The sequence below is a fragment of the Arachis hypogaea genome, chromosome 5, assembly GCF_003086295.3.
Source record: "Arachis hypogaea cultivar Tifrunner chromosome 5, arahy.Tifrunner.gnm2.J5K5, whole genome shotgun sequence".
Classification (NCBI taxonomy): Eukaryota; Viridiplantae; Streptophyta; class Magnoliopsida; order Fabales; family Fabaceae; genus Arachis; species Arachis hypogaea.
In genome coordinates, this window is record NC_092040.1 from 52,780,657 (window position 1) to 52,852,745 (window position 72,089).

General features: G+C 35.3%; 4 protein-coding genes across 6 annotated transcripts; 3 read left to right on the top strand and 1 right to left on the bottom strand.

Annotated features, from left to right (window-relative positions):
* Positions 1-19,523: 19,523 nt before the first annotated feature.
* On the top strand, positions 19,524-22,548 carry LOC112801589 (replication protein A 70 kDa DNA-binding subunit C-like). Of its 3 annotated transcripts, XM_029298372.2 has the most exons (12): positions 19,936-20,021; positions 20,108-20,139; positions 20,207-20,374; positions 20,446-20,545; positions 20,637-20,761; positions 20,859-20,943; positions 21,038-21,173; positions 21,244-21,407; positions 21,486-21,600; positions 21,696-21,881; positions 21,982-22,062; positions 22,147-22,548. In XM_029298372.2, the coding sequence occupies exons 3-12, from the start codon at positions 20,233-20,235 to the stop codon at positions 22,330-22,332; spliced, it is 1,320 nt and encodes a 439-aa protein (XP_029154205.1). In that variant the 5' UTR covers positions 19,936-20,021; positions 20,108-20,139; positions 20,207-20,232; the 3' UTR covers positions 22,333-22,548. The 3 variants fall into 3 exon arrangements, with proteins under 3 accessions (XP_072093365.1, XP_072093364.1, XP_029154205.1); XM_072237264.1 differs by having other exon boundaries at positions 19,524-20,021; positions 20,108-20,374; positions 21,959-22,062; XM_072237263.1 differs by having other exon boundaries at positions 19,524-20,021; positions 20,108-20,374.
* Positions 22,549-27,351: 4,803 nt separating this feature from the next.
* LOC140173204 (uncharacterized) lies at positions 27,352-28,584 on the top strand. Its single transcript, XM_072195963.1, has one exon. The coding sequence runs from the start codon at positions 27,352-27,354 to the stop codon at positions 28,582-28,584; it is 1,233 nt and encodes a 410-aa protein (XP_072052064.1).
* A 5,063-nt stretch (positions 28,585-33,647) lies between these two features.
* Positions 33,648-39,402, top strand: LOC140173205 (uncharacterized). The gene is made up of 7 exons (XM_072195964.1): positions 33,648-33,857; positions 34,073-34,166; positions 34,353-34,412; positions 34,519-34,957; positions 35,076-35,998; positions 36,118-37,197; positions 37,727-39,402. The coding sequence occupies exons 1-7, from the start codon at positions 33,648-33,650 to the stop codon at positions 39,400-39,402; spliced, it is 4,482 nt and encodes a 1,493-aa protein (XP_072052065.1).
* A 25,658-nt stretch (positions 39,403-65,060) lies between these two features.
* Positions 65,061-65,811, bottom strand: LOC140173206 (uncharacterized). Its single transcript, XM_072195965.1, has 2 exons — positions 65,583-65,811; positions 65,061-65,497 (listed from the first exon to the last, which is right to left on the bottom strand). Exons 1-2 carry the CDS (start codon positions 65,809-65,811, stop codon positions 65,061-65,063), a joined length of 666 nt encoding a protein of 221 aa, XP_072052066.1.
* Positions 65,812-72,089: the final 6,278 nt, after the last annotated feature.

Consider the following 72,089-nt stretch of genomic DNA (forward strand, 5'->3'; position numbering starts at 1 on the left):
TGAGTTTGTGTGTTTTTCTGTGATTTCAGGTAAATTCTGGCTGAAATTGAGGGACTTGAGCAAAACTCTGAAAAAGGCTGACAAAAGGACTGCTGATGCTGTTGGAATCTGACCTCCCTGCACTCGAAATGGATTTTCTGGAGCTACAGAACACCAAATGGCGCGCTCTCAACGGCGTTGGAAAGTAGACATCCAGAGCTTTCCAGAAATATATAATAGTCCATACTTTATTCGGAGATTGACGACGTAACTTGGCATTGAACGCCAAGTACAAGCTGCTGTCTGGAGTTAAACGCCAGAAAAACGTCATGATCCGGAGTTGAACGCCCAAAACACGTCATAACTCGGAGTTCAACTCCAAGAGAAGCCTCAGCTCGTGGATTGATCAAGCTCAGCCCAAGCATACACCAAGTGGGCCCCGGAAGTGGATTTATGCATCAATTACTTACTCATGTAAACCCTAGGAGCTAGTTTATTATAAATAGAACATTTATCTATTGTATTAGATATCTTTGATCACTTTAGGTCTTTGATCAGTCGGTCTTGTGACCACATGGGGGCTGGCCATTCGGCCATGCCTGAACCCTTTGCTTGTGTATTTTCAACGGTGGAGTTTCTGCACACCATAGATTAAGGGTGTGGAGCTCTGCTGTACCTCAAGTATTAATGCAATTCTATTCTCTTTTATTCAAATCTCTCTTATTCTTATTCCAAGATATTCATTCGTACCCAAGAACATGATGAATGTGATGATAAGTAACCCTCATTATCATTCTCACTTATGAACGCACGTGATTGACAACCATTTCCGTTCTACCTGCAACAGAGCTTGAATGTGTATCTCTTAGATTCCCCAACCGAATCTTCGTGGTATAAGCTAGATAGATGGCGGCATTTATGAGGATCCGAAAAGTCTCACCTTGTCTGTGGTATTCCGAGTAGGATCCTGGGAATCCGAAAAGTCTAACCTTGTCTGTGGTATTCCGAGTAGGATTCCGGTAATGAATGACTGTGACGTGCTTCAGACTCGCAAGTGCTGGGCGTTAGTGACAGACGCAAAAGTATCAAGGGATTCTATTCCAGTAAGAGCGGGAACTAACCAGTGATTAGCCGTGCTGTGACAGAGCGCGTGAGCGTAGTTTTCACTGCGAGGATGGGATGTAGCCATCAACCATGGGTGATGCCTCTAGACGATTAGCCATGCGAGTGACAGCCGTAGAGGATCATTTTCCCGAAAGGATTGAAAGTAGCCACCGCTGATGGTGAACCCCTATACACAGCTTGCCATGGAAAGGAGTAAGAAGGATTGTGTTGAAGAAGTGGGAAAGCAGGCGTCCTTGAGCCATACAGTATCTCCATTCGCTTATCTGAAATTCCCACCAATGAATCTGCATAAGTATTCTATCCCTTTTATTATTTATTTTCTTATTTCTATTTTCGAAACCATAAATCAATTTAATCTGCCTAACTGAGATTTACAAGGTGACCATAGCTTGCTTCATACCAACAATCTCTGTGGGATCGACCCTTACTCACGTAAGGTTTATTACTTGGACGACCCAGTACACTTGCTGGTTAGTTGAACGGAGTTGTGTCCACTCGTGCCAATTTCAAATTCCATAAAAGTAAAACTTAAAGAATAGTGATCACAATTTCGTCCACCAGGGAGGTCGATACCAATCTCCACGGGTCAGTTAGTCCCTTCTTAACACCAATCTTTGTTTTTTATTGTTGTATTTTCATGTTTGATTGCATGTCTATTTTATTTGTGCATATTTTACCACTTGGTTGAAGTAATATTTTCTTTTTCAAGAGACTTTTTAGAGTATTTCACTAATTTGAATAAAACTTTTTGAATAACTTGTATGAAGAAATTTTATTTTGGAACATGGTTTAAAGCTTGAACACACAAAACCAGTGAGATTTTGAGCCTATTTGATTGGTTGCATTTTATCAACCAATATTTTAATTTTGGTGTGTGTTTTTCTCTCTAAAATTGTGATCTTTGTCTTGCTTGATTTTATATTTCCATTGTTTAATGTATGCATACACTTATATGATTGAGGCCTTGTTTCACTGAGCTTACATACCCATATGGCCTTAACCTTTTCATTATCTATTGCAAACTAATTTTGAGCCTATTTTACCCCTTTGTTCTTTATTTTAACACATCATTAACTCTAAGCAAAAAAATAATAATGTCCTTAATTTGAATCCTTGGATAGCTTAGACTAGTGAGAATGCTTATGAATTAAGTGTGGGGAAGAGTGGGTTTGGAAACATCTGGTTTGAGAATTGAGTATGTTAGAATTTTCTGAAAATGTGAAAGAAATGTTTAGGACATGTTCATGCATTCAATAAATTAATCATATGCATTGAGAAAAACAAAAGAAAAAAAATATAAAAAAAGAGCAAAATAAGTGAAAGGGGACAAAATGCCCCAAAGTAAGTGGTGAAAGCAATGCATATGAGTTGTACTTGAAATTAGAATGCATGAATATGTGGAAAACATAGTTAATGGGAAGTTAGATTTTATATTATGATTACATGGATTGTCCTAAGTTAGGTGGAATAGTTTATGTTAATTAAGGATTCAAATTTTAGTCCACTTGGCCAAATACAATCCTACCTTGACCCTAACCCCATTACAACCCTTAAAAGACCTCTTGATTTGTGTATTGGTGCATTAAATTTTTGTTGATTGTTAGATGAAGAGCAAGTTATAGAAAGCAAGATTAGTAGAGAATTGAGAGAATTGACCCTAGACACTTGAGAGTTCGAATGATATACACTACCAGTAAGGGTTCAGTGCTCAATTCTATGTTCCCTGCTTTCATGAGCTATCTTCCTCTTGCGAGTTATTTGTATTGTATTTTGTGATTTGAATTAGTGAAATCTAGTTCATATATGTTCTTAAAAGAATTGTTTACTTTTAACCAAGTAGGTAGAAGCATGTTGCATTTAGTTGCATTCATAGGTTGCATCTCATACATTCTATCATTCCTCTTCATCTTTATAGCTTCTCTTGAGCTTAGCATGAGGACATGCTAATGTTTAAGTGTGGGGAGGTTGATAAACCCATATTTCATGGTTTATCTTGTGCTCAATTGAGTGGTTTTTATCAACTCTTTACCCACTTATTCATACTATTTGCATGGTTTTACATTTGCCTTCCTAATTATGTTCTTTGATTGAAAACATGCTTCTTTGGCCTTAAGTTCTCTATGTTTAATCCTCTCTTATTACCATTAGATGCCTTGATATGTGTGTTAAGTGATTTCAGAGATTACAAGGAAGGAATGACTCAGAGGATGGAAAGGAAGCATGCAAAAGTGGAAGGAATACAATAAGTTGGAGAAATTGCTAAGCTGTCCAGCCTGACCTCTTCGCACTCAAACGGCTATAACTTTAGCTACAGAGGTCCAAACAATGCGGTTTTAGTTGCGTTGGAAAGCTAACGTCCGGGGCTTCGATTTGATATATAATTTTTCATAGCTGCCCCGACGCCAGGCGACGCGAACGCGTGAGTCACGCGGACGCGTGACCTGGCAGGAACGCAACCCGCTCGGCCGCGTGAGCCATGCGGCCGCGTCACTTTTCTGCGACCTGTACGGACCAGAAAGCGCTGGAAGTGACTTATGGACTATTTCTGACCCAGTTTTCGGCCCAGAAAACACAGATTAGAGACTATAAAGTGGGGGAATGCATCCATTCATAAGGAGGCTCTCATAATTCACTTTTCATGTTTTAGATGTAGTTTTAGAGAGAGAGAGAGAGAGGAGAAGATTTAGGATTTTTCTTAGTTTTAGGAGTGACTCTCAATCCCAGGTTCTTTATTTTTATTTATCCCAATTTAATTTATGAACTCTTCCATGTTACATATTACTCTTTTGAATTAATATTATTTGAGGTATTTCAGTTATTATTGCTTTCTTTTATTTACATGATTATTGCTTCCCATCTGAAGGCATTTTTATTCCAGTAGTTTCAATTTTTTTTCCTTTTGGCTTTGGTTAAATAATTGGTGACTCTAGAGTTATCAAACTCAGTATTGATTGAAAATTGGATTTCTTCATTTCATTAATTCATATTCCAATAACTCTAGTCTTTCCTAAGGAAAGACTAGGATTTGAGGATTCGAATTAATTCATCTACTTAACTTACCTTCATAGTTAGAGGTTAACAAAGTGGGAGAAGAACCCAATTCTCTTCATAATTGATAAGGATAACCAGGATAGGACATCCAGTTCTTGTACCTTGCCAAGGGTTTATTTTATAGTTATTATTATTTTATTTTACTTGTCATATAATATATTCCCACTTTACTTCCATAACCCCAATTTTACCTTTTTCATAACCAATTATAAGAACATACTTCCCTGCAATTCCTTGAAAAGACGACCTGAGGTTTAAATACTTCGGTTATCAATTTAATTAGGGGTTTGGTACTTGTGACAACCAAAACATTTGTATGAAAGGACTTTTGAAGGTTTAGAAACTATACTTGCAACGAGGATTTATCCGCAAATTTCTAGACCACGCAAAAGTTCTCTCATCAGTCTGATATGGCCCCCTATTCTTACCGAGAAAGGAGTCTCTAACTCAATGTAATATTTCTACGAGAAGATGATTTGCATAAGATCAAGAAATTCCTATTCATAAACACATATATAAACTCACTATACCTCATCAAATCAGATGAGAGTGACAAATAATCGAATGTCTGCTTTAGTAACTAAGTTGCCACATATGTAAAGCAGCAGCAACATTAGCACTAAATCAACAATAACACATTGATCAATATAAAAGTTAAAACATAAATAGCAAAAAAATGGCAGAGGCAGAGGCGGAATTGGAAAATGAAAATGAACAATGCTAAGTTGATTATGAATAACAGAATGGATAAGTGCATCATGATAATGATGACAGATTGTATCAAGAATAAATAAATCCCTAATTAAAATTAGTGATATCTGAAAACACTTAACACACATATCAAGGTATCGAATGGTATTAAGAGAGGATTAAAATTAGAAAAATTAAGGCCAAAGAAGCATGTTTCCAATCATAGCACAAAATCAGGAAGAAAAATGTAAAACATGCAATTTCTATGAATAGGTGTGAGATTAGTGGATAAAATCCACTCAATTAAGCACAAGATGTACCACGAAATAGTGGTGCATCAATTAGCTTAAAAATTGAAGAGTTGAGATTAGTCATGTTACGAGAAGGAAGAACTGAGAGTAGATGGAAGAGGCGCCAGAGGGAGCAGATGTGACAAAAGCAGCGGTGGAGGGAGCTTGTGCGACAATACGATAGAGGGAGCAGACGCGACGAGAGCGGCAGCGAGAGAGAGCTCATGTGACGAAGGGAGCAGACGTGACGACAACAGCGGTGGAGAGAGCTCTGCCCTGATGGCGATGAAGGGAGCAGAAGCAACAAGACCGGCGGCGGAAGGAGCTCGTACAATGCAAACAATGATGGAGAGAACTCGGGTGACGCGAGCGGCGGCGAAGGAATCCACGAAGAGACAAGTGGGTTTTATTTGTGTGAATGGAAGCCACGAAACCACGAGAATGGAGGTTGAGATTATATTTAAGTTAGGGTTATTTAAATTTCAGAGACCTGTGCGTGCGCACAGCCTCTTGTGCGTCCGCACAGGAGTCCAAGCAGAGCGCGTGGATCATTTCGAGCACGTTGCGCGTCTCGTCAAGCATCGCCTAGTGTGCATGCACACAGCTACTTGTGCGTACGCACAGGTGTCCGCGCATGACCTTATTAGAAAAGCACATGACTCGCGATTTCAGGGCTTTGCGAGCCCATTTCTAAAGTTTTTTAGCTCATATTGGAAGGGGAATGAAGGACATAACATAGCATAGCATTAGTATAGTTTTAGGAGTAGAATAGAAGGTTTTTAGTTTTTAGTTTTCTCTAAGTTTTCTTATCTTCTCTATTAGGATTTTATTAGGGTTTTACATTCCAAGTGCCATTTTCAGTTTTGATCATTAGATTTTGCTAATCTCTTTGTAAGTATTCTCTTGTTATTACTCTTTATGGATATATTGTCATTACTCTTTCTTCTAATTCAAGTTATAGTTCAATTTTGCTTCTCTCTTGCAATTTCACTTTCTTGTTGATAAATTTGATGTTTGATATTTGTTCTATGCTTTTTTATGCTATTCTTGTTGATTGAGATCAATTGTTGCCTTTGGTTTCAAGTCATTTCTCATTTTCCTCATATTTAAGCTTTTTGCCCACCAAGTGTTTGACAAAATGTCAAACATGGTTTTAGGCTAAATTTTTGTCTCTTGGCTTGGGTAAAGTGAGGAATTAGGTTCCTAGAGTTGGAATGTCCAACATTTAGTGTCAATCCTTGGATTGTTAATTGTTCTTGTTCCCACTAACGCTAAGTTGTTGCTAAGGCAATTAGCAAGCAATTTAAGATTTGTGGGTTAAGAATACTTATGCTCATTTAACTTACCTTCCGATGTGAGGGTTGATCAAGTGAGATTAATCCAACATAATTGGCATAGTTGTGGTTCCAACAAGGAAATGATCTTTAGCTCACTCCAAGCCAAGACCCCTTTTTATGCTTTCAATTTTCCATACATTGCTATGTTAATTTCTTTTATACTTTACTTGTTTATATTACACAGTTGGTTCTTTAATTTCTTCATTAGTTCAATCATTACAATTTTGCATGTTCTTTTACTGCTTTATATGTTCATTTCTTCGTTGACAACTCCTTGATCACTACAACCAAAATTTGCACACTCATTGCCTCTTAAGTGATTCCTTGGGAGACCACCTGGGAGTTTAAATGCTCTTGGTTTATATTTGGTTTGAATTGTGATAATATTTGATTGATGGTCAATTTGTTGGGTTAGGACTATACTTACAATGCCAATTCCATTTTGATAATCAAATTCCTAACCTATGTAATTTGGCCATTGTCATATGACTAGTAGTCTTAGCGGTCCCCTGTATAGGTGATGGGTGTGGTTTAGCACTTGTGACAACGGAATTAACGATTGACGCTTTTGCGGTTTTTAATTATGGTTTTTGATTTCTAACTGGTATGGCATTGAACTATGTTGAAAAAGTTTTATGATTTATAATGATTTTCAAATTTGATTTGAAACTTTTGGTTTAAATGATTTGGTTTTGAAACTACGTCGGAAATTCTTGGTTTGAATTATATTGTTTGAAAAGAAAAGTGAGTTCTATGATTTTATCCATTTGTGAATTTGGTTTCCAAATTATCTTATTGAAAGGCATTCAAATTAAAGAGTTTTTATTTAAGGAGAACCGTGATTTCAAGTAATGGACTTTCGAGTAAAGGAATTTTTGAGCCTTTTGAAAAAGCTTTCACAATGAGCTGGTTTAGAATAAATTTATTTTAAAGGTTTTGAAAAGTATTACAAAAATCGGTATTTGTTTTGAGAAGCACTTCGGGTGCTTAATGATGATACTCAGAGTGACACAGCGGAAGGTGAGAGGGAACATTGACATGGTAGAACATTTTGATGGGGATATATCGTGTAACTCGGATTTTCGAGGGCGAAAATCTTTTTAAGGAGGGGAGGATGTAAGAACGCGCGTTTCACGTAAAACTGTTTTAATAAAATAATTTTAGTGCCCGGAATAGATTCAAAATTTAGAAGTCTTATTTTGAAAATATAAATGTAAAATTTGATTTCAGTGAATTTTTCTGAGATGGAAAATATATCTGTTTCGAAAAGTTTTGTAAAAATGCGTATTGGCGCTTAAGCTGGCAGTACCGGCTTTAGTCTGTCCAGTACTACGTATTTTAGAAAATAATATTTTGAAAATTGATTTAATGTTTTGAGAAGATAAAAATAATTTAGAATCGAAAATCGAACACTAATCTTAAAGGTTTTGGCCCAAAGTGGGCCAAATGGGCTAAAAACGCTAACGGGTTGAACCGGATCCAAACTGGACCCAAGCCCAACATATATAAGCTCACTTAATGAGCTTTTCAGCCCATTTCCTCCCCAATTGAGAGAGAGCACGGATTGAGAGAGAAGAGACGTGAGAGTGGTGTTTTACTATTCACCTCCACCTTCCAGGGGCTATAACTTGAGCTACGGACCTCCGATTGACGAGCCATTTGCGGCCACGCGAAGCTCTCGTCGAGCTCTATGTTTCTATCCAAGCAAACTTGTTAAAAAATCACGTCTCACTTCCCAGTTTTGTGCCCTAGATTTCTGCGCATTTTGGGTTTAAATTTTGAGCAAGTTTTGTGGTTTTGCTTGTTTAGGTGATTTCTAGTAGTGGGTAATTGATGGATTTGACCCCTACTCTTGTTAGATAAGGTAAGGTTCTACTAAATCCTTGTGTTTAGTTATTTTGAGTATCTTAGGTTTTGATTTTGGTGTATGTGTGATGTTAGATTGAGTTTTGGTGTTTGTTGGAGTTGGTTGAGGCTTTGGATCAAGCTTGGTGGTTTTGTTTTGGTGTTTAGTGCATTTAAGAATCGATCAAGGTATGGTTTTGGTTTCCTTTATGTAATATTTAATATTTTTGCACACTTAGACTAGAGACCCATAAGATAGGTTTGAATTAAAATGGATGTGGAGTTATTGAATATTGAGATATGATGATTTATGATGATCTGATGAACTTTGGTTATGTTGATGAAAGTGTTGCACGGAAATTGATGATTTGAAATGATTGATAAATGGTTATATTGAAGTTGGTAGTATGATGTTGGAGGTGGATATTGAATGTGATGATAGATGTTGCATTGGTGTTGTGTGGAAGGAATTGGAATAATAATGGTTATGATTGTATGATTTAATGATGATTGTTGATATTTAGTGATTATGAAGGTTGATAATAAATTTGTGATTTATTGTGTTGGTAAGGGCTTGTTGATATGGTTAGTGATTGATGAAGAATATTGATGTTGTTGGTAATTTGACGGAGTTGATAAATTAGGTATTACATGTGGGATGTGAATGTTATGATTGTTTGTGGTGATTTTTGGTTTGTTGGAGAATAAGGACTTTGATGGTATAGAATAGCTTAAATGGGATATTATTGATGGTTGAGCTTGAGGAGTGAGTGGTAGGGGCTTTTATATTGTTTTAGAATTGTTTGGGATGATTTAGACTAGTTTTGGTTTGAAAGTTAGTTAAATTGAAGTTTTGAGGTTTTTTGGGTAAAAATGGATTTTTGGTGAACTTTGTCTGATCATAACTTCTGCCTCGGTTTTCAAAATTGGTTGAAACTTGTTTAGAATTAAAGATTATTGAAAACCCTTTAAATCAATATAAAGTTTGAAAAATTTGGAATTTGTAGAGGGTGTTATGATCATTCAAAGTTGGTGTTGAAAATCTGAAATTCTGCAAAGTTGCAGAATTTCAGGATTTTCTGATATGTGCACATGCACAGCCTTGTGGGGATGCATAACCCTGAAAAAATCTTATTCTATACGAACGCACAGGCCAGTGCGTACGCACAGGCAGAAAAGGGCTCTCTGCTTGCAGCGTTAGCACAGCTTGTGCGCGTGCACATCAACGAAGAATTACGACCCGTGCGTACGCACAGCCCTGTGCGCATGCACAAGTCGGGAAGGGTCGTCTGTTGGGGCGCTCGCACAGCTTGTGCGAGTGAACAGGCTTGTAAACTTTAGTACCTGTGCGTACGCACACTCCGGTGCGCACGCACACTTTCAAAATCTTCCTGGGCGTGCGCACGTACACCCCTGTGCGGACGCACATGCCCTGTTTCATAATGTTAAACTTTGTTTTTAACTATTTTACCTTCCCAACAAGGTTGTAAGCTTCTAACACACCATTTTAAGGCTTTTGGGCTTAATTTTGAGCATGGGAATATGGGAAATAAGCTAAGAGTTTTAGTTGATGTTATTATGAAAAATTAGAGAATGGAGGCTTAGGTTTCTGGTGTACTAAGGATGGATTTGATAGAGTTTGCATGAAGAAGGATGTAGAACTTGAGAAACTGATGAACAAATGAGCATGGAATGGGAATGATGAATTGATGATGGTTGTGATGAGTTGAAGACTCAAAGAGGAATGATAATCTTCTTGAATAATGAGAGTATGCCAGGCACTATATCCTTGTGTTAAGTATGATAGTGTGCAGGGTATTATGTCCCTGGGATTGACTTATGATTGATAATTTTTTCTGCTGCAAGAGTGTGCCAGGCACTATATCCTTGGGTTATACATGCGAGTGTGCCCGACACTATATCTGTGGGTGAATAGAGTGTGCCCGACACTATATTCGTGGGTGTGGCAGAAAAGTGACATCCGAAAGGATGTGTTGGGTTGGCATTCATAGACCGACAAGTGATATCACGAGCCATTAGGATAGACATTCATCATATGCATTTTCTATATGCTTGCTTGCTTTGATTACTTGAGTTTGTCTAATTGTATAACATGCCTACTTGCTTCTTGAATTACTTGTTGTATATGAAATTTATCTATGTTTTACTTATTTGCATTAATTGTGCTTGTCTAGTGCTGTGGAGGTTAGGTAGGTGGTGGCGAAGGCTGTGGGATACAGTGGTGTGATTAGTATTAATCAGAACCCCCTAAGTTTAGATGACCCAATTTTTTGTTTAAGTTCTTTATTTATTTATTGATGTTAAGCTTGAATATCAGTATGTGATGTGAAGTTCTAGGATTGCCTTCGGCGTCTCGGATCCTTACATCTTACATCATGAGTACTGTTACCATACTGAGAACCTCCGGTTCTAATACCATATTTCTGTTGTGTTTTTCAGATGCAGGTCGCAACCCACCTCGGTGAGTTGCTTGGTTGGTGACAAAGGTAGAGGATCTAGATACCTGTTGGAGTCTTTTTAGTTTGTTGGGTATTTGTCTCTCGCTTTTGTTTTTTTGCTTTGGCCTAGAGGCTTGTATTTGAGAGAGAACAAAACTTGTATAAGCCATTTTAAACTTGAGTTTCCTTTTTTCTGTATACTTGGAAAGCCGGCTTAAACTCCACGAGTCTAGGCTAGTTTCTTATGATATTACCATATTATACTATTATCTTTGTTTATATCATATCTGTTTCTTGTGCTTTAAGTTAGACGCTTCGTTAGTTCGTTTTATGCTTTTAAATCCTGTTTTTGAGCTATATCCTTCATCAGGCTTCTAGATTATATTATCTCTTCTATATATATTATATGTATCAGCCTTAGAACTGTCGTAACCCTTGATTAACCTTTGCTTTACATTGCGAGGTAGAGCTTAGGCTAAGGGTGTTACACTATGAGCTCCCAAAATTAACCTTCTACACAAACAAAACCAGGAAAACAAACAAAAAGTAAGATATTCACATATTAACATATTCACAATAGCCAATAATATAACACTATTGTAACTCCCCGGCAACGGCACCAAAAACTCTATGAGAGAGTTTTATTGCCAGTTTAGAATTAAATCAAAGTAAGAATCACTTTGTTAATAGCATAGTTCAAACCAACAATGAACTCTCACAATCAAAGTTTAAATCAAAAGATGTCACAATTCAAAACAAATATAAACCGGGAGTTTTAAGTCTTGGGTCGTCTTCCCTAGGAGTTGCAAATGAAGTGCTCAATTAGTGACTATGGGGGATTTGGGGGTTTTGATTATAAGAGGAAAGAAATTAAAATGGCAAGCAATTAAATGAAAAGCAAGTAACAGTAATAAAAATAGAAATTAAATGGCAAAAAAGGGCTCTATGCAGGAATTGGAGAATTAAGAATTTCTATCCTAGTTATGGACCACAAACATGGTAATTGTCTAGAATTAATCCCAATTAGTCAATCCTAACATCAAGAACTAGTTAAAAGGGCATAATTGATCTCAATCCACAAGTCCTAGCTAACTCTATTAATGGAAGGCTTAGAGTTAGTGGAAACCAAATTAACTAACAATCCTCACACAATGTAGAATGGACATCCACCACTCAAGTTCACCTAATTACCCAATTTCGCAACCAAGAGTGTGAAAAACTAGGCAAAAATCCAACCAAGCATTTTATCAAACACTTGAAAGGCATAAAAAGAAAGCATGGTAAAATAACAAGAAATAATAAAACCTACAACTACCAACTGCAAGAAAATAATAAAAACAACTAAATTAAACAATAAGAAACATAAAACATGAATTGCATTAATTGGAATTAAAAGTAACAAAGTGTCATAAACATAAAGGAACAAAAGAAAGGAAATAACAAGTAGAAGTAAAGAATAAAGATGCAATAACAATAAATGACAAGGAAAACTAAATGAAAACAAGAATTAAACCTAAATCTAAGAGAGATCTAACCTAATTTACCCATATTCTAGAGTGAAAGGAGAGCTTCTCTCTCTAGAATATGACCTAAAGCATCTTTCTAAGCTAGCCCTAATTACTCTCCCCTTGACATGGAATGATGCCCCTTTGATATAGCATTCAATCAGCTTCAAAAAGTCCAAAACTGCACTCTGGAGGCCTAGAAATCGCCTCCAGTGTTTTTCTTTAAGTGAGTCACGTGTGCTGATTCGTGCGTATGTACAGCATACACACACGTGCTGAATTTTCCTCTTGTGCGCACGCACAGGATATTGTGCGTGCGCACACATGGCTGTGTGCTCCTCCTTTGATTTCTTCATGTTTTCTCCCTATTGCATGATTCTCTTCCACTCTCATCAAGTCATTCCAACCTATTATACCTAAATCACTTATCAAAAATATCAAGGCATCGAATGGAATGAAAGTGGAACAAAGTTGGTTAAATTAAGCACAAAATAGCATGTTTTCACAATTAAGCTCAATTTAGGGAGAGAACATAAAAGTATGCTATTTGGATGAACAAATGTGGGTTTATATGATCAAATCCACTCAAATCAATCCAAAATTTATCGTCAAATGTGGATTCATCACATTACCAGACAAAAACTGGTAGAATGAGGAAAACTACCAAAGCAGGACACAAACAGAACTGTCAAAAGAAAGCATAGACAAAATTGTTGAAAGGAAGTGCAAATAGAAATACTAAAAGAGTGGCGAACTGCTAAAACATTACTGAAAAGGTGGTGTACTCTAAGAGAACTACAAAAAAGGTGGCAAACTATCAGAAAGATGGCAAACTGCTGAAAAACTGTTGAAGATGTGGCAAACTGTCGGAAGTATAAGGAATTATAAATAAGGTGCCGAATTGCCAAAACTCATATTGCAAATGTAATGGTTGAAAAGCAACTAGTTTCTCTATAAAAATTATAATTTACCTAAAAAATGTGAAAATAGCAAGATCAGAACAAAAGTCGTGAGAAAAGAAGGCAAAATCAGAAAGAAGAGACCAAAAAATGTTAAGATGGGTCCACACAAAGATACCACATTAGCTAACACATCATCCGCCATGTCAGTAGGGTTTAAGCCATATGTCATCACATGAGAGGACGCGTGATGCCGAATTCATATTCCACAAACTAATCGGTAAGTGCATCAGATCCTACTAAGTAATATCTCAGGTGAGTGAAGGTTGATCCCACGAGGATTGATGGACTAAGCAACAATAGTTGACTGATTCACTTAGTCAGACAAGTAGAAAATAGTGTTTTGGGGTTCAAAAGCATTAAAAAATAATTTAGAGATTTAGAAAGGAAACAGTAAATGGGTTGTGAGAAATATGTGAGAGAATAGTTAAGGATTCATAGATGTTTATTTTTTCGGATTTATATTTCTTACCAACTATTTTGATCATGAAAGATGCAATTCATGGCAAATTGATATTGACTAAACCCTAATTCCTTAGTGATTTAGTATCCTTTAACCTAATCAACCGCCAATTCCTTGGTCACTTAATATCGATTAGAGGGTTAGGTTCAATTCTAGTTAATTAGCCACAAAATCCTAATTACCCAAATATAAGAGGATTATATGTCACGTATCCCGTTAAGTCCAAAAAATTAGTGGTTTAGGAGGAATTTACTTTCAAGCTAGTATTCAAGTGAGATAACTTTTCCAAGAATCAACAAGAATTCGTGTAAAACAAGAGTTATTTTCCAATACACTCAAATTCATTAGACAAAGAATGAAAGTAATCCTTGAATTTCAACCAATACATTAATTAAAATAGAATGGTAGTAGTATCAATCCATAAAATAAACAGATCTCCTAACCTTAACAAGGAGGTTTAGTTGTTCATGACTTAGAGAAAAAACTAAGGTTCAAAAGTGTGTGAAAACTAGAATGAGGTCCCGGAGAAGAGAGCCCGAAAATAGAGTAATAACTAATTTGATTTGAAAATCTTTTCCCTTTTATATCTAACCTAATTTGATTGGAAAATAAAATAGTGTAATAACTACTAAAACCCAAAAGATTGTTTTTTGACATAATAATAACTAAAAGAAAATAAAATAAAACTAATTATGGAGAAAGATCTAAGCTATCGAAGCCTTCTTTGAAAGCTGGATTCGCGTTGCTGGCACTAAATGCCAGGATCGGCATTTAGCGCCCCTCGAGGCAGTAAGCCTTTAATTGTTGTTGTCTTTCTGGCGCTAAATAGTAGGTTAGGCATTTAGCACCCCACAAGAAAGTGAGCTTGGTACAAATTACGAAGCACCTAGCGCTAAATGCACAGGTCTCGTTTAGTGCCAGCTTGACAGAATGGCTGCACGTATTCCAAAGTACTTGGGCACTAAATACCAGATGCAACGTTTAGCGCCAGCCTAATAGAATCAAAATTCTTCTCTTTTCTTCTGTACAAACTCTGTCAAACTGATCCAAACTTCACGTGAAATAATCACAGCAATAGAACGACTCAAAGTAGCATCCAAATAGGCTTTAAACAGTAAAATCTTAATAAATGCCATAAATTCATATCTAAAATAACAAGAAAATAAAGAAAAGATACTTACGCATCAACGCGTGATGCACGTCAATAGTTGATTTAACCCTAGTTAATACGTGATCAACATAGAAGTGGGTCGGGTATAGGAGTGAGTTGTGTATCAGGTTGGGCATAGGCACGGGTCACAATAACGGGAGCACGATCATGATTGTTGAGATGAAAATAAATCTGATGGTAGAGATTGAATCTGGATATTTGAGTTTGAGTGATGGTGATAGCGGCTTAAGAAATCACATGAAAGCTCGTACAACACTAGGGTTTGGTCTGTTGGACTCCCAATAGGGAGACGAACATCATCGTGTGGTCAATGGTGGAAGAAGACGCTATTGACCAAAAAGGCTAAAAACATGTGGGAGGAGATGATGGTGGTTGTGAACAACAGCAGCACCTTTAACGGCACATGCTGGCGTGTCTGGTGGCAGTAGAAGATGGAGTTTTGCTTGTTTAACTTTGAACAATACAACAAAAGGTGGTATGGGTTGTGATGGATAAAATGTCAGAACAGGCTCAAATGTGGCTAGAAAAAGCACGGCTATTGGAGATGTATAGGGAGTTCCTTATAGCACGTGGAGGTGCGTTCGGTGGTGGATGATGGTGGTGTTTAGCCCATTAGACTCGAAAATAAAAGACAGTGAAGATGGACTAATCAATGAGATGAAAAAGCATCAAAACAATGGCTACAACAAAGAAAAAGGCACGGAGAATAAGTATTTATGTCGAAAAGAAACATGGTGGCTTCTCACTAGAAAAATAACCTATATCCTTTTTAAGGACGAAACTATGACTCTAATACCATCTAAGAAAGGTAAGCGAGAATAGTAGAGAAACGATTTGTATATATTCAAGCTTTGTGATATGATACAATATACAAGGGTATTTATAGGTGCTAAGAGAATTGAAATAAGAAAAACATAATATCCTATAATAAATAACAAATATGTTAAATAATAATAACTAATCCTAATATATTATATAACAATTTAAACATGCTAAAGTGAGCACCAACAAATAACATTAGTTATGGGGAATGGATATGTGAATGAATACCCAAATATTACAAAAAAATGTTGGGACGACTATTTTGTCAAATCATTGTTTAATACTCAAATAGGTTATTTATTTATTTTTTTAATAATAAATCACAGTAATATGTTTGGTACAATAAGAACCTGTGAACCTATCAATGAGTTTGGTGTTCAATTAAATGTTTGTTAAATATTCAAATCTATTATTTTATTGTTCTATTTTAAGTAAATCAAAGTAATTTTTTGAAGCTAAAGAACCTTATTAGTATGAAAAAATAGTCATGCCCAATGATGGACTAAAAATAATAATAATAATAGTGGTTCATCCCAAACTGCCAAGAAGAGCAAGAAATTAAAAAGAAAAGCATGTTATGGACTTATGTGTTGTGAGAGAAAATACTACAAAAAAATATTTTTTAAATTATATTACATTACAAAAAATATGTTTAAAACTGTCGGATTTATTAACAGAATTTTTTAACAAATCCGACGGTCGAATTTACCTTCAGAAGGAATTTGCTGATATGAATGTCTTCAGTAAATGTATACTAGCTAATTTCAGTAATTCAATACAAATTATTGTAAAAGCTTTCCATCAGTAATTTCTTTCAGAATGACTCATGTGGAGTTTTGAATGACACAAACTAACTAACAAGTACACCGGGTGGTATCAAGTAATAACTCAGGTGAGTGAGTATTGATCCCATAAGAACTAATGGACTATGCAACAATGATTGAGGGATTTGGCTAGTTAGACAAGCTAAATTGAGTGGTCTTGAGTTCAAATAACATAAAACAATAATTCAAGAAGTGCAAGAAAGCAAACAGATAAATACCGATTAGTGGCGTTTAGCGACACCAAACAAAATGGATCTTTAAGCTTTCTGGATGCTTGGTGCTAAAAACCAGCTAGTGGTGTTTAACACCACTTTCACAGAACCTTAGCACACTTTACCAAGGACCTAGTGCTAAACGACAGGTCGTGGCATTTAGCGCTAGCTTCACATAATCTTCACATAATCAGAGGCTTGTGGCGCTACATGCAGGGTAGTGACGTTTAGCGTCAGCTGGACAGCATCAAATTTCTCCCTTTTCTTTTGCATGAACTATGTCAAACTCGCTCGAATTTTACCTGAAATTAATAGAACAACCATTCAACTTAAAGTAGTATCCATAATGGCTTAAAACACCAAAATCTAAAATAAAAACTCAATAAAACCACATTTAAATTATTAAGAAAAAAATAGGAAAGATGCTCACGCATCACAATACCAAACTTAAATTGTTGCTTGTTCTCAAGCAACTGAAAACAATATGAACTTGAGATGTGGGTTTGCCTAAGGGTTGAGTTTTCAATTAAACTCCTATCTATCTTCTGAGTGGGGTTGATAACACTATGATAATGAATAGTTTTGGCATCTTACTATCTTTGAAGGTTCAGGAATGCCAATATCGTTTAGAACAAAAATCTGGATAATATTATGAATTCTCTTTTTTAACTTCTAATTAATCCTTGAACACAACAATTTCTTTTCTTTTCTTGGATTCTTTACACCTTGAGCCTAGTTGTGACTCTAAATGTTTTCTCTTAAGATTTTCTTAACACATAAACACCACAAGCACTTAACTGGGGAACCTTTTAAGCACTGATTTTTCTATTGATTCTTCCTAGTCAGTGGTACTCAAAGTCTTTATCTTCTCTTTATTTGCACTTGGCTTTGACTCTAGGTGCTCTGTCTCAAGAATTCGTGGTTTTCCTTTAGTAAGGTTTTAATGAGGCAATAATCCTAAATGGGCATCCAAGGGGAGTGTTGTGATAAGAACGAACAATGTGGATGCCCATTCCCATGCAAAACTCATTTTTTCAAAGAAAGAATGACATTAAATGCATGTTGAAATTAAGCTCCCAATATGTGTATAAATAGAGGCCTTTGCCTCCGAGAGAAATACAAGCAAGTGATAATAAAATCAATTTCCTCTTTATGTTGCAATCAAATACTCTTCCCTTTATATTTCTACTACAATTCTTTCTCTTCTTTTATTTTCTTAGTATTCTAAATTCTCTTTTCTATTACTCTTTACATATAATATTAATAGCAATATTAATCATCTTTATTATATTGAGATAGTAACAATAAACATATGTGATTCTCTCTCTCTTTATTTTTAATACTTCTTTCTATCTTTGTATATATATACACATTACAACATATAATATTATTATATATATATAAATTATTATTTAGCTAATTATTTTAATACTAGAGTCTTCTATTTATACATCTTTATTATATATATCTTTTATTTCACAACAGATTAATCAATTTTTTCTCAATTGATTTTGAAAAATGTGATTTTTATACAATAAAATTTTTCTAACATTTTTATCTTAATCGATCTCATTTAAGTCTTGTATGGTATAAAATCATATTTATGTGATCAATTTATTAAAAAATTTTGAGAAATTCTGACACATTTTCAAACTTCTATTTTCCCAAAAACAAGTAGTAAAAGGATAGATATTTGCTGCTTAATTATTTAATTAATTTAATATTTAATTCGGGTAAAACTCTTTGAATTTTGAAAATCACACTAACTGTTGGATATATAGTTGTTTGGCTTTTACATGTATGAAGTATATATCTTATTGCTTTCCTTCTAAGATTTGGCATTTTATATTAGTTAGTCAGTTTTTTTTAAATAAATAAAAAACCAACCAAAACTAAATGGGTTCTATATCATATTGGCATATATATAGAATGGAGTGAGAGAGAGAGAGAGAAAAAAGTGGTATCTAGTGATGAGAAAAAATGTTGTTATATAAAAAATGAGAGTTTTTAATTATAGCCGTTAAGTCTAAATAAATTACTAAGATTAGACTTTAAAGATTAGAGAAAAAATATGCATAATTAATATGTTTGAAATAAAAAATAAAAAATAATTAATATCCTTGAAATTAGGGAACGAGAGAATAATTATTTTTGAAGTATATTTATAATTTTAAATATTTTTAATTATATTATTTAAATATTTTAATTATATTATTTAAAATATAATTTTGTCTTTTGATTTTCACCTCCTTTGAGGACTATCTCAATTTCACCGTTAATCTCAATTCTAATTCTTCTATAATTTTTTGTCATTTTCTCTTTCAGTTTGCTTATAATTTAATCACAATAAAATCACATAAATAACCAATTATTTTATATTTTTTATTAAGATCATATATTTTTTTTAATACGCAAACAAAGCATAAACAAAGTATAATCATTTGATAATTCATTTATTTAGGGTTATTATTATTCTAATAAGTGACTCATCAATTTATTTCTTTTAGGCATATTTTCAATTGACAGACAAGAGACAATAGAATTGATATGACAACAACAGTACCAAATAAGTTACATGATCCAGTAAATATAGTACAAGAATGAATTCTAGCTTGTGAGGATGAATTGAAGCCTGTGATTGACATGGTATTTGATACCTAGAAGAAGAAAAAATTTTCTATACAAGGTATACTCATCTTGCTGGATTTAGTGTATGCAAGTCATCTGTTACAAAAGATAAGGAAGGCATTGTTAGTTGAAGAAAAAACTTGCCAAATACTAGAAATCTATCTATATATTATAGGAGAGTAGTGGCTGATTGTTCAATCGACAAGTGGTGCGCTGAGTGATTGACACGTGGACAACACCCAAAATTGTAATGTCATATCTATTGAACCTGAAATGAAGAATAAAAAATAATAGTTATTAAATTATCGAATCTCGAAATGAATAAAAAATAATTGTTATTACGATGACAGAAACAGACATTTTATGTCTTTGAGATACAGACTTCACTATAAAAAGGAGCATGCATCTAATGTTCATACCTCTATCTTTCTACACATCACTTCTTCCAGTTTGAAAAAAGTGTCAAAGGCTAGCTGATTGTAGTGTTTCTCCTTTATCAAGCTAACCATGGCTGAATCGTTTGATTTGTTGATGGATGTCAGTCCGAAAAAGCTTGCATGGAACTTTTTGGTCCATGTTGTTCGTTTATGGAAAGCTCCTTGCCGGTACAATCCTAAGGAGATCAATAGTATTGAAATGGTTCTTCAAGATAGTCAGGCAAGTAATATTAATTGAATATAAACTACATGATCTTATACATTCACACATGCATTCCAAACTGAGCTGTATTTACTATCTTACAGGGAGGGAGGATCCAAGCTTCGGTCCCTAAGGCGTTGGTACGTAGATGGAATGATAACATTGATGAGTTCAAGATGTATAAAATGTCAAATTTCATTGTTGTAGACAAGAGAGAAAAAACCAAGACATCTATGAATCGGTGGACCTTAAATTTCTCTCACCGAACTGTGGTGCTCTTGGTGGAGAATCCAACTTTCCCACTTCAAGCGTTTCGATTAACGCAAATTTCAGAGTTGTTGAATGCTGACAGGATCAATGACTCTCAATTAATAGGTGAGGCGAATACATTTACACTTCCTTAGTGTATAACTCATAACTACCTAACAATAAGATGGAAATCGCAGATATTATGGGTGAAGTGGTTGGAAAGGAAGATCCAAAGGAACTCATCACAAGCAAAGGGAAGGAAACGAAGCGTCTAGCTATTTTGGTTGAAGATCTTGAGTAAGTTGTGTTCGTGAATTATAGTGACATAATATAGGTTGTGTTATAATGATAATAAGGGTTAAACCTGTTTAATCACACTGATTTGCAGTAATTATCGTATTGGGTGTGTGTTGTTTGGGGACATGGTTGATCAAATACTACCATACCTAGATGATGGAAGAGTTGAACCATTGATAGTGGTCTTGCAGTTCTTCCGACCGAGTAGATGGAATGGTATGAATCTAAACCCTTTATCCTATACTATATAAATACAATGTACACATTAAGTGATGTCAGAAGTTTTCTCACTATCAGCTTTATAAATAAACAGAGAAAACCTCAGTACAGAGTCATTTCGACATTTCTAAGCTACGCATCAATCCCGATCTCGAGGAGGTTCGCGACTTTCGTGACAGGTTTGATCCACATTTCAATTTCTATAGATTCAAATTTTTTTTAACGGTCAGATGTAGCCAAGCATTAAAAAAATACTTTCGTTGTACCGCGTAGGAGGCTTGCCGCTATACCCTCAAATTTGGTCAGAATTAGTCAAGTCAACACAAACAACTCACATTCTGGGGCAGATGAACTTAAGCGGGGTGATGTGACGGTGAACACAATAGAGGAAGCACTAAACTCAACACAGGTCATACCATCACCTATTTAAATCCACGTTACATGATATGGCATTTACATAAACCCTCATGTATTTGCAGGAAGGCCCTTTGTGGATTGCTGGAACAATTGTGGCAATCAATTCTGGCAAGGATGATTGGTTTTACAAATCATGTAGAAAGTGTCCGAAGAAGGTTGAAACACCAATTGGAAATAGATACGAGTGTGGAAAGTGTGGCCACACTCACGGAAGTGCATCGTTAAGGTTTGTGTTCAGATTTACAATATGTTTTGGATGGACTATGTTATTGCAATTTACTAAGTTGTGCAATTTATATAATAGGTTTAAGGTTGAGGTGATGGCCTATGATGGCACTGGTAGCATAACACTGCTTCTATGGGATCGAGAAACGGTTCAACTATGTGGTAGACAAGCAGAACAGATCAAGGATGAGGAGGTTCATAGTAAATTATAACAAGTATTATGTCATGTACTTTATATAAATGTCAATGAAATAAACTATAACTTTAGACTTTTGTGATTTAATTTCAGGAACTTTATGCTGAAGGATACCCTGCAGCTCTTGAGAGCCTGTTAGAAAGAAAACTTCTTTTTAAGGTGAATGTCAAATCCTCCAACATCAAGCTCTATGACCAGGTGTATACAGTGATGAAGGTCTGCGAGGATGATACAATTTTTGAAATGCATCTCCCAAATAAAACGTTCTCCACTGTAACTGTATGTGCTAAAAGTTTGTAGGTTCCTTGATTATATTGAGACTTTGAGCAGTTTATTTGGCTATAATATCTAAGTAGGAATATCTCCAATATGGTTGTAGGATACCGGGTGCAGTAACTCGGTGGATTTGTCAGCAGCTATGGTTGATATCAACAATCTTAGTGATTCTCAATATTCTGTGGTAACTCTTGTGCTATATACTTTATAGAACTGGTTATTTTGTGTTAAATCTGCAGGAAATTGACAGTTTTTTTTCATGGGACAGGATGTTGTGGAGGATAGTGTTACAAGCCTCAAGTGCAAAACTCCAGCCAAAACAGCTACCATGGTTTTAAAGCAACAAATTCCTATCAACATTGAGAATGAAGAAGAACTGGGGTTTTCAACCAACAAACTTACCCGCAATCGTCGAAAAAGACAGAAGATGCAACTTCATGATAGCAATGAATGAGCTTTATGAAATACTTATTTCAGAGATATCTATAAACTGTTTTTTGCTTAGCTATTATTGTCTTCATGTTTTGATAATGTTCTTATTAGGGTTATTTATATGTAACTAAAATTAGTAATGAGGATTTAGAGTCTTAACAATAGAGATATTGATTAAGATGGATTCTATATGTTTTAATAGTATTGAATGACAACTCAGGCACTGGATTTTTCTTCACGTGGCTGTAATAGTGATTTCATATATTTGTTTTGTGTTAAGTTACATAATAAAATGACTAGCTAAGTAATAGAAAAAAAAGTCTTATTATATGAATAATAATGGATACTTTATACAATAGCAATGGCTATCGCTAAGTCATGCTAGAATCAGACACTATTTTCCATAGGGAAAGGGTCAATACTTGATTAAAGCTAAAGTTTTAATTGAATCATAAACCTCTTTAAGTACATTATCAAACAAGTTTCATTAATAGTCAATGCCAATCATTCTAAATTTGACAAACCAACAAGCTAGATAACAATAACTATCCACATATGAGTATTAAACATTACACATAATTGATGTGATCATAGTTTTGTAGTTGCCAAAAAACCATTAAGCAAAGAATTAGGGAGAATTTGATAGGTATCTAATTATAAGAGAGTGTGTACATATATGCAGAGGTATTAGTGCTAAACTAATCAATTTAGCATTAGCCTATCTTGCAAATTTTGTAAAATATAACCATGATATATGTAACTAATAAAGTGGCATTACAAACACTGTTGCATTTTTTATAAGTGTATACTTATAAGAGAGTGTGACACTTTTATGCAAGGGTGAGAATTTGAGAATCAACTTATCATTTTAATATCTTATGATTGATGTCATTAGTGAAAATATATGACAAAAAGAATTAGTCCATGTTATTGAAGTATTGTAATCAAATAGACGCGAGACATTTTTATATTCACATGAATGCAAAATCAGCAAGTATGCTGGATTTAAACAGATGTAGTGCTAACAATTTTAGCTAAGTTTACAAACCAGAATCTCGATCCTTAATGTAGTGCCAGTTCTAGGTTCAGACTACTAATGCCCACAAAGACCAAAGGAAAAATGTGTCATATACGTCATTTACACATCTAACTATATTAAATTATGTGGAAAGGTCAACTTACATAGGGAGTGAGAAATTATAATTGATGAGATGGATAAAAAAGAAACTTTTTCCATAAAAGTGTTCTATACCAAGCTGTTAAAACCTTATCAGAACTATATAAAGCAGATAAATTGCATCACAAGATCTTTAACATATCTACATTGAGTTGTGTGGCACAAGTTTCCAAGAGGTTTTTAAATGTGACTTTATTTTGGAAACGATGAAGAAATATGTGAACTATTCGGTGAAGTTTATTCATAGTGAAGGAAGAAACAAAATCTTTATCCACACCATAAAATTAAAACAAGTAAACCTTTATTGTCTTTCTTGAGGAAGGGGATAATGTAAGCCAAATTCATGCAAAGTCATAGTGTGAAACACGATGTACAATTTGATCAAAGAAAAACATAACATGGTGTGAAATACGATGTGTATTACGATGTGCAACTGTAAAGGACTTCATTAGGGTTACAATGTGCAACCTTTGTTCTACATATTTTGGAAAAGCGAAAAATTTTAGATTTAGGGTTAACCAGCAAAAACGCTATCAAATTCTTCAAAGGTTGAAAAAATTGTACCCAAATTTTATTATGGACAAAAATGTCTTTTAATAATTTAAAAATACAAAAACAATACCAACAGTAAATATATATTTTCAAAATATGTCTTTGAGATTGAATTTTGATGTAGATTTTCACCAGCATAATTAAAAAAATGAGATATTAGTATTCTTAAGATTTGATAATTTCTTTCTAATTATATAATTTTATGTGATTTATTAAAAGAATTATTAGTTGTTAACCAAAAAATTACAAAAAAATATATACTCAACGAAAAATCACCAATTTTTATGTATAATAATATCTTATTTTTATAATTACGCTTAAAAAAAATTATATCAAATTCAATCTCCAAGGTATTTTTTTAAAATATACATTTACTGTTGGGTATTGTTATTGTGTTTTTAAATTATTTGAACGCATTTTTATTAATAGTATAATTTGAGTATATTTTTGTCAACATTTAATAATAATAATAAATATAATATTAATCAAGACCACCAATATGTTAACTTTTAACGAGAAAATTTTTAGACGAGTCTTCCGAATGGTATTTACTATTTATACGCTTTTTATGAATTTTATATGATGAAAACTGCAATGTAATTATTTAAAATAAGACCATCAACCCCTTCATAAGGTATTATATATTTTATAGTCTATCTAATCATTATTCAACTATTTAAATAAAAAAATAAGCTTGATATTTAATAACATTGTTACTGGCAACAACCACTATCAAATTTGTTAGTTAAACAGATACATATGTACATGGATAGAAATACACAATTCTTTGTATTTTTAAAGAGTGTTAACTAAATTAAAAACGTTATATATTATGAGCCCAAAGAGTTTTTTTTTTTACAAGTTAATATTATAGTTTAGTAGAAAAAATAATCACCAATATAATCTTAAACCGAAAAAATTTTCTAACTGAATGGTATCCTAATATTATATAATTTTTGGCAGAACTTATTTATTTATCTATATATATATATATATATATATATCTAAAATTTTGTTATTTGGTGATACTAAATTTTATAATTTTCTTTCACACATGAGTTAATTAAATCGTTTCATTATTTTAACTTGGGGTCAAATCTAATTTTTTTATGGGGGTATATATATGCACACATTTACTGTCTAACATTTTTTAAGAATGATAGTATGGGCACTTGATCCCACAAAAATTCACATAGATGCATAATTAATTTTAATATATCTTTAAATTGTATCCCAAGTAAAGGTTGTTTCTTAAAAAAAGTGATAATACCATGAATGGTTAACCGATTTAGACCACTTATCTGTAAATTCGAAAGTGGACAACAGTTGGATTCAATTAGATTTATATGTGGTAGCAGGTAAAGCAAAATCTCTATCACACATATAGGAGAAAATATGCATACAATGATAAAAATGTCACCCGTCTACAACTATCAAAGGACGTGATTAAAGCTGCCTTAATGTTTTAGTGAAATGCAGGACTTTGTTCAAAGTCGGTTTCTTTGGGAAACGATTAAAGAAAGCCTGGACTATCCTGAGAGTTTAAATGATGGTTAAGGTAATAGTAGATAGGGTGGCTCATTTTGACACACATCAAGAGCCTCACCATTTTAAATCAACGCTGATCAGATACGCTGCACTTAAATCTGAGGTATCAACTTGACACATCATAAGATATTTCAAAGTGACTAAAGCTCAAAATGGTGAAGTAGGATTGAAATGAAGCATTTTTTTTCTGAAAGATTTCAATTAAATAAACGAGTTGAATGCAGTGAGTTGGCATAGTCTGAATTGGACAAAATGGCACACATTCTTATAATATAACATGATAAATAAAGATGAATACTTCATCGTAAATCTGTCAAATTTAAGCAATTATCTGTATATTTATCCCCATCTTTGTTTACATGGGGTTCTGTTCAAACAAGACTGCTATTACCTTTTTTGAAAAGAGACTTTGTCCAAGCCAAAATTATGCAAACTAATGATGTGAAACACAATTAGTGCATTGACCCAGTAAAACCATAAGGACCATCGAAAAAAATGCAATGTTGATATGTTCCCAGGATTTGCATTAATTCACTAACAAGGAGAAGGCAAAAATGCATTTTATCGGGAATATAGCAGCAGGCAATATTTAAATAAATATAAAAAAAACTCAACATAAAGTAGGACATTGCAACATAAGATAATGTAGCACCTTATGAATCATACCTGTTGAGGTATGTAGTCAAATAAGTTATCATTTCTATTTGTGCAACTGTAAAAGAATAAAGAGGTGTGTGATCTCTATTTTTGTATTTAGATACTTTTAAGAGATAAATATAAATTGTGGATCATGATTAACAAGGCATACAATACAGTCGGGCTTTCAGTTACATGAGAAGACTTAACATTATAAAACATATTCCACTAAAAAATTATTTCTCATACCAAGTTATAAAACCAGTAATGGTGAACCTTATCTAGCAAATGCCAATAATATCCAATGGTCATTCAATTATGATGCAATAACATATAATACACAATGGGTATGACACATACATAGGCTAATGACACATAGAATGAAAAACAGGTCACCAATCTATTGAAAGAACTTGATTAAAGATTTCGTGATTGATTAACCAAATATAAGACTCATTGGAGAACTTATTCACAATCATAGGTTCTAAGGTGCTGCTTCCAATACACTCTTAGCAGTTTCTAATAGAAGGAGTTTAGGTGCCGAAAGAGTGCCCAAGAGAGAAGACTTATAGTTAAATACTTTAATTAGCTAATGTCCCTAATATCCAATGGTCATTAAATTATGATGCAGTAACATGTAATGCAAAATGATTATCACACATGCATAGGGTAACGACACATATAGAGAATGATAAAAATCTCATCAATATAAAGAACTTTTTTAAAGTTTTCTTGATGGATTAATTAAATGCAAGACTCATGGCACAAGTCATACACAAAATTAGGTACTACTCTGTTGCTTCCAATACATCCTTAGCAGTTTCTAAAAGAAGTATATGAGGTGCCCCAAATAGTGCACAAATGACAAAAAGTGTAGATAAATACTTTTACCCATTAATGTTACTAATATCCAATGGTCATTAGATTTGCATGGATGATAAAGCAATTGGCCTGTGTTTATTAAGGTAATCACAAAGCAATGTCTATTCATGCATAGAGTCAATATAATCTTATTTAAATATTTAATATAAATATCTTATTTTGCAGTTTGTTGTCTTACCCATTGCATGACACCTTCTAGATGTCAATATAAGCTATTGATATTCTCATTCAAAACATATATATGTCATGAGTTGTGAGAAAGGTTACAAGAACCATAATTTCTACTCAAAAACACTAAGAGCCATTAGCGGCTCCGTAATAAACTGTATATCTAGAATGAGTGACACTCCACCCAATATGAAAAAACTTCCACACCTTAGTGAGGATCTTATCTGGAAGATCATGGTGAAGGCAGATCCTAAGACAGTTGGACAGTGCAGAACGCTAAGCAAGGGTTGGAATTTCAGGCTGTGTACTAATTTGTTCGTGAAGGCAAACTATAAGGAAAACAAAGATCGAAGCAAGAGTGTGATCGTAGGCATTGGCTATCCCCCAGGTGATTACAACTCGATTTGGTTCGTTCGAGCGTATCTTCATTCGGGTCGCCAGGTTCAGTTCAATGTCCCAATGGATGCTAACCAATATGGCTTATATTCAGTCATTGGGTCTGAGAACGGAATCATATGCATAAAGATCTCATTGGGTGGCCTTAATTCTCGGCTTCTTGTATGGAATCCAGTATCGGATAAGAGGCGGTACGTAACCGATGAAGCAAGCAAGCATTCCGCTCATGCCGTTTCTCTATATGCGTTTGGTTTTTTGGAGGACGAAATCGAGTACCGTATTGTGCATGTCTACAAGCGTGCATTTAGACAAAGAAATATGTCATGGTCTCTTTACACTTCATTTGAACGAGAATGGACTCATTCCGGTATGTTTAAGAGTGATGTCCAGAAACTTGGGCCCAAATATATAGTGCACAATGGGATAGTCTATTGGATTGGGTGGCAGGGAGCTAATTTCTTTGAGCCAGCATCCATAGTCACGTTCAACCTCCGCATCCAGATGTTCCATGAGGCAAAGATCCCCCCAGACGTGCCATCTGATTACAACTCACTAACTTACTTCAACGATGGTGTCGGGTATATTTCATACCGTAATCTTGCATTCAGCAGGCAAGTCCTGGTCTGGCAAATGAAAAGAAATGGTGATCACAGCATCCATTGGGAGAGGATGATTAGAGTTTCTGGTCTTGGAATCCCATACACTCCTTCATTGTTCTTAGGCAATGACATAATAACAGTCATGGAGTGCAGAGACGGGTCAGGAAGTGCAAATGATGCCGTGCGAACAGACTTCCTGATTTCGAGGCTAAAATATATGGAATCAAGAAGGGAGCATTTGGTTCAACGCACATGGCAGGAACATGTTAACGTGAAGACAATTACAATGCATTCAGATGGGCTATACATGGTTTAGAGTTCTATGATCAATTTAGATGATCTTCCTGAGTTTTAAATGCAATTTATTTTGTTTAGTTTGCTTATTTAGACAATAGGGTAGAATATATGTAGTTAGATCCCTTGTGTTTCAATATAACCATCTATTGGGTTCGTTTTGATTTTGAAAGAGTTATCAATGTTAGTTTGTTAATCAATGTTATGCACTCTTCTAAATTTTGTAACAACTTAAAGGTTTAGGGTTTACAGGTTTCTTTATCATTTTATTTTTGATATTAAAGTAGTAGTATTAGTTGTAGCAGGTAATATATATGGTTAACTTCCTATATATACCCATTTGTATATACTTAATTTTTACATATTTATCTGTAAATTTATTAAGACATGCCACCTTAATTTAATATCCCTAATACTAAGTTGATAATGGTTATCTATTATCAATAATAAATACATTACCTAGATCTAACTAAACAGAATTGATTGATTACACTAATATCATTTTAACATAAAAAGTATATTCGGCTCATAAACAAGTTATCATATACTGGACTTTATAAATTTTGTATATGACATATTCACACCCAAGGCTAAGAACGACTTTAAACTACGGTTTGTAGACATGTACAATAACTAGGCCTTATAAGTACGATACTTGGGTTTTATAGAAAGAAATCATTGGCTGTGGATGATTTGAAAAACAGATAATATATTATGGATCATCTTTAAAAAGAAAGTTAGGATGCCTTGTGGAGGTGTGTTTAGTAATAGGTTGCTAAAATTAGTCTGACTTAATGACTATAAAAAAGATACTACATAATTCATAATATATACCAATGATAGCTATTACTAGGGTAGTAAAAAAATGATTTATAATTATATATCATATGAATTTAGTCTTACAGCATGGTATTTAACCGGTTTATATCAATAAAGGTTTAATATCATGATAGATGTGGAATAAAGTAGTAACAATGAGGCCAATCAATGAACAATATAGTATTTTAAATTTTCACATAGGTTTGTAAGACCAACTTAACCGTATTAAAATTACCTGGCACACCCACACAACCATTATTACCAGTTAATTGTTACAGATACCAAAGCATAGCATGTGAAGAGAAAGAGAGATAAAAAAAAACTAGACACAAGTGGAGCCTTCCACGGCAAAAGTCCTCAACAGTTAAAGCTGGGGAAGAAAACCTAACGCAATACAATCATCACAAGGACTAAATGCAGATATAGTTATGAGCGGAAGGCTACTAAAAGATATCCCACTGAACTCAAGGTCAAAAGGTATAAGTAAATGTAGATTTATTTTTCATAATGAGTTTTAGAATAGAAAGTCAAAATATCTTGGTTCCATTTAGGTTAGTACGAATGGAACAAAGTTTAGTGTATACAGATCGAAGTATAATGATTTCTAACATAAATAAGACATGGTTTCTAGCATACATGTTTCTTTTGCTTATATTCTCTATGTTTGGAATATTAACAATCCTGTTTAATCTGAAATGTGCAGAGATGGAGGAAAGAAACACGCTTAAAAATAAGAGAAAGGTTGATCAATTTTGTATGAATGAATGGTCAAGCAACAGTGAAATTCAAGGTACGAAATATGGATAACATGCTTTCATTTAACATAATATAAACGAACTTATTTTCATCACAGTTGGAAAATAGCTTATCCACAATAAGGTAAATTTCAGTTATAGTGTGTATACCACTACAAGAGTACCTTGAATATCTCTAAATAGTTGTATAAAATGGTGTTATAAGTGAGAAAGGTAACAAAGGTATCATGGCAGGGACTTTGTCATCAACATTATTATCGGTTGACTGGAGTCAGCCAGTTGATGATATGCAATGCAACAAAGGGGTTCAGATTAGCTCTAGCAGTACCATTGGCAACTTTAGGTATTTTACCGAGAATAACAATCTACAAAACGATGAGATCCGGGAAAGCTTGGCAACAAAACCATATGTTCTAGCAGATATAACTAACACAGGTAATCTTATATTTTAGCAAAATAGAAATCAAAATCTTACTTAGATTATGGATAGGTAAACTAGAAAAGATCTTTATATGACAGATACTGCAAGACATGCTAGGATGGAACGAGCTAACAAGCTAGCCAAGAAAAAACAACGTGCAATAGAACATATACCTCAAGGTAAAGCCTGAATAAATAATGCTTTATTTCAGCTCTTGCTGCTATCCAATTATTAATGTGCAAATTGTGATCTAATTGTAAATCTGTGTGAATGGTGTGGGAAGGGATCTAACTGAAAACAGTTTCTGAAAAAATTATATGTATAGACCCAACTTGAGTTACATAACTATATACAAAGTGCAATAATAATTAATTTAATTTGTTCTTAAATCACTATAAGGTAATTATTGTTCACTTATGCCAAGTGTATTTTACTATTGCTTAGCGGCAAATTCAGCTATAGATTGTGTCATCACAGGGAATGTAACAGCTACTCTAGCAGATTGCACACTCTATCCAAGTATTGTTATGCAAACCATGAAGAGGGATGAATACAGTAACTTACAAAACAACCAAAAATGGATATTGTTGCCATCAAATCTAACAACACAAGACAATTTAAGAAGTATAGGTAATGGACTAATAGTAACAAACTACACATCCGACTAATTTATGCATTCTAAATATAGTAATTTAGCAAACATCTTTCATTGACAGACAATGCTAGGCATGCTAGGATGGAACGAGCGAACAAGCTAGCAAAGAAAAGACAATATATGGGAACGTCTTCCCCACAAGGTAGGAATTATAGAAAGTATGTTGTAGAATAACTTGCTTATTCCACTTGAGTTATAATAGGTACAGTTCAGAGTTACTATATATGAATCTGTGTCGCAACTTAGTCTGAGTTATCTTTTTTGTATTAATTTATATGTTTTCTAACATGATAAAATTTGTAGTTGAGTTGGTTAACATTCAGAAGCAAAGGTTGATTGTGAATAAGGAAAACAACATATGTTCAAATGAAAATCAAGTGAATTGTGCTCCCAGAAATGGCCCATTTAAAGGTCAGTTTTATTTAATTATGGTCTATATATATAGGCTTGATACACAAATGGTAATCGAATTAGCTAATGAATCATACCAACTAACAAGTACTGTAAGATAAATGCAAATCAAAGTTATATAACTTATCAAATTTGTATGTAAACGAAGGTAGTAACCTTGGTCTCCATCCTTGGCCGATCATTCTTTCTCTCAATTTCCCCTTTCACCTATGCCTCCCACAGAGACACTGACTTTGTGCCTTCCAACTCTTCCCAATTTGCCATTTTTTACCACTCTGCTCAATCTTACCGCATTAGCATATGTCTATATGTTAGAAAATAATTAGACTTGATGTCCAAATACATACCACGGAAATCCTTGAATATTTAGGAAATAGCTTCCAATTAAATAGCTTGATCCACCTTCTCATAGTTATCATTTGTAGTGTATTATAAGATTTGTGGCAGTGTACCCAACTGGATCAAAATATCATAATTAGGGAGCACCCAAAATACATGTTATATTCAGTAAAATAGAAGACATGATTATTCAACAAATACTAAGCTAAAGTTATAAATCAGTCGTGCTTAAATTAAAAAAAAAAAACTTATGGAACCCACACAAACATTCAATTCAAATGCCAACATAGTTGAAAGATTTTGTTCAAAGTGATAGTTTTCATACTAGATAATATCAAATAAGACTAGATAAGATCAAAATATTATTCTACTACATTAATCAGCAGCCATGGGTTGCAACACTACTAAACGCAAAGAAATTCCACAATAGATAAGCTGCACATACTGTGAAAATTCATGAACAATTAGGAAATAGCTTCCAACCAAGCACAGAATCCATGCTAATGCTAAAATATACAAATCATACAAAGAGTATATGAATCTGTATAACAGTAAAAACTTACAGTAACCTATTTTACTTCATCAACCGAAAAAATTGTTCTATAGCACAAGTTTTCTGTCATAAAAGTAGGTGGGATCTGTGAATGGGTGAGTATCTTGAATAAAATTAGTACCCACTTTTATGTACTCATTTAAGAATCCGTCTATCATCTACTCTAGAGAGGTCAATCCCTTCAATTCATGAATCAATATATGATTCAGATTCACAGAGTCAGTGAGTGTTATCCTGTATTCATTTTGTACCAACTTTAAAGATGATATTTATTGAAGTCAAACATTTATACTAAGATGATATATATAAGTCAAACATTTATACTAAGGTTCACAACAACCCAAGATTAGATAATTGTAAGAAATATTTTAAATATAACAGTGTAGCAAATAAGTTATTTTTTTAAGTGTTTTTACTCCTCCCTTATATAAATTAATTCTATCCTCCCTTAACAGAAACCCGGGAATATTTAACCGACACCTTCGAAAAAGAGAAAAAAAATTGGCAGGACTGAAGTAATTAATCTCCAACACTTTGAAGCATCCATTGAAAGTTGAAACTTTTACTAAGTTTTCTAGATTCATAAAGTCATAGCATTAACCTGAAGGATGGTATCAGTTCCATATTCTTTTCTCCACCTTAACATGTCTTCCCACATTTGAATAGTCTTCTCAATGTCAAAGTCCTTTGCTTTCAGAAACCTACCACAGCCATAGTTAGCAATTTTTACATTCAGCTTGATCCACTGTTCCATAGTTAGCAGTTGTAGTTTATTACAAGATTTGATTGAGTATACCCAATTGGATCAAAACATGATAATCAAGGAGCACCTAAATACATGTGAATATATGTATAATAATAAATAAATGATGAACTAAGTTAAAGTTATAAACCAATTAAGCTTAAATTCAAGTATATATATTCTTATGGAACCCGCAGAAACAACCAATTCAAATGCCATCATGGTTGGGAGATTGTATTCGAAGTTATAGTTATCATACTAGCTAATATCAAAGAAGACTAGATAAGAAAAAAATGTAATCCTTAACACAGACATAGTTACTGTCGATGTGTTTGTATGCTTAAATGGTCTTATTCATTAATTAGGAATTATATCTAATAGCAAACTACCATGAAGTTTCCAGCTAGAAATATATGCTTAAATGGTCAATCTTACCGCATTAGCATATGTCTATATGTAAATCTCGAAGCCCTTGGAGATATTAACTCTGTGCCCTTTAACTCTACCCAAGTTGCCAGCTTCAACGACTCCGCTCAATATGTCCGATCTGCATTTGCCTACATTAATATGCGAAACTATAAGGCCTACGCCTTAATCTTTGTTTGTGGAATAAAACTTCAAAATCATGAAAACTACTAAATTCATATATGAGGTTTAAAAGTTACAACCAGAGAATTTAAACCCCCTAAATACTAAATAGATATAGAATATATGACACTTAAGCATTGATGTATGGTCCTAAACTCAATATCAACCAAGATTAGTTTATTATATGTGTTAGATATTTTTGTCATATCCGTTTATAAATAATGAAGAACCGCTTTTTGCCCCATTGTAAAATGGATGCAGAGCAGTCAAGGACTCGCAAAATAGGAATCACTGTCATACATCGACAAGAAAATAACAAAGGTACGATATTAAATGGCTATGAATTTCACTATCCAAAAACTGAATAGTTTACAAGTTCACTTAACTACAAAATTTAAGCCATTCTTAGCAATATACATCAGAATTAGGGAAAGATATTTAATAATATATATTAAATTTTGTCAAAGCCGTTCTAATAATGAAATGATCTTCCAATGCATGACATAGGTGGAAGGGCTTCAACAAGGGATGCTAGAGTTGCCAGTTGTAAGGAGCAGGCAAGCAAGGGTATGTTGAGAGATATTCAAAGGATCAATTTATTATTAAAACTGCAAATTATATTTATGCATGTAATTAATGGATTTTTCCGTTCATGTTAATATTGAAATTTTAGAGTATTTGCACATGGGAGATGCAATGTATATATGCGAACACTGCTTTGCCCTTTTTTGGTACGATGAAAGGATAAACAAAAGTTATAACACAGACCAACCAAAATTTACGATGTGTTGTAAAGGAGGTCAAGTCCAACTGCCACACCTACCAGAAGCACCAAAAGTTTTGTATGAGTTGTTGTTCAATAATAACCCCAAGAGCAAGCATTTTCGTGATAACATCAGGTCATATAATAGCATGTTTCAATTCACTTCAATGGGTGCCAAAATAGACCGCGGTATAAATACTTCTAGAGGTCCACCTACATTCATTCTTTGTGGCGAAAACTACCATCTAATAGGTAGCCTAATTCCACCAGAAGGGAATAATGCGAAATTTGCCCAATTATACATAGTTGATTCACAAAATGAGGTGCACAACCGGATGTCAGCTATCAGGCAAGTATCTATAACCTTTTTATTTTACTTAAAATATTTTCAAGGGTTTAGATCAAACTAATTAACCTTATATAATTGAGCGTTGTTTAAAAAACTTGACATTATTTAAAACATGCAGGGGTGAAGATAACAAAAACATAGATGAAGACATTGTAAGAGATCTTAAGAAGATGCTGGATGAAAAGAATGTGTTGGTGAAGGCATTCCGCATGGTTAGGGATTCAATGGGCAAAGAATCAAATTCAACAATTAAACTTAGACTATTGGGAAAAAGGGGAAAGGATGGTAGAAGATATAACTTACCATCAACAGATGAGGTTGCTGCATTGATTGTCGGTGATTTTGACATTGACAAGACAGACAGAGACATTGTTGTGGAGACACAGAGCGGAAGATTACAAAGGATTAATCAACTCAATCCAGCATATCTGGGATTACAATATCCCCTGCTATTTCCTTATGGCGAGGATGGATACAAGGAAGATATACCGCTAAACAAAAGACACCATAACCGTGGTAAAGGACGACAGGAGGTGTCGATGAGAGAATTTTTTGCTTTTCGTATACAAGAAAGACTAGCCGACGGATCTCCACTGTTATACTCAAGAAGACTCTTTCAACAGTTTTTGGTTGATGGGTACTCCATGATTGAGTCATCAAGGCTAAACTACATACGCAGTGACCAAGAGAAATTAAGGTGTGAGATGTACAAGGGAGTAAAGGAAGCAGTACTGAATGGAGAAACAACGCCGTCATCATGTGGCAAGCGTATAATATTGCCTTCGTCATTCACAGGTGGACCAAGATACATGATACAAAACTATCAGGATGCAATGGCAATATGTAAGGTTGTTGGTTATCCAGACCTCTTCATAACCTTCACGTGCAATCCGAAGTGGCCTGAGGTTGAAGACTTTTTGAACAATAGAGAGCTGAATCCACAAGATCGACCCGACATTATTTGTAGGGTTTTCAAGGCAAAATTAGATACACTAATTAAAGATGTACGAGCAAACAAAGTTTTTGGTAGAGTTGCTGCAGGTATGTCCAATCAAAACCAATTATGTCATGGTTCAAGTTTCCAATAGCAATAGCTGTAATGTTTTATGTATGATAGTCTATTTGTCATGGATTTGAATTTTTCATTATGAATCTTGCAGTGGTATACACAATCGAATTCCAGAAACGTGGGTTACCACATGCACACATTCTACTATTCTTACACAAGGATGACAAATTTCCCACTGCCGAAGATATTGATAAGATTATATCAGCTGAGATACCCGATAAAAAGATAGACCCGGAATACTTTGATGCAGTCGAAAAGCACATGATGCACGGTCCATGTGGAGTGGCAAGGAAAGATTCACCATGTATGGAAAATTCTAAATGCATTCGACACTTCCCTAAGAAGTTTGTTGAGAATACTACTATCGACGATGATGGGTACCCGGTATACCGACGAAGAGAAGATGGAAAGACTATCAACAAATCAGGAGTCGATCTTGACAATCGTTATGTTGTACCACACAATAGGTTTCTACTCATGAGATATGGTGCCCATATTAATGTTGAGTGGTGTAACCAGTCAAGATCTATTAAGTATTTGTTCAAATATGTGAACAAAGGTCATGACCGTGTAACGGCTTCATTTTATAAAAGTGCTGCAGACAAAGAGAACATGGATGACTATGATGAAGTCAGTATGTACTATGATTGCAGGTATATTTCTCCGTGTGAAGCTGCTTGGAGGATCTTTGGTTACAACATACACTACAGGGATCCCTCGGTTGTTCGTCTAGGATTTCACTTACCCGATGAACAAAACTTGATCTTTAAAGATAATGAAAAGCTCGATGATGTGATCCGAGAAGCATCTGTTAAGGAGTCTATGTTTCTCGGTTGGTTTCAAGCCAACAAGATCTACTCAGAAGCAAGGTCGCTCACTTTTGCAGAATTTCCTACACATTTTGTGTGGAAGGCAAAGGAAAGGGTGTGGTTGCCTCGGAAGAGCCATGCTGTAATTGGAAGAATCTTCTTTGTGCCTCCTGGATCTGGTGAGAGATATTACCTAAGGCTACTACTCAATTGCGTTAGGGGACCAACTTGCTATGAAGACATTCGAACTATAGACGGTGTTGTATACTCATCATTCAAAGATGCATGTTATGCACGTGGTCTTTTAGATGATGATAAGGAATATGTTGAAGCAATAGTGGAAGCAAGTTATTGGGGCTCAGGTACATACTTGAGGAATCTTTTTGCTACATTGTTATTTTCCAATTCAATGGACAGACCCGAACATGTATGGGAAGAAACATGGACTTTATTATGTGATGACATACTTCATAGACAGAGGAGACTACTCGATAATCAAGGTATATATAAACTTTGTGGCATTATAAGAATAGTGTGATTAATTATGACATAAGAATTAACAGCTACATATTTATTGGTAGAAATTTTAAAATACAAGTGTATATCAATTTATGTACAACTAGCTATGGCTTGCTTAAACATATAACTTCATAATTAATAATAAATAGTATGAATAAAGAGGATATGAAAATAAGATTTAATAGACATGGTATTAGATTTATTAGTGATTTGGACTCATTTTATTAGATTCACTTTATTAAAGAAAATAAAATTTCAAAAAATTTGACCAATTGTTTGAAGCAAGGTTTTGCAAGTGTTTACGATTTGAGTTAACAATTTTTTCTTAATCATATACATGATTTGACATATATGTTGCTATTATGTACACAGAGTTAATCCTCACAGAGGCCGAGATCAAAGATTTGACCCTAATGGAGATTGAGAATATACTTAACAAATACAACAAAAGTCTGAAAGATTTTCCACCAATGCCAATGCCAGATACAAACCAATGTAACAATTTATTGTATCCCAATGGCATGAATAGGTTAATTTGCGATGAACTCAGATATGATCGGCAAAAACTAGCTGCAGAGCATGTAACCTACTTAGGACTATTAACTGATGAACAAAAAGAAGTATATAACAAAGTCATCACTGCAGTTCAAACCGGCAAAGGTGGAGTATTTTTCCTTTATGGGTACGGTGGGACAGGAAAAACATTTGTTTGGAAGACACTAGCTTCTGCATTGAGGTCTAGATCACATATTGTTCTAACAGTTGCATCTAGCGGGATAGCATCACTTTTGTTGCCTGGAGGCAGGACAGCTCACTCACGTTTCGCAATACCGCTTAACATAGATGAATTCTCAACATGCAATATTAAGCAAGGGAGTGCACTAGCTGAGCTTTTGATTAAGACAAAGTTGATAATTTGGGATGAGGCACCTATGGTAAATAGATTCTGTATTGAAGCTCTTGATAGGACCATGCGTGACATATTAAGGTTCAATAACAAAGATAGCTTGGAGCAGCCATTTGGAGGCAAGACAATTGTTTTTGGGGGAGATTTTCGCCAAATACTTCCAGTCATCCCGAAAGGGTCTAGGCAAGAAATAGTCAATGCCACTATCAACTCATCATACTTGTGGGATGACTGCAAGCTTTTGACACTTTCAAAGAACATGCGCTTAAAATCAAGTGATTTAAATTCAAGGTCATCTGAGTTGAAAGAATTTGCTGATTGGATACTCAGTATTGGTGATGGCAGCCAAGGGTCACGATCGAATACAGGTGAAAAGGTTGTCATTCCCGATGACATATTGGTTTCCGATTGGGTAGACCCAATTGAAGCAATATGTAGAGTAACTTATCCTGAAAGCTTTTCAGGAAGAAATATTGACCAACAGATTGAAGATCGAGCTATCCTTGCACCAACACTACAGTTAGTTGATGAGATCAACAACTACATGATGAGTTTAAATCCGGCTGAAGCGCAAACATATTTGAGCTCTGATAAGGCATGTCCCACAGAGCCTAATAACGATTTATTGGCTTCAATACACACTCCTGAACTCCTAAACACAATCAAGTGCTCAGGTGTCCCTAACCATGAGTTAACACTAAAAGTTGGAACACCAATTATGCTGTTAAGAAACATTGACCACTCCGCAGGATTGTGCAATGGAACACGATTGGTTGTTACTAAACTTGGAAAACACATAATTGAAGCACGAACGTGTGCGGGCAAGAATAAGGGGCAGAAAGTGTTTATACCAAGGATGACACTAAGTCCTTCTGACCATCGAATACCATTCAAATTCCAACGGAGACAATTTCCTATTATGGTTTCATACGCGATGACTATAAACAAGAGCCAAGGTCAGTCATTATCAAAGGTTGGGTTAATATTGAAGAAACCCGTATTCACACATGGCCAGCTCTATGTTGCTATCTCCAGGGTGACAAATAAGGAAGGACTCAAGATTTTGTTGTGTCATGATGATGATCAAAAGAAAGAAACAGAGAATGTCGTTTTCAAAGAAGTATTCAGAAACATATGTTGAACATTACAAGTATTCCAGGAAAAGATCCAGCAGTCATTGGTTACACAAACGAGGTACTTGCTCCTACCAACTAAGTTGTTGTTTCATGTTACAATTTTCTTAAAAAGCCATTTTAGGTGTAGAGAACTAAACCAGTATACAATCAGTGCCTTTGGCAGGATTTAACCAAAGTAAAACTATTCTGAAAAATATGTTTTGCATTATAGGAACTATATTACCTTTATTGTCCAGCTAGAAGGTTTATTGGGGTGATATGCAATCTGATGTCCTCATTATAGCCCCACCCTAAAGTCAAACAAATGAGTAGTGTTACAAATAATGCCCATCGAGACCCTGTATAACTCTCAGTTAGCTACCGACACAATTTCAGTATAACAAACTAATGACAGTTGGATCTGTGCAATCTAATTTATATACCTCTATAGAACAAATTTAATTTCATTGTACCATCCCTTTGATTAGGAAAATAATTAGACTTGATGTCCAAATACATACCACGGAAATCCTTGAATATTTAGGAAATAGCTTCCAATTAAATAGCTTGATCCACCTTCCCATAGTTATCATTTGTAGTGTATTATAAGATTTGTGGCAGTGTACCCAATTGGATCAAAATATCATAATTAGGGAGCACCCAAAATACATGTTATATTCAGTAAAATAGAAGACATGATTATTCAACAAATACTAAGCTAAAGTTATAAATCAGTCGTGCTTAAATTTAAAAAAAAAAACTTATGGAACCCACACAAACATTCAATTCAAATGCCAACATAGTTGAAAGATTTTGTTCAAAGTGATAGTTTTCATACTAGATAATATCAAATAAGACTAGATAAGAGCAAAATATTATTCTACTACATTAATCAGCAGCCATGGGTTGCAACACTACTAAATGCAAAGGAATTCCATAATAGATAAGCTGCACATACTGTGAAAATTCATGAACAATTAGGAAATAGCTTCCAACCAAGCAAAGAATCCATGCTAATGCTAAAATATACAAATCATACAAAGAGTATATGAATCTGTATAACAGTAAAAACTTACAGTAACCTATTTTACTTCATCAACCGAAAAAATTGTTCTATAGCACAAGTTTTCTGTCATAAAAGTAGGTGGGATCTGTGAATGGGTGAGTATCTTGAATAAAATTAGTACCCACTTTTATGTACTCATTTAAGAATCCGTCTATCATCTACTCTAGAGAGGTCAATCCCTTCAATTCATGAATCAATATATGATTCAGATTCACAGATTCAGTGAGTGTTATCCTGTATTCATTTTGTACCAACTATAAAGATGATATTTATTGAAGTCAAACATTTATACTAAGATGATATATATAAGTCAAACATTTATACTAAGGTTCACAACAACCCAAGATTAGATAATTGTAAGAAATATTTTAAATATAACAGTGTAGCAAATAAGTTATTTTTTTAAGTGTTTTTACTCTTCCCTTATATAAATTAATTCTATCCTCCCTTAACAGAAACCCGGGAATATTTAACCGACACCTTCGAAAAAGAGAAAAAAAATTGGCAGGACTGAAGTAATTAATCTCCAACACTTTGAAGCATCCATTGAAAGTTGAAACTTTTACTAAGTTTTTTAGATTCATAAAGTCATAGCATTAACCTGAAGGATGGTATCAGTTCCATATTCTTTTCTCCACCTTAACATGTCTTCCCACATTTGAATAGTCTTCTCAATGTCAAAGTCCTTTGCTTTCAGAAACCTACCACAGCCATAGTTAGCAATTTTTACATTCAGCTTGATCCACTGTTCCATAGTTAGCAGTTGTAGTTTATTACAAGATTTGATTGAGTATACCCAATTGGATAAAAACATGATAATCAAGGAGCACCTAAATACATGTCAATATATGAATAATAACAGACAAATGATGAACTAAGTTAAAGTTATAAACCAATTAAGCTTGAATTCAAGTATATATATTCTTATGGAACCCGCAGAAACAACCAATTCAAATGCCATCATGGTTGGGAGATTGTATTCGAAGTTATAGTTATCATACTAGCTAATATCAAAGAAGACTAGATAAGAAAAAAATGTAATCCTTAACACAGACATAGTTACTTTCGATGTGTCTGTATGCTTAAATGGTCTTATTCATTAATTAGGAATTATATCTAATAGCAAACTACCATGAAGTTTCCAGCTAGAAATATATGATTTAACTACTAGCAAAATTACATGTACTATATGTATCAGATGGCCGTGGTATACTTACATACATCTCGAACCAAATCTTTTTGAATCGGATTCTACCCATTTCGGCGACCTTTGCCCCAAAGAGCGGATGGAGCGAGCTTCTCTTGGAAATTAAAGTCCCTACCCATTCGGCTACCTTCCACCAACCTTCTCAAAGCGCGGTCATCCCACATGGAAACGCTAACGCAGGAGATTGCAATTCTTGATGCATAAAAAAGTAACAAAGCTTCTGATTTTCTTAAACACTGTCACCGCACCAAGAAATGTCAGCTATCAACGCCAAATACAATCCCATTATGTATTTCATATAAGAAATTATTTAAATGTATTCAGTTGTAGTAGATTTAAAATCAGCAGTTAAACAATCGAAAATTATATTTCTAATATTTAATATGTTTATACTTGAAGACATAGTACCTGATCCCGATCTAGACGTTTCACGAAGACTGGAGCAGTAATGGATTCGACGGAAGGATTCAATCATATTCCAACAGCCATAGAAATCGTCATCTATAGATTAACTAGATCCTAAAAAATTTGTGCCCCCAATATTAACTGTGTGAAGCAACAGTGAGTTAAGCTACAACACCAGACAAATTGAACCTGGCAGCCAGAAGCAAGTGGTGCCAGTACCCTTTTTCCCTTGCTTTTGGTTTTCTGATGCCCATGGTTTTTTTTTTTTTAAGATTATTAGATTGATATGTTTTGTGAAATATTTGGAGAAGAAGACTGTTGTAGTTGGTGGGGGCGGGCGGGTTGCAATAAATTCAAATTTAATGAATAGATAAGAATTCAAATGTCTCACTCTATGTGAAGTGGGCAACTATTTAATGAGATCACATAATTATAATTATAGGATAGATAACGGGTATATTATTTTTAATATAAATCATCTTTAACGCCTTTCCATTTCTTTCTAAATGGTAATGTAATATATAATACTTATATTATATAAATCCACCGAGCATAATCAAGTTTAAAAAATTTTTACATTTTAGTCATACAGATCAAAATTAATGTAGTGGAACTTTTTTATATAAATAGACACTATTGTATATATACTTTTTTATGTAGACATTTGTTTTAACAAGGTACAAATTGTAAAAGTATTTCTAATGCGCTTATTAAATAGTACAAATTTAACCTGTTTTAAAATAAAACACAATCTGTTAAAGTACATGATAGTATCAATTTTTTGAAAAATAAATATATGCTTAAAAATATTTATTTATGACTCAAAATGATAACATCTGTTATTCAAATTATACTTAAAAATTATAAAACATTATTCGTATACGCGTTTAGTTAATTATTAATTTAATTTGTTAAAGTATACTCTAAAAATTACCATTTAAGAAAATTTATCATTCAAACATATAAGTTGCATTTTTTATTTTTTCTATTGTTTATTTATCCATAACTATTTGTAATTGAACCTAATATATTTTTTAAGATTAATATAACATATTCATGTTTACACAATGAAAAAACCCTATATATCTAACAATAATTTTATTTATAAAACATAAATTTATATTCTATAAATGAGATGCGACATAGAGAATTATAAATAATTATTTCACGTTATAATTACAATTTTTTAATTGAATATTGCTAAATATTTGATAAGTATTTAGATAACTACGTTTCATAAAAATCTGTCTCACAATTTAATTTAACATAAAAAATATATATAATTTTGGGAATATATTTTACTCATGTACGATTATACTTTATTTATTTTACATATTTAACTAGACATGATAACCTTTATTCTTTTATATATATCTCATTAAAATTATTATGGTGTCTAATTCTCTTCAAAAATTAAAAAAACGTTAATGAAAACATTAGACAGCAGGAACATATTATTGTGAATGGTTTTTTAATCTAAGCAATTTTTAATAAAATGCCTTTTATGTATATATTTTTTTTTAAACAAGGCACGAATCGTAAAAGTGATTCTAACGTCGTATTAAAGAATGCTAATAAAAATTGTTTTAAAGGTTACCTTTTAAATATTTTTATTAACCGAATTATATATCAATATATCAAAAAAGTTTAATCACTTAATTTTTTTTTGATATTATGATCGTGCAATTTGTTTCCATTAAAATATATGAATCTCTTTTTTAGATAAACTTTAGATAAATACCATTAAAAGTATTAAACACACCAACCGCGAGTAATTTAGACTATACAATAGGATCTATTAATATAAAAAAAAGTTTCACTACATTAATTTTGTCTGTTTGACTAAAATGTAAAAAAAAAATTCAGTTTTTAATTATTTACTCTGTACAAACAAAAATAAAACAATCTTATATATTGTATAAATAATTCTGATATACTATAAATAAATACCTTTTAATTTCAGTTTTTACATAAACTTTAGATAAATACCTATAAAGCTATTTATTATAGTCTATATAAGCGATAATAAAACAGTCTTATAAATTGTACAAATAATTATTATATTAAAAACTTTAAATCTTACGAAAGTATAATTCTTAGTATCAACATATAAGTAAAACTAAATTTTTATAATAGATTAATATTTAGTCCGGGCGTAGCCCGGGTATTCCACTAGTAGAAAATTAATAAGAGAAGGGTGCAATGGTTTAATAGCTTTTAAAAGAACTGAAGGAAAATTTATAGTTAACAGATTTCATGAAAGTCATACATATGCATTAATTACACATAAGAAAAGACCATTCTTACTATCAGCAAGGAGTATAAATACTATTCATAAAAACTTGTTGGTTTTATATTGCAAAGCAGATTTAGAGCTTGGTAAGTTCTATCAAGTGTATAAAGAGTAAGTTGGATAGTTAAACCCTAAAATAGTCCTTGAGATTGACATCTTGCACTAAAATCGTCTCTGAAATTTTAATTGCACTAATTACGTCTTCGAGATTGACAAAAATGCACCAGGTTAGTCCTTGACTAATTTTCTATTAACGGCGTGATGACATGGCATGATGGCATAGGCTGTTAGTGACACGTGTTACTCCATTATTTGGCCACATGTAATAGTATGATGATGTATTGACCAATGACACATGACATGCTGACGTGGATGGTTGTGCCACGTGTCACAGTACTATTTGGCCACGTGTTTATTTGTGCCACATGTCGTAACAGTATTCGTTCACATGTCATCCATTATGTCATCATTGTAGATGTACCAAATTAGTCCCTCACTTTGTGTTAAATGACTCATTTCGGTCCCTGAAATTGAATGTCGTGTATCAAACTAGTCCCTTCACCAATTTTTTTCACATGTTATTTAAATACAAATTCAAAATTCTCAATATCTTTGAATCCATTAATTTCAATTCTATTTTTTCACATGTTATTTAAATACAAATGCTTTTATATAATATTTATTTTCTAGCAGGTACCCCTAACCACCATCTTGGAATTGACATGAAGATATTTCAAGCATCCCCACTACCATCTCCGACCTCTTTCGTCTAGACTGAAAAGGTCGGAGATGGTAGTTAGGATGCTTGAAGTGCTTTCAATCTAAGCCCATTTACACACAACGAAAACGTGTGTTTCATAAGAACCGAAAAAATGTGTATTTTAATTCTTGATTTCTTGTTAAAAATATTTTTTTAATGAAAAAATATGTCGAATCAATCATATAATTCTTTTTTTATAATAACATATTTATGTATTATAAAATTACTAATATTAAATTATTATAAAAAATTATATAATTAAAACTAAAATTTTAAAAATTTTGATAAAAGTACTTGTAGTTAAATGATATGTAAAAAAATAAAATTAAAATTAGTACATTTAAAATATTAAAAATTTTAAATTAAAAAAAATGAGAAAAAACTGGTGAATGGACTTGTGGATAACAGAATACCACTAATTCACCAAATAGATTTGACTCAAAGTACAAGATACATGATGTGACAAAGTCAAACCTGAAGAGTGCTCTCTAGCTATTGCAATATTTTCTATGGACTAAGATAACATTCTTCCAAGTTCTATGATGTAATTGTAGAATCAAATAGCAAAGCTCCCTTAGCAACTGGTTTTATCATTTCAAGGCTCTCAAGTTCCCTAAGATCCTCTGAGAAATTAACTATTACATTGTACTTTTTATGGAAGAGCTGAGAATATAAATGGTGCGCTTCCTTTGCTTCCAGCAAGTCAGTAGTTGTTCAAAGTGTGGATGAAGTTTTATTTCCAATCCATCTGGTATACTGAACAGGAAGGAGTCAGATTTGAACAATATTGATGCCACATGCATTTTCTCAAAAATGAGGTGTCGGCACTGTCTTCCTTCTGAAGTCTTGGAATCTGGTTTACTCACTGATTTTATTAATCTTAAATGGGAGTTTGTCCGGAGAAAAATGTCAATGAAGTTGCTTACTCGATTAGGTATCGGTGCTGTTTTATATCTTCTATTTTTGCTCTGCTCTTGTGTTAATTTGTGCATTTTCAATCTATTGATGGTAGTTATCAATCCTTTGAAGATATTTTGCCTCATATACTGGCAGTGGTTATCAATCCTTTAAAGATATTTGCGTTTCATAAATGATAATGTGCTTTTGCTTACTTTGGTAGCTGCCCAGTCAACAGCTATAGTTGCATCCCTTTTACTTGTAGTTATTATTTTTTTGGACTTCTTTCATCATAGTTGATGGGCTAGGATGCTTCAGTTGAGAACACTTCTGCTATTCTGTATGCAAGATCTTAATTTTCCAGGAATGTGAAATTGCAGACTAGTTGACTTGAAATTTGATTTGCTTTTTATACTTGAGAAATTTCTCTTCTTTGACGTCTTAAGTCATGTAGTACTTATTTGTGGCATACAGTTGTTTAGTTCTTCCTTCTAATGTGATTGTTGAACTTCAACCACAGCAGCGAAATGCTTTGCATATCCCAATGAAATTTGAGGTTCTTCTAAGAAGTGTATCAGTTCTAGCCAGCAGAAATCCATTCGACCAAGCATTCTCCTCTATTGATTTAGATCATTTTGTGTTCATGGTCCCAAAGGAGATCCCAGGAGATGTTTTTACAATTGAACGTGCAGACAAACAATTTATGAAATATGTTGGTATTATTTGAAGTGCTATCACTCCAAGGCTGTAAGGTATTTGTACTGAATGTTATTGTTCAGCTTTTGAGGTCTGAATATATTTAAATTTTTTGGGGAGCTCCAACTTAGTTATGGTTGCTGCTCCAGGAACATATTTATGAATAACTAACTGTAGAAGTTTTACATTTTACTTTTACGTTACAGGAACATTTTCTGTAATGTAACTTCCATCAGGCTTGAAGACCTGGCTTCTTGGCTGATGTTAGCCTTCATACTCTCGTGAGGTTTCTGTTTTTTTTTTTTCAGAAGGTCATACTTCTCCATTTTCATGTTATTATTACTCGTTACAATCTTTCCCTTAATTACTTTAATATTTATATTGGGTGTTATAAACTGGATACTTTTTCCTTGATAGTAATTAGTAAATTTGTGGCAGTGCTGATTGCTTTCGGAGGATTCAAGGCATCAAACAAAATTTGAATATGATTATATGAAGAATATATATTTTAAAGAATAGATATGGGATGAAAAGCCAGTCTAAATATGAAGCTTGTGAAAATACCGAAGTATCCTTATTGTTAGTTAATAGAGTCCCTACACTTGGACTTTGTTCTGTGTACTTTTCTTTTAGCTCTTCCTGGTGAATTTAAGCTACAGTTTCATCTATGGTATCACACTGGAAGATAGAATGATCTTCTGGAGGGTTGTTTGTGACTCCATTCAAATTGAAGATTACTATTCGGCCATCTATTTCAAAAGAATATGTTCCTGAAAAAGCATCTAATTTGAATCTTGATGTCTTCAGGAATGGTCTGCCAAGTAGGATTGATGATGACTTATCTGAGTCATTATTGGGCATCTCCAAGATATAGAAATCAGTGGGAAATGTGAGCCCTTTAATGTTCACCAAAACATCTTCAGCAACTCCAGCTACTGTAATAATGCTTTTATCTGCCAACACAAAATGAGCTGCCGACCTTTTTAAGGGAGGGAGCCTTAAAACATCATATACAAATAAAGGCATTATACTAACACATGCTCCCAAATCACACATGCAATCATAAATTACTACACCTCCAATTGTACAACTAACTATACAAGGACCTGGGTCACTACATTTTTCAGGTAAATTTCCCATTAAAGCAGATATAGAGCTTCCTAAAGGAATAGTTTCTAATTCATTAATTTTGTCTTTATGTATGCACAAATCTTTTAGAAACTTTGCATATTTAGGTACCTGTTGAATGACATCAAAAAGGGGAACAGTTACCTCAACCTTTTTGAAGATTTCTACCATTTTGTGGTCAGGTTCCAACTACTTCTTGGGCTTCCTTGCAAGTTGTGGAAATGGAATGGGAGTGGTGTTTTCTGCAGTGTCTGCGTCTTTTGGTGCTTCCTCCTGTGGTTGAGCTTCTTCTTTCTCAGCTATGTCCTGTATATCCTCTTCCTCTTCAACATCTTCTAATTCTACTACCCCTTCAGCTGAGGCGTGTTTTGGTGGGCTTGGCTCCTCCTGATTTCTCTCCTGCAGTGTGGTTTAAGACCTTAGGGTGATGGCATTAATACCACCCTTTGGGTTGGGTAATGGTTGAGAGGGGAGTCCACTAGAGCTTGAGGACTGGTTGTTGGAGTTGTTCATTGATCCAATCTCTGAGACAAGAGTTTGTAAAGTAGAAGTCAAAACATTCATATTATTCTCCATAGCCTGTTGTCTCCGATCAATGGCTTGTAGTAATTCATCATTAGGAGATGAAGAGAGGCAAGTTGTCTGAGAAGTTTGCTGAGAGGCTTGAGGTTGTCTTAAATGAGGTGCTCTGTAGGATTGAGTCTGATTCTGCTGCCTGAAATTGTTATTGTTATTCCACCTCTGATTTCCATTGTTATCTCTGCCTCCTCTGTTAGAATTGTCCTCCAACCCTGGTTAGAATTGTCTCTCCAGCCTTGGTTAAAGTTATCCTGCCATCCTTGGTTATAGTTGCCACCTTGATTGTACCCTTGATTGGGGCAGTCATGAAAGTTGTGAGTGGCTGCTACAGTGTTGTCTTCTGGTTGGAGCTGCAGACACTCATCGATATAGTAACTGTAATCTGCACAGATTCCGCACACTCTTTGTGAAACTAACTGCTGGCTGTGCTGTTGTGGGGAAGGCTGAACTTGCTGAGGTTATTGTTGATTCAGTTGCATCTGCTTCAGCAAGTTAGTCATTTCACATAGACTCTGGGCTATAGCATTAGTCTCTGTATTAGTGGATACCTCCGCAATAGCTCTTGACCGACTTTGTCTCTGCCTATGATTCCTAGTAGAGTCAGCTAAGTCTCTGATCAATTGCCATGCTTCGTCCGTAGTCTTGTACTTTTTTATAGAACCATTGCAAGCACCTTCCAGTGTGGTCCTATATTGAGATCTCAAACCCTGTGTAAAGTAACCGAGCAAAACTATCTTGTCAATCATATGATGGGGACATGCATCTCGAAGTGTATTGAAGCGTTCCAAGTATTCATAGAGAGTCTCAGATTCATCCTGAACGATCATAGACATGTCCTTCCTCAGCTTATCGGCAACTTCAGCTGGAAAGAATTTATCCAGAAATTCTCTCCTAAGTGTATCCCAGTTGGAAACAGTTTCTCTGGGTTGAGTGTAGTACCACTCTCTTGCCTTTTCCTCCAGAGAAAATGGGAAGGCTTTTAATAGAATAGAGATTTCATCAGCGCCATCACGCTTAACAGTAGAACAAGCGGTTTGGAAATCCCTAAGATGCTTGATAGGCTCTTGAGCAGGTAAGCCATGAAATTTGGGCATCAAGTTGAGTAGCGAAGACTTTATTTCAAAATCTATAGCTATTGCTGGGTGGTGTGCCTGGAATGGTTGGAGCGTAAAATCAGGAGCTCCTTCCTCCTGGATAGTGACTCTTCTGGGCGCTGCCATGTCACCTGCACGTAAATGAACTGGATCAGTAGAAAGGGGGTTTGTTTCTTCCTTAGATGACGGTTCAGGTTCGTCCTCAAAGAGGAGTCGCCTACGCCTAGCTCGCCTTATATGTGAAAGAGTTCTTTCAATTTCAGGGTCAAATGCTGGCAAGCTTGGATCAGGAAGCGAACGCGTCATTTAACGAAAAAAACGTACAGTTCATAGTGATAGAATGAAAAGAAAAAATTGCAATAAAAATAAATACCAATCAATAAATCAACACACTGTTGCAACTCCCCAGCAACGGCGCCAAAAATTTATGCGGTGGAAATTGGTGAATTAAAAATTATTAAAATATATACGTTGCAAGTATAGTTCTTAACTCACCAGAAATCCACTTGTCAATTTAGAAAGGTGTCACAGAAATTTAAATTTTAAATACTGGGAGTATGAATCCCGGGTCGTCTCCCAACGAGTTGCAGAAAAGTGTGCTATTTTATTAATCAGATGTTTTCAAAAAGGTTTGAGTTGAGTAAACAGGAAATAAAATTGGAGAATTTGAATAATGTAAATAAAAGCCTTGACTGGGAGTTGATTAGTTGGAAGTCCCGTTATAGTTGGATTACTCTCTAGATTAATTGATAATTAAAGGTTATCCTGTTTAGTTATCTCTTACTAGGTAAGGGAAAGTCAAACAAATTAGAATGTTATGTCCGTTCACAAGTTGCAATCCACTTAATAAAAAGGGATTGGTATTAGTGAATAGAGGACAAGCCAATAATAAACCCAATTATAATCTTTCCTTTAAGCTTTCCAACTCAAGGGTTCCTTTCAATCAACTCCCCATCAAGTTAGGGAACTACTCGCTCATTGTGAATGTAAAATTCATAACATATGAAAAGGAATTAAAGAAAGATATTGTAAATAAAAATCAAAATAATCAAATAAAAATAAAAGTAATCCTTGTATTAAATAAATCCTAATAATATTCCAATGGTAAAATTAATAAAGCAAAGGACATGGAAGAGCAAAGCCAAGTAAAGAAAACGAACTAGAATGACGAAGTCTTGATGAGGTAATAACTCTTCTCAGTATCCCAATGCAAAAAGTGGTAGAAAAATCAAATCCTAAAAACTATCAATGTGTAGAGAGAAAAACCTAAAAGAGGAGTAAAAACTAGATCTAAAACTAAAACTGTATAGAATGAATGTTGTCTCTGGTTTCTGCATGTTCTCTGCCTCTAGTCTGCTGTTCTGGGCCGAGAACTGGGTTAAAACAGGGCCCAAAATCGCCCCCAACGGAATCTGCAGATTATGCAGATCGCACACATCACGCGATCGCGTCATCCATGCGGACGCGTCATTCGCGTTTTTCCCTGCCACGCGTTCGCGTCGTCTACGCCTCTGCATCACTTGTGCTTTTCCATTCCGCGCGGTCGCGTGAGCCATGCGGCCGCGTCACTGCGATTTCTCCTCTTTCGCGCGAATGCGTGAGCCATGCGGCCGCGTCACTTCTCGCTGATTATCTCCTCAATTTCTTGTGTTCCTTCCATTTTTGCTAGCTTCCTTTCCAATCTCCAACTCATCCATGCCCTATAATGCTTGAAACACTTAACACATAGATCACGGCATCGAATGGGATAAAGGAGAACTAAAATGCATAATTAAAAAGTCTCTAGGAAGCAGTTTCCAACCATGTAATAATTTCCGGAAGGAAATATAAATGCATGCTAAATTAATGAATAAGTGGGTAATGATCATGATAAAACCACACAATTAAACACAATATAAACCATAAAATAGTGATTTATCATTCACCCATAGAAAATTTTATGTTGCTTTATCAAGAGTTAAGAGTTGCATAGGTTTCAAGGTTTTAATTCTTGACGAAAACGGCAATTCAAAGTTATCAACAACAAATGTCATGTTCAAAGAAGTTTTTAATAATATTCAGGTAAGGATAATATTATTTTCATTTTAATAGCATGTTATGATTTACACTTTTGTCCAAATATTTATTGTAGATATAATGAATTTATCTATAACTTTGCTTTCAGATTTGAGATGAAATGTATAACATGGAGCACAACATTATATATGCCAATTGCTTTTCTAATAAAGTTAGTAAGATACTAGGTTGTCGATAAATTTTTATTAGCATTTTGATATAAAGTTTAGTGTAAAATTGACATGCTATTATTACAGTTATATATGTTCTTATTTTTTCATGACTCAACCCTTATGGTTCAAGAATATTATAGACTTCAAACTTATCCATTTGTATTTTATTTTGAATAAAGATAAAAACAACATATTCACTACATTTATTATATAATGAAGATGATAATGTTATACTAAACTCGAAAAATTTATTATTATAAAATATTATTTTCGATTTAACATGTCAAATTTAAATATAAGCATGTGCATCGTATAGGTTTAACACTAGTTTTAAAACATTAAGGACTTAAATAGAATGATTGAAATGTTAGAGACAACTTTAAAACTTATTCCAAACGTTAGGGACAAAAATGATATTTAGTCATTTTAAATTCCTATGTTACTCTATTTTTATTAGAAATTATAAAACCATTCTTGTACCTTTCAAAAACCCTAACCTTAACACTCCACCATAACCCTAGCGACCACCCCTTTCACCCTAACACACCCACACGACAGAAAGGGAAGGAAAGAGAGAACGCAGGAGTTGGAAAGAAGAAGGAAAGAGAGGAAGAGAGGAGCGGGGAAGACGACGCCGGTAAAGAGGCCTGTCGTGGAGAAGAGAGAGGGATTGCGAGAGGGAGCAAGGCCGAGAGGGAGATGACGCGATCGCGAAGCTCGTCTCTGCCATTGCCTGCATTGCCATCTATGGAGCTGTAGGGTGTTCGCTGTCGTGGTTGCTGGGCCATCGCCGAACTGCATGCGCCGTCATCAGGGTCTTCATTGTTGCCGTCGATGAAGGGCTGTCACCGAGGAGCAGAACGCGACAGAGAAGGGAGCAGGAGCCGTCGCCGGAGCTTCCGTGTGCCGCCGTCAGACCTGTTCTGTGCTGGCGTTGTTGGTGGTGGTTTCCTTCGCCGCTGATGACGTCGCCGGAAGTCGCTACGGGAGCCGTTGTTACTCCATTCTTGGGTTCTGCTCTAAGTATGGTGATTTTTCTTGTCCAGAAACCCTTACCGTTGTTATTTCTGTTATGAGTTATTGAGGATTTCGCAACGTTGATGTCTTAGGGTTGAGCTATAGTACTTGCATGCTGTGTTCAATGGTTGTTGCTGCTGCAGGAGCGATCGGAATTTTTTCCGCCGCTATGAACTGAAAGTAAAAGGGGTTTTGACACATTTGGTTTTGAGGGTTTCGACGAGTTGAGGTAGGGGCTTTCCTTAAATTTATTTTATTCTCAAGAATGGTTATAAATCAATATTAATGCAAATAATATATTTTGGATGATTATATGAGTCTTATGGATTGAACTGATTTGTTTTGAATAAATAATTGATTTATTGATTGATTAAATTGGTTTCTAAATTGTGGTATAATGATTATTGAGCGTTTGATTGTGTATTGATAATTGAGGTTGAATTATTGTGATTTATTGGATTGGTTGTTCGAATTTTGGGTTATTGTTGATTTCATTGAGTTGAGTTGGAGTTGTTGAGATAATGATTTATTGGAAATGATTTGAATGACCAAGAAGTGTTTGGTTTAATTGTTGGGACTCTTGAAGGGTGACAAAGTTCAAATTTTAGAGATGTTGCTGAAATTTTTATAAAACTGAGATTTTATTCGAAGTGTTATCTAGAAGAAAATTTGCTTTAAGAATCATTATTTGATTTCGATTTATACGGAAAGTAGTTGTATTTTCAGTTTGATTTATTAAGTAAAGTATTATGTTTTGAGTTAATTTATTGAGAAGGAATTATGATTTGAGTTCGATTTATTAAGAAAAGAATTTTGTTTTGAGTTTGATTCATTAAGAAAAGGAGTTTTATGAAAGAGAAATGGATTTGAATTGTTTTTAAAGAAAGATTTTGATATTTGAAAGACCTGGGCAGTACGTAAGGATTGTAGTTCGTCCCACTTGCTCCGGATTAATGATTCAAACACCTGGGCAGTACGCAAGGGTTGTGGTTTGTCTCACTTGCTCCGGATTAGTATTTGAGACGCTTGGGTAATACACAAGAGTTGTGGGTTAGTCGCACTTGCTCCGTGTCAAGATTTTAAAAGATTGTGGTTTTGAATGTGAGCTTTGACCTAGCATGAATCGTGGTGGTTTACTGCTTGTCCAATGTCGCGATGGACACAGGGATCATGGTTGTTTACCACCCACGGGTTGTGAAAGTGTTTGCGGGGATCGTGGTTATTTACAGCCCACGGGTTTTTCCAATTGAAAATCTTACGAGGATCGTGGTAGTGTACTTCTTGCAATAGTGAGTATTGTGGTGGTGTACCACTCACCAGGTGGGGATAATGGTGGTGTATTGCCCATCGGTTTTCAAGAGGACGATATTTGGGTTAGCTACCGGATGTGTCAGGTTCTGGCAAAGTAACCGACACATGAGTTCATGGCCAGTAGGACAGGCATGCATCATACGCAACTATCTGACATTGTTTGGGTGTATATATTGTATTTGGTATGCCTATGAATATTTCTGTTTAACTGTTAATTGCCATACTTGCTGGAATTGCTCTTGATTGTGTTTGAACTTTATTACTTGTGTTTGTGACTGATTGAGTGGATTGTGGTGAATTGGGTGTTGATTGAATTGTTTGGGCTGGAGGCCGTGATTGATTATGTGATAGGCCTAAGCTTGTGATTAGTTTCTAATTGGTTTCTGATTGAGGTTTAGTAAATTATGAAAAATCAAGCTGGTTCAGCATAGACTTAATGAATCTATGCTTGGAACAAGTTGGTCATTCTTACAGTCTAGGAAATTTTTAAGATTTTTTTATAAGAAAAATGAATTTTGGATTTCTGGATAATTAACTATTCGTTTTCGAAATAGTTTGGATTTTGGATGCTTAGCCGTTGGTTTTTAAAAGATTCATAGGACGAATAAGGTTCTAAACCTGTGTTGCAAAGAATCCTGGACCTGTATTAAAGGTTATTGTGCTTCTTTGACGGAACGAGATCTGAGAGTTTGCAATATTGACTTATGAAACAAGTGCTGATCTCTTAAATCATCTTTATAAAGTCAACAGTCTTAAGTTCCGAAAGAAAGTGATTAAGATCCTTACAAACTGGTCCACTGTCAAGAATCTGTTTCAGGCTCTGCCAACTCCTATTCCTGTATTGGAGCTTTGGTTGCTGGTGTTGTTTCAAAGCATTTAGTTTCAAGTATTTATCAGTTTTCTGTTTATGTTTACTTCTTTTGACTCAGAGTTTTAATATGGTCATGCAGATAGAATGTAAACAAGCTAAGCAGGTAGATGAGGGAGTTGATTCTCTTACCTTGTAATCTCTGCTGTCATCTTCCACTGAGTTTTCCAAGAGGAACATCATCATCATCCTGGAGCAGGTTCAGTATCATAGCAGATATTTCCTTTGCATAGAATTTCATCATTTTTTGCTGCTATGTATGTAATGCTTTTGCACCTTTTGTGATTGTTTGCTTTAGGAACTTCAAGCATATGCGTTATTTTATCATAAATATCCAGAATTCTGTCAGAAAATGCAAAGGAAAATTATACATATCCTCCTGAATGATAAATACATCACACCAGATACTTGTTTTCAAAAGGCACAAACTCTGGTTAGAAAGGGAAAGACACTAATGATGTGTGGAACTGGCGATCTTAGGGACTGCATTCAATGTTTGTCAGAAGCAATAACTATCATGGTAACCTTTATTATTTGCAAACTGTTGTTTACTATTGATGTATAAATTACTTATTCGAGGCAATTCCTCTTAAATAGGAGATATTTGTTGAGACGGTGCCAATAAAAATGCCATTGAGCATCAGTTGTCGGTGGCCTATTTCATGCGTGCACTTTGTACCCAAGTAGCTGAACCAAGTTCAAAGGTATTTGCTAGGCTCTTTCATTTGCAAAGGAAGCCCACCATTTACATTCTCAGATCTTCCATAAAAAGTACAATGTAATAGTTAATTTCTCAGAGGATCTTAGGGAACTTGAGAGACTTGAAATGATAAAATCAGTTGCTAAGGGAGCAATGCTATTTGATTCTACAATTACATCATGGAACTTGGAAGAATGTTATCTTAGTCCATAGAAAATATTGCAGTATCTACAGAGCACTCTTCAGGTTTGACTTTGTCACATCATCTATCTTGTATTTGAGTCAAATCTATTTGGTGAATTGGTGGTATCCTGTTATGCACTACAATTCAATTTCTGACAATGTTTAAACTTGGCATCTCCTATATTCGTGTTGCCTGTACACATGTGCACACATTCACACGAGAAAAATTCCTTCAAAAAGTCGATGTAATATTTAGGTTTTTGGTTAAGTTTTGGGGAAATATTTTGTAGCCAAATATTTAGTTGCTTAATCCTCTATTTGAGCTTTATAGTTTCTAACTATGCTTCCTTTTGTCATTTGGATTGGTCATGACCTTATGATGATAATGATACTGCAACAGGTGTCTAAATTAGTTGCTGTAATACATGTTTCCATCTTGAGGGAGAAATTTTCTGTGTCATCTCTTAGCCAAACTTCGAATGAAAATGATTGGCTTCATATTTCCACCAAGCTTCGAGTGAAACTAGTTGTACTCACATTTTTTTCACTTTTCTAAGCATCAAAGAGACAAGTTGAAAAGCCAGTCTAAATATTATATATGGGATGACCCATATTTGTGGAGATGTGGCGCTGATCAGATAATTAGATGTTGTGTGCCTCAATCAGAATTCCAGTCCATTTTAGAGGCATGTCACTCGTCTGAGAGTGGAGGACATTTTGGCCCTCAAAGAACAGCTAGAAAGATCTTAGACTGTGGATTCTGGTGGCCTACTCTTTTTAGAGACGCTGCTGAGTTTTGTAAATCTTGTCTTTCATGCCAAAATTTGGTAATATATCCAGGAGGGATGAGATGCCTCAACAAATTATGCTTTTCTGTGAAATTTTTGATGTTTGGGGCATTAACTTCATGGGTCCGTTTCCAAATTCTAATGGTCATTTTTATATATTGTTAGCTGTGGATTACTTTTCCAAATGGGTGGAAGCAATTCCTACCCGCACTGATGATGCTAACACTATTGTTTCCTTTGTGAGAAACCATATTATTTGCCGCTTTGGATCACCACGAGCAATCGTGAGCGATCAAGGCACCCATTTCTGTAACAGGAGACTAACAGGATTAATGAAGAAGCATGGGATAATTCATAAGGTTGCAACAACATACCATCCTCAGACCAATGGGCAAGTCGAGGTGTCAAACAGAGAGATAAAGCATATCTTGCAGAAGATAGTCAAACCTCATAGAAAAGACTGGAGCACCAGGCTACAAGATGCACTATGGGCATACAAGACAGCATATAAAACACCCATTGGGATGAGCCCTTTCCGCTTAGTTTTTGGAAAAGCTTTTCATCTCCCAGTTGAAGTAGAGCACAGAGCCTTTTGGGCAGTCAAGGAGTGCAACATGGGAATTGAGCAAGCTGGAGCTGAAAGGAAGTTGCAACTGCAAGAACTGGAGAGCCTTCGCCTAGAAGCTTATGAGAACTCAAGAATATACAAGGAGAAGATGAAGGCTGTACATGATCAGCACATCAAGAAAAAGGAGTTCCAGCCTGGGGATTTAGTCCTCCTTTACAAATCTTGACTGAGGCTCATGCCAGGCAAGTTGAGATCAAGATGGGAAGGTCCATACAGAGTAGAGAAGGCCGAACCATACGGAGTTTATCACCTCAGCCATCCTTCACACTCTGAACTTATCAAAGTTAATGGACAACGTCTGAAGCTGTACCATGGCGAGAAGATGCAGAAAACTAAAGAGCTTGAGATCTTCCTCTTGGAAGATCCCCACATGCCAGAAGATTGAGCTAGTGGAGCGTCCAACTTACGGACGTTAAAGCAAAGTGCTAGGTGGGAGACAACCCACCATGGTATGATCGTTCTTTTCTTCTTAGTTTTTCATCTAATAACTCTTCTCTTTCTCAGTAATTTCATGCATCTGCATCTGCATACAAAAAAATAAAGGGGGCCGCGCGACGCGTCCGCATCAGCGACACGTCCGCATCAGCGACGCATCCGCGTCGCAAGGAGAGGTGAGAAAATTAAAAACGAACAGAGAGTTTCGCTGGAGCATGGCTGGAGGCATGCCAATGGCACAAATTGTCCCACGCAGCTGCGTCACTGACGCGTCCGTGTCACATGGGATTCCTGGCCTCCCACGCGACCGCGTGCCCCACGCAGCCGCGTGCCCTGATTTCCGACGTAAAAGGGGTGCACAACGAAATATTGCGCGAGAGTGGTGCTGGATTAGTGCTGGACGCACCATCCCTATCACGCGACCGCGTCACTGACGCGTCTGCGTCATCCCTTTTGAAGCCCACTCACGCAATCGCATGCCCCACACGATCGCGTTACCCCAAATTTGGCAAATATATCAATTTGAACAGAGAGTTGTGCGGGCGCGAGGCTATACTCGCGCTAGAAGCATAATATGGGTCACGCGATCGCGTGACCGACGCGACCGCATCAACTGAATTAGAACGCAATCACGTGAACGCATGCCCCACGCGGCCGCATTGCTTGCGCCGCACAGCTCAACCGAAACTGCCCCAATATCTTATTTTTCTCTCCTCCAAATCCTAGTTTTTCTTTTCCCTCCTTATTTCTTCCTTCTCCCTTCTTCATTCTCTCTCACCTTTTACTCTCTCTCTCTCACCTCCATTAACAAGGTTTTATTTTCTTCTTCCCTCCTTCCTTTTCTATCATTCTTCTTATTTTATATGTTATTTTCTTTTCTTTTCTTTTTCTATTCTTTATCCATATTTTCCTTCTTCTTCTTTCCTTTTTACATGGTGCTAGAAATTTATTTGAGTCATTATTCCTCATTATATGCTTGTGGATTATTGCAAATTATTTGGCAATTATATATTATTTTCTTTAAAGGGTTGCTTGCATGTTTACTTTAATACTTTCTATACCTTATTTACCATGCATGCTATGTGTTTGTGAAAAAGCCCATATGGCATTATGCACTTCTCTTTTATACTTCCTACTATTCAAATCATGTTTTTCACCAATTTCCTTTACTATTTTATTAATTAAATTTAATTGCCAATACAAACATGTTAGTTTGTTACGAAGTGATGCTTGATTTATGCTACTCATGCCCTTGCCGGCATGCCAATAATCATCTTGCATCTACTTACCCTTTTATGCACCTATCCTATTTCCTTTAATGATCTTTTCACATGTTGTCATGACCATGTGTTTATTTCATTCATCTTTACCGTGCACTGTTTATTACTCACTCCATCTCCTTCCTTGTTTTAATTCTTTGGATTTAATTTACTTTCTCTTCCCTTTTTTCAGAATGGCCACCAAGAAAGGCAAAGAGAAAGCTACCCCTAAACCCACAGCAAGGAAAGGTACGAAGAGAGCATTAGTGGCAGAGCCTTCTTCAACTACAATTAAGCCCTCAACAAAAAGAATTAAAAGGATTATTGACAAATGAATTTTTGTCGGTATAGAATTTATCAAGTGATCAATCATAGTATAGTCTAAACCAACACAAAATCCATCATCAAACAAATCTACAATCTATAACCGAGAGTATTAATCTCCCGAGTCGTTCTCTCTTGGAATTGCCAAAGTATGCATCTTATTGCTTTAGTAAGCTTTGTTGAGTTCTTGAAGGTCTTAGCAAGTAATGAGAAACAAACAATCAATTATTAAAAGGACTTGACTTAGGGTTGGCATTAGAAATCTTTATCATTATAGTTCACTCAAGGTTGACAACAATTAGGACTTACTTCATTTAGTCATCCCCTAAGTATAGAAGAAAGTCAAATGAAAACAATTAACTTGAGTCACAAGTTCTAGCTTCACCTCATGGGAATCTAGTTTTAGTGTACTCCAAGGCAATTGACAAGCTCTAACTCCAAATCAACCCTTGATATAACTATTCAATTCATTCCAATGACCAAACCCTATGCCAAGTATAAAAGTTCTACTCCATGGCTAGCATTGACATTTTATCAAACATGTGATGAGCAAAAAGGAAAGTCATAGTGAAATGAAGAGAAAAGTAAAATTAGAAATATTGCAACATTAGAAATTAACAACAAGTATCAAGGAACAACAATGAGAATCAAAATCTCAAAATATCAATGGAATCCAAAAATCATAGAATTGAATCCTAGATCCAAGGAATGTCAACAATTACAACTACAACTTGGAATTGAGAGAGAAAATCTATTACATGAACAAAGTGAAATGAAAGTTGCAATGGATCTCACCAAAGAATGGATGAAAATCCAAAATTGTGATGAGGAAGAACCCTAGTGAAAGCTTGAGAGAGGTGGATGAATCTAGAGAGAAGTTGGAGTTTCTCTCTCTAACAATGTAACTAACTCCCCAAAATATCTCAAAAACTAGAAAATGAACTAAGTGTCCTCAACCTTTGCCCCCTTGGTCCTCTTAAGTCTTTTCCCGCCAAAGCACTCCTCAAAAGTTGGGATCTCTAACCAACTCCACGCCTAAGTCACGTGACTTTTAAAAAAATCATTTTTGAACATCGGTGCGTACGCGCAAGGTACGCGTGCGCGCCCTGGATGCGGCTCTGGAGTATGCGCGGAGGCGGAGTGTACGCGTACGCGTCCATGAAGATCCTGACTTATCCGCTACTCAAGCCGGCTCGTGGCTTGGCTCTTAGTCTCGGCTTCACATTGCTCTCATCCGCGCGGGCGCGTCAAGTGCGCGCACGCGCCCATGCGGAAATCGCCTCTCATGCTTCCTTACCTTGCACCCTTCTTCCTTATCTTTTCCTGTCCATTCCTAGTCTATGTCCTGAAACCACTTAGCACACGAGTCACGGCATCGAATGGCATCAAGGAGAGATTAGAAATGTGTCTATTTTAGTGCAAAATAAGCATGTTTTCCTTTATGAGGCAAAACTAGGAAAAGAATGCAAATCCTTATATTTTCGTGCAGAAAATATGTGAAATCATTGATAACCCTTTTGAAATTAGCACAAGATAAACCCTCAAAATAGGGTTTGTCAATTATCAAGGTTGATAAAAAAGAGAGAGCCTTCCCAGCCAAGGACACTGCACGATTCCCAAATCGCTACTGTGAGCAGATGTTTCCTATTCTGGCAGCTCGAAATTACAACAATGAACACCTTCTTATCCTTCCGCCTCGTATCGCTGAATTTGTTGAGCCACAAATTGCACAGACATTGGGGATTTTATAGAGACACCTACCTTTCCCCGCGTTGGTCTCTGATCTTATCTCAGCAGCCGGAGTGTCCTACAGAGCTGGAGACACCAAAGACATTCTTCCACGGGATGATCAGTATGTCCCTAACAGGAGATATCTTAGGCCACAACTTGCCGCTACCAGCCAGTCCACAGAGGATGCCACACCTCCTCCACCATCTACTAGTCAACTTCTGCATCAGATACTGAAGCGGTTGGACCAACATGAAAAGAAAGCAAAGCTCCGAGAGCACCGCAATCAACGCCGATTTAAACACCTCAGGGAGCTGCTTAGAGGAGATTACAAAGACTTGGACACCCCGGACTCCACTTCCTTCACCAGCACAGGGAGCTATGACGGCCCTGACTGTGGAGACACTGCCACCAGCCCACCCTTGTTCCTGACAGATGGCACCGAGGACGGTGCAAAGTCTTAAGTGTGGGGAGGTCAGTCAGTACCTGACTTCCGGAGGTAATTTCTCTTCTCTAGCACCAATAAATTAGGATATTTTAGTTAGATTTTCTTTCTTTTATAGAATAGGATAAATTGCATAGTAATAGGTTAGTTGTATGCATGTTCTACTTGATTGAAAAGACAATAAGTTTCTTCTAAAAAGATATCTTTGGAACAAAATTTCACTAATTTTAATCAAAACTTTTATGATAAATTTGCTTGAAGCTGTATTTGAAACATGATTTTTGAGCTAATAAACACACAACCTGTAAAAATTTGAGCCTTTATGCATGGTTACATTATTTAACCATAATTATTTTATTCTTGTGTGTTTACTTCTCTATGATTGTAATCTATATTTTCTTTCATCCTATATGTCCAATATTTATTATGTTTATATGCTTGCATGTGATTGAGGCCATTATTTGTTTAAACTCACTTATCCAAATTAAGCCTACCCTTTTTAATTACCTTTGTTAACCACTTTGAGCCTTTAAATCCCATTTGTTCTATATTTTACCACATTACTAACCTTAAGCAGAAAAACAATTGTATATCCCAAATTGAATCTTTGGTTAGCTTAAGATAGAATTGTGTATGCTAGTTAAGTATGGAAATTTGTGGGAACAAAAGTTATTAAGGGAATGTGTCATGATAATACAATGAGAATTTGGATACCTACTCATATGAAGCTATAAGAATTAAAAATCTATGTGCATTGATAAGCTATATTTATTTTTATGTCTAAAAAAATTTATCAATAAATAAATAAGGGGACAAAATCACCCCAAAGCTGAATTAAAAATTCAAAGATCAATGCACATATGATAAAATTGATACATGAGTATGGAATGTAAAAGGAAATTCTGGGTAGCTAGGTATAAATTCTAAAGTTATATAAAATATATAGGTTGGGTTAAAGCTTGGGTTAATTAAAGATTCAATTTATAAGCTCACTTAACCATATATATATCCCTATCCTTACCTTGGCCCCATTACAACCTTGAAAAGACCTCATGATGTTTGCATTGGCATATTAACTGTTGTTGATTGGTTCGGAGAAAAACAAAAGTTAGAAAGCATGATTAGAGAAGGATATAGTGATTACCCTATACACTAGAGAGATTAGAGCGTACATACATCATCAGTGAGGGTTCTATGCTTGAATTTTCATGTTCCTTGCTTTCATGAGCTATCTTCTTGCACTTTTATCTGTCTTACTGTATAATGATAGAATTAGTGGAATTTGATTTGTAATTGTTTGAAGAGCTTATTTACTTTTGATCAAGTGAGCAAGAATCATATAGTTGCATTCATATATATAGGTTGCATTCCATTGCATGAGTTTCTACATGTTCATACTTATTTATCTTATCTCCTTCAATTAAGCATGAGAACATACTCATGTTCAAGTGTGGGGAGGTTGATAAACCACTATTTTATGGTTTATATTGTGTTTAATTGTGTGATTTTATCACGATCCTTACCCACTTATTCATTAATTTAGCATGCATTTATATTTCCTTCCTGAAATTATTACATGGTTGGAAACTGTTTCCTAGAGACTTTTTAATTATGCATTTTAGTTCTCCTTTATCCCATTCGATGCCTTAATCTGTGTGTTAAGTGTTTCAGGCTTTATAGGGCATGGATGAGTTGGAGATTGGAAAGGAAGCTAGCAAAAATGGAAGGAACACAAGAAATTGAGGAGATAATCAGCGAGAAGTGACGCGGCCGCATGGCTCACGCGTTTGCGCAAAAGAGGAGAAATCACAGTGACGCGGCCGCATGGCTCACGTGACCGTGCAGAATGGAAAAGCACAAGTGACGCGGAGGCGTGGACGACGCGAACGCGTGGCAGGGAATAACGCGAATGACGCGTCCGCATGGATGACGCGATCGCATGACGTGCGCGATCTGCATAATCTGCAGATTCCGCTGGGGGCGATTTTGGGCCCTGTTTTGACCCAGTTCTCGGCCCAGAACAGCTGACTAGAGCCAGAGAACATGCAGAAACTAGAGACAACATTCATTTTACACAGTTTTAGTTTTAGATCTAGTTTTTACTCCTCTTCTAGGTTTTTCTCTCTACACATTGATAGTTTTTAGGATTTGATTTTTCTACCACTTTTTGCATTGGGATACTGAGAAGAGTCATCAAAACTTCATCATTCTAGCTCGTTTTCTTTACTTGGCTTTGCTCTTCCATGTCCTTTGCTTTGTTAATTTTACCATTGGAATATTATTAGGATTTATTTAATACAAGGATTACTTTTATTTTTATTTGATCATTTTGATTTTTATTTACAATGTCTTTTTTTAATTCCTTTTCATATGTTATGAATTTTACATTCACAATGAGTGAGTAGTTCCCTAACTTGATGGGGAGTTGATTGAAAGGAACCCTTGAGTTGGAAAGCATAAAGGAAAGATTATAATTGGGTTTATTGTTGGCTTGTCCTCTATTCACTAATACCAATCCCTTTTTATTAAGTGGATTGCAACTTGTGAACGGACATAGCATTCTAATTTGTTTGACTTTCCCTTACCTAGTAAGAGATAACTAAACAGGATAACCTTTAATTATCAATTAATCTAGAGAGTAATCCAACAATAGCGGGACTTCCAACTAATCAACTCCTAGTCAAGGCTTTTATTTACATTATTCAAATTCTCCAATTTTATTTCCTGTTTACTCAACTCAAACCTTTTTGAAAACATCTGATTAATAAAATAGCACACTTTTCTGCAACTCGTTGGGAGACGACCTGGGATTCATACCCCAGTATTTAAAATTTAAATTTCTGTGACACCTTTCTAAATTGACAAGTGGATTTCTGGTGAGTTAAGAACTATACTTGCAACGTATATATTTTAATAATTTTTAATTCACCAATTTCCACCACATCAGTGAACACTGATTTTGGCAAGTAAAGTCCTACATGTGATAATGATTGACTTTGACTCTTGTTAATGATCATTGCAAAGTATACTATTACTGGAAATTGTCTACGTTGGAACTTAAATGGCAATCCTGAATTTGAAGGGATCAAGTTCATTCTTGGAATGTACACTTTATCTCCAATATTTCTACCGGTCACTACCGTTGCTCCAATTACGTTGTTGCCAAGTTCGTTAACTATTAATCTTGTCCCGTTGCATAAACCTGAAGTTTGGTCTTTGTTTCGTAGTAGCATTACAGCAACTCCTAGCTTCAAAGTCAACTTGTGATTGGGTAGTCCCGAACATTTGATGCCATTTAGGAACTCTGGTGTGAACCACTCTTATTGTACATCTTCATTCTCATCAGCTTGATATGCTGTGTCAGAACTCAAATACTCCTTTTCCATCATTGGAAAGATTGTCAAGACAAAATCGTTTACCTTCTCGACACTGTCAAGGGTGGTGCAAGAATTGCTCTACTCTGAAAATACCTGTATTCTGATATGTTTTACAACAAATTTGGATATGCAAATTCTACCAAATGAGAGAGAGAGTCATCAGTAGTTGTAATCAATAGATCATCTGAAATTTCAACTTTTGATTCATCACCAACAACAAAACCAAAATTTTCATTTCCATCATCGAGTATCCAATTAGCAAATCTCTTCATTTCACCTTCATCTTGTTCTGAAGAGACATTAGAAGCCTCATGTTCGTATGCAGTTTCAGAACTTTACAAAACGACCACAGATGGGATGAGTTAATAGCTGATGAAAATATATCGTGTCTATTCCCTTTCGGAATCACCGGAAGTATCTGTATGAAATCACCTCCTTGAACAACAACCTTACCACCAAATGGTTGATGTGTCTTACGTTGATCAATAACTGATACAAGATCCCTAAACGTCCAATCAAGTGCTTCAAATCCCATTTTATTGAGCATTGGAGCTTCATCCCAAATTATTAAACTACTTTGGATGAGCAGCTCAGACTTCAAACTGCCATGCTTATTGTTGCAAGTAGATTCATCACTAATTGTAATGGGTATTAAACCTATAATGAGCCGTTCTGCTACCAGGTGGGAGTAAAGACGCAATTTTACTGGATGCGACATTTAAAACAATCTTTTCTCTAGACTGAATAGCAGAAGAAAGTACATTATAAAAAAATGTGTTAGCACACCTACCATGTCCATAAATGAAGTAAAAACCACCAGAGTCTGTATTAACAGCATTGAGTATCTCATCGAATACTAACATTTGCTCATGAGTCATCTTTTGTTCCGTATATAAGTTTGTATGAGTCAACTCATTTGTGTCATATACTAACTCCTCTTCTATTAGCTTATTCTGAAAAAGGCAAACATCGAATATGGCTGGTTTTTCAATTTGCACATAATTATCTAATACAGTCATGTTTTCAATAATATCCTCAACTTCTTCAAAAAATTTTAAAAGATTTATAGCCAATTCCTTTAAAAATGATTTTCTTTGTCTCAGGTGTCTTCCTTTTTCATCCGTGCACACTTCTTCTAATTCTTTAGTATCTAAATTTGAATTAGATGTACTTGTCCCTATAATCATTAGAGATAATACATTAATTATTTTATATTATAAAGAAATTAATGTATCCTTAGATTCAAAAGAAAACTACATTATATTACCATTGTTACTGGCTATGTTAGTAATGTTGCTACATGTTATCATCATCTCTGTAAAATGTCCCTATTGATGTATTACCTGCTAAAAGAATCATGATTTAATTAAATTTTTGAATCCTATTTTTTTAGTTTTGTCATAAATAATATCAAACCTATTATTTGTCAATAAAAATAATAAAATTAAATACAATTTAAAAATTAATAGCCTTATAAATTACGTAAATTTAGAAAAAAATATTTACAAGTGCAAAGGGTGGTGTAGCACTCAATTGAGAGGATCTAGGAGAGTTTGGTGCTTAAATGAGAATTTACAAGTCTTGTCCCCCAGATTGAACTATGATAGTCAACAAGAAGACGAGTGCAAAAACAAGGTTTGGGACCTCGAAATTCACTTCAACAATCACAACTTTGGGGTCTTGTCACTTATTTAAATTTGCTTGAGAGCTTAATGCACCTAGTTTGGGATCCCGGGGGATATTGGATATGCAAGTATTGGTGGAGATTCAAAGAAGAATTCAAGCACAAGTGATGATTGGATTTTCGACGGTTTAGAATTTCACTAATGACATCTCGTTGTAAAGTATAGTCTCTAAACCAACAATAATCCTTTCATACAAAAATTTGTTTGTCACAAGTACAAACCCCTAAAATCTATAAACCGAAGTATTTAAACCTCAGGTCGTCTCTCAAAGGACTTGCAGGGTAGTGTTCTTGTTATTGGTTATTGATACGTAAAAATTTGATTTCACGTACAACCGGCAAGTATACCGGGTCGCATCAAGTAATAAAACTCACTAAGAGTGAGGTCGATCCCACGGAGATTGGTAGATTAAGCAACTTTAGTTAATGGTAAATTTAGTCAAGCAAACATAGTTTTGATTTCATGAGCATTTTGATTTTTGAACATAATTGCAAGAATTTAAATGGCAAAGAATGTAAAGAACTAGAAGAGAGAAATAAAGTGAAAGTAAATAACGGAAACTTAAATTGCAAGAAACTTAAATGGCATCAAAAGTAAATTGCAGGAAAATAGAGTGCTGAATTCTAAAGAGCAAAAGAGTAAATAGCAAGAAATAAGAAATAGAATGTAAATGACAAGAATAATAAATTGCAAGAATGTAGAATGGAATTGGGAAATGGGTATTCAAACACTAAGAGCAAAAGAAATGAGAATTAATGATAGAAAGAATCATTAGGGATCAGAGATGCAAGTTTTCATGAATTGATGTTGGTCAAATCCTTCTCAATCATGGGTATAGATCCATGGCAAGTGGGTGATTGAATCCCAATCTCTTGGTGATTCAATCTCTCTCAACATAACCAATTGCCACTCTCGTGATCTAATTGTTCATGAGAAGAGATGAAGCTCAAATCTAATCCAGCCACACAATTCCCATAATCTCAACCAAGGAGAGTTACATCTCACATACTAACCAAGGTGTATTGATTAAAGAAATCATGAAAGGATGAACTCTAAACTGAATTATGTGACTCATTCCTCAAATTCACCACATAATTCATATAGATTAACCCCTCTCTCGATGGTGGTTGAATCTTTGAAGAACAAGAGTTCCCTCTTTAGATCAACCACTAGAATTGAGGAGGAAAAGATGAGTTCACCAATTCATTCCAACAAGCAGAGCTCTTCCCCCTAATGAAAGTGGGGTTTAGTGAGTCATTGCTCCAATTTCAACAACAATTGCCATAAACCGAAATTAAACTAAATGCAAAAGAAAGATGATAAAGAATAAGGAAATGCTTAAAGCTTAAGAAATGAAGAAGAGAAGTTCCCAGAAGAACCAAAAATTAGCTCTCCGGGTATCCTCCCGGAAGTGCTAAAAGAGTTCTCAAAATAAAGTGCTAAGAGTCTAAAATTCTAAGTGTTCAAAAGTTTCCTCCAAGTACACCAATCTCTTCTATTTATACTACTCCTAAAACTTCTTCAGAGATCTTCAATTTGGGCTAGCAATGTGGGCTTTCTCATTGTTGAATTCTTGGTTCAATTTGAAGAAGTTGCTGGCCTTTGTGAGGAATAGGGGAAGCAGAGCAAGTTGGCAACCATTCTGGCCCATTGAGGGGCGTTATTGGCAATAACTCCAGGCTTAATGCACGTTGGCAACGTGGTTGGTGTTTTCCTGGAGTGAGTTTTGAGACTTGGGTGTTGCTAGCCCAAGTTGTTGCTAACAACTTGCTTTTCCTCTTCTTGGTTCTATTTTCATGCTAAATGTAGCCCAAAATTTGAGTGTCAACCTTCTGCTTCAATATGGACTATTATACATCATTGGAAAGCTCTTGATGTCTATTTTCCAATGCCACTGGAATCACCTCAATTGGACTTTCCTAGCTCAAGTTATGCTTCCTCAAAGAAGGTAAGGTCAAGCTGCCAAGTTGTTTCCAAAAACGCACCTACACTCCCAAGTTGGCAACGTGCCCGTGCCTAACCTCCCAAGGCAGGGACTTGGGGCTGGCGTTGTTGCAAAACACGCCTTCTTGCTAGCACGTTGGCAACGTGCTCGTGCCCCCTCCAGGGCTCATCTCTAGCCTTCTTGAATCTCAACTTCATGTTCTTGTTTTTAGGGCCTAAAGATGACTCTGGTTTGGCTTCAATTTTGTGCTCCACCATAGACTATCATATATGGTTGGAAAGCTCTGAACGTTAGCTTTCCAACGCAACTGGAAGCACTCAATTTAGATCTCTGTAGCTCATGATATTTTCCATTGAAGGGGACATGGTCAGGCTGCCTTGTTGGAGTTGTTGTGGATAACGCCCCTATATTCCAAGTTGGCAACGTGCTACCTCTATTCTTCACCATCCAAAGCTTCCTGGCGTTGTTGCCAAACACGCCAATGCTTTCTTGAGTTGGCAACGTGCTCGATGCTCTTTTCTAGCTCCAGACATTGCTTCCCACGTTGCCATTGAACACGCCCATAGAAACTGGCGTTGGCAACGTGCTCGAGCCTTCTTCAAGGCTCTAAACATTGCTTCCCACGTTGGCAACGTGGCTGGCAAGGCTTCCTGGCGTTGGCAACGTGGTTGGCAAGGCTTCCTGGCGTTGGCAACGTGGTTGGCACCAAGACTTGGCTGGCAGCACGTCCTGGCGTTGGCAACTTGGCTGGCAGCACATCCTGGCGTTGGCAACTTGGCTGGCAGCACATCCTGGCGTTAGCAACTTGGCTGGCAGCACGTCCTGGCGTTGGCAACTTGGCTGGCAGCACATCCTGGCGTTGGCAACTTGGCTGGCACCCAAGACTTGGTGCCTAGCCAAGCAACCATTTCTGGCGTTGCCAAGGAACACGCCAATGATAGTGGCGTTGGCAACGTGCTCGAGGTTGTTTCCTATGGTGCCAAAGTTGCTTGGCGTTGCCTTGAATAACGCCTATGGTTCTTGGCGTTGGCAACGCCCTCGAGCTCCTCTTCAAGGCTTCATTCTTGTTGCTTGGCGTTGCCTTGAATAACGCCTATGGTTCTTGGCGTTGGCAACGCCCTCGAGCTCCTTCATGGCCCAAGTTCCTTGCTTGTGTGCGTTTCCCATAAAAACTCACTCCTTTCTCCAAGTTGGCAACGCCCAAGTGTGCTCTCCAGGGCTGCCTTGGCGTTGCCTTCAACAACGCCCCCTTTCTTCAAGTTGGCAACACCAACTTTTGTTTTTCAAGGTTGCCTGGCGTTGTCTTCAACAACGCCCCCTTTCTTCAAGTTGGCAACGCCAACTTTTGTTCTTCAAGGTTGCCTGGCGTTGTCCTCAACAACGCACCCTATTCCCAAGTTGGCAACGCCAACTTTTGTTCTTCAAGGTTGCCTGGCGTTGTCCTCAACAACGCACCCTATTCCCAAGTTGGCAACGCCAACTTTTCTTCTTCTTGCCCATCTTGCATCATTCTTGCTTCCATGCTTCCTTGTTTCATCACCTATCATCAACAAAGGAAATAGCTTCAAAGTCTTACCAATTTATGCAATAAATTTCATGAGTTTCATTCATACTCATTCATGTATGTATTCTTTAAATCATTTGCATGAATTTGGCTAGAATCAACATGTTCCTTGGTATTCTCATGCATGAAGACAAAACTCATAAAAGGACTTGTTTATTTAGAGAAAATGAGTGAAATTAAGCTAAAACCAACTAAACTAACTAGCTAATATAACAAATATGCAATTGCATCACAACACCAAACTTAAAGTGTTGCTTGTCCTCAAGCAAAATATAGAAACTTTGTCACAAGAATCTAAGATGTAAGACTTGAATGTTCTTCCAGAGAGTAATTTTTTTCATTGAGCATGTCATCCTCACTTGTGTGGTCATTAATTTATTGTAATTGAACACAACTATTCAACTTTTTCAATTAAAATGCTTGCTTCAATACTAAATTGGTTAACCTCACTAGACTTCTTTTACACCTTAGCACATGACCCTTGAACCATTCTTTCCTTGATGCTTCTCTTCTTTTTTTTTTTCCCTTTTTCTTTTCATTTCAAATGAGCTCGAAATCTTGTCTTAAGGCGGCTCTTTAGCATAAGCTTTCAATCAACAATCCCAAACCAGTTGGTTCAAGTTATTAAGTGTTGAGACACTCTTAAAGATTTACTAACTCAAGCCTCTCTCCTTAACACATTCAATCACAGGCATATAACATTGAAATTTTGTTTGGATAGTGGTGTCCAGCACCTCTTTGGGTTGCTAAATGTTCTGTTATAGAGCTACTCTTGATTGTGGGTTTTCAATCGATAATCCCGAGTTAGTTAACTTAAGTTATCGGGTGATGAAGCACCCCTCGGATTTACTAGCCCAAGTATGTCTCTTAACATCAATCACCACATACACATATCCAAATTTTGTCATTGATGCCTAGCCTTTCATTCTTTGTACTCTATTTTCTTTATTGTCAAGGTTATTTGTGCTTTTACTGATAAAGTCTTTGTGATCCTTAACCGAACTAGTCTTGTATAAGCAAGCATTCTTTAGAATTTCTTGAACATTGATTCTTTCACAATAAATGTATATATACTAGCACCTTTCTTATGGGACAACATGATTCTTTTTAAGCTAGAATTCTCTCTGTTCTTGCTCAAACTACATCTTTTATTCCATTGACAAGTAAAAGTACTTAAGACAAGCAACCATTCCAAACCTGTGAGTGGTGATGCATGGAATGGGCAACATAAAAGAAAATGCTTCAAAAAGAAAAAAATGCATCTTAGAAGGTATACCATATTTCAGACATACATCTTCTTTATTTAATAAAACATAAAGAAAAACAAAGGAACTTCACCACCTTTAGTCTTCATGTCCCTTTTTCCTTGCTTGATTCTCCTTGCTTTCCTTTGCCCTTTGGATCTTCTTTCTTTTTCTTTCTTAGTTCTCCTTGTTGTTTTGTTGTTGCATCCCCCTTTGGATCTTCTTTCTTTTTCTTTCTTAGTTCTCCTTGTTGTTTTGTTGTTGCATCCCCCTCTTCTCTTTGCCACACTCCTGAGCTTATCATTGTCTCATTTAGCCTCTGTTGATTAAATCTCACCCTTGCAAGTTCCTGCTCTTCAAATATCTTGCGAGCTTCATTAAAGGTTTTAATTTGTGGGTTGAGTAATGGGGGTGTGGAACAGAGGTAACTGAGCTTTTCTTGGGTGCATATATCATAGTCAAGTCTGTCCTTATGCCTGGCTTCCCTGAACATTCTGCTTTCATTGAACTCTTTGTGAAATGTATTATGTCTAGCATCCAACCTATGGAGAAGCTCTCTTTGCTGAGCTTGCTCTTTCCTTAGTTGAGCTTGTTCTTGTATTACTTTCTCCATGGCTTTTTCATGTTCCACAGTTGAATTGTTGATGGCTTCCTGCATCTTGGCATATTGTTCTTGTTGTAATTCCATCATGTGTGCTTGGTATTCATTTTGTTGGTTCATCCATTGAACTTGAACCCCTCTTTGTTGGTCCATCAACTGCCAAAGGTCCCTTTGTTGCTGAGCTTGTTCCTCTTGGCTTCTTTGAATTTGTGAATATTGCCCAGAGATTCCTTCCAAAGCGGCTTGGAGTTGATTCAT

Excerpts from the sequence above, each read along its gene's own strand:
- LOC112801589 (XM_072237263.1), top strand. The coding sequence starts at position 19,868 with ATGGCTGAATCGTTTGATTTGTTGATGGATGTCAGTCCGAAAAAGCTT. Across the intron at positions 20,022-20,107 it reads TCTTCAAGATAGTCAGGCAA|GGAGGATCCAAGCTTCGGTC; the intron begins GTAATATTAATT and ends TCTTACAGGGAG. Across the intron at positions 20,762-20,858 it reads CCGACCGAGTAGATGGAATG|AGAAAACCTCAGTACAGAGT; the intron begins GTATGAATCTAA and ends ATAAATAAACAG.
- LOC140173204 (XM_072195963.1), top strand. The coding sequence starts at position 27,352 with ATGAGTTGTGAGAAAGGTTACAAGAACCATAATTTCTACTCAAAAACA.
- LOC140173205 (XM_072195964.1), top strand. The coding sequence starts at position 33,648 with ATGAAGTTTCCAGCTAGAAATATATGCTTAAATGGTCAATCTTACCGC. Across the intron at positions 34,958-35,075 it reads AACCGGATGTCAGCTATCAG|GGGTGAAGATAACAAAAACA; the intron begins GCAAGTATCTAT and ends TAAAACATGCAG. Across the intron at positions 35,999-36,117 it reads TTTTGGTAGAGTTGCTGCAG|TGGTATACACAATCGAATTC; the intron begins GTATGTCCAATC and ends TGAATCTTGCAG.
- LOC140173206 (XM_072195965.1), bottom strand. The coding sequence starts at position 65,811 with ATGACTGTATTAGATAATTATGTGCAAATTGAAAAACCAGCCATATTC. Across the intron at positions 65,498-65,582 it reads TTACTTCATTTATGGACATG|TAAAATTGCGTCTTTACTCC; the intron begins GTAGGTGTGCTA and ends TGTCGCATCCAG.